General features: G+C 46.2%; 1 protein-coding gene across 1 annotated transcript; it reads right to left on the reverse strand.

The window, feature by feature from the left end:
* Positions 1 to 24,088: 24,088 nt before the first annotated feature.
* ATP1A1 (ATPase Na+/K+ transporting subunit alpha 1) lies at positions 24,089 to 48,291 on the reverse strand. The gene is made up of 23 exons (XM_048933384.1): positions 48,098 to 48,291; positions 42,022 to 42,126; positions 40,745 to 40,804; positions 39,504 to 39,707; positions 39,041 to 39,154; positions 38,374 to 38,508; positions 38,056 to 38,173; positions 37,016 to 37,284; positions 35,840 to 36,038; positions 34,086 to 34,195; positions 33,513 to 33,647; positions 32,777 to 32,969; positions 32,109 to 32,284; positions 31,463 to 31,599; positions 29,593 to 29,743; positions 29,166 to 29,334; positions 28,393 to 28,547; positions 27,919 to 28,042; positions 27,022 to 27,167; positions 26,746 to 26,876; positions 26,076 to 26,177; positions 24,891 to 24,982; positions 24,089 to 24,413 (listed from the first exon to the last, which is right to left on the reverse strand). The coding sequence occupies exons 1-23, from the start codon at positions 48,107 to 48,109 to the stop codon at positions 24,385 to 24,387; spliced, it is 3,066 nt and encodes a 1,021-aa protein (XP_048789341.1). The 5' UTR covers positions 48,110 to 48,291; the 3' UTR covers positions 24,089 to 24,384.
* Positions 48,292 to 58,745: the final 10,454 nt, after the last annotated feature.

The raw sequence follows: 58,745 nt of genomic DNA on the forward strand, positions 1-58,745 counted from the left end.
AGCAGAAGACTTTGAACATCCTCAAGGTTTTGTACTTGTGTTGTCCTCTTAGCACCCATGACTTGAATATAGTCTGGAACTGATTAACTTCGCTTCGATCCTCTGGAAGGGAATGTTCTTTCAGCAGTTAAATATTCTCTCAGCATTGCACATGGACCAGACATTACAGAGGCTAGGGCTGCATTTACATTTTTTCCTCATGAACTGAAAGAGAAAGGAATATCCTCCAGTATTTCAGTGCTGCCATTTCCATCCTTCACGGTAGTGCTGTGCCAAATTCAAGCTAGCTATTCTGCTAGCTTCAGCAGCATCCCCCCAAGCCCTATGGCCATGAGATTTGCAGCTCACACAGCAGGGAGCCCGTGCCACACACATAACAAATACTTTGGTTCCAAAGTACATCCTCAGAGAACAGCATGAATCACATTTCTGAGAAACACAGTATCTCTAGCACTTATAAATGCCTTTGCGTGGTATCGCATTAGGAGAGGTAGAGCTCCCCTACTCCAGCCTTCTACCTGTGGGATGACTTTGGGGATAAAAGTGATTTAGGGAGCACTACATTATAATGTGGATAAACTGGGAAAATCTGAAGAATCAGTACGGGCTTTTAGAAGTATCCCTAACTTACTTCCAGCTCCTATCTGCAGTACACGCTCGTGTGTGTGTGCCTTTCGCGTGCTGATACAGCCAACAGGGAAATATCACCTCCTTCCACTGCTGCCTAGCATCAAAGTGGGAGTTGGGGCGTTATGCTGCATTCAGGGCAAGGAGAGCAGAGAGGGCTCTCTGCCTCCTTCCATGTGAGGCTGAAGAACTCACTGAGGAAACAGTTCAGCTTATGAAGTACCCTAAGAAACCTTTCCATAGGAACTGTGCTCGTGGCTGCTCTGTCCAGGCTATGGCAGGTCAGGGAGAGCTGCTTGCCGCTCCGGGACTAGATCTTCCCCAGGACACGAGCAAGCTATTACTGCTGTGTCTGTGCCAGGGAGGAAGAGAGGGAGGCCAGAAGGTATTTTGGCTCTGTACAGCGCTGAGCAAACACAGCAGCATTCGCCTGATAGTGACCACCTGCCTGGGAATAAGTGCAACCTGTGGCCATGGCGATGATGTCCCTGCTGCTCCTCCTGGCACAGGGAGTCTCCCGTTTCCTCTGGCTCAGGAAGGGGCTCTTTTTTTTTTCTTTCTTTCTATGTGGTGCTCATCTGTTTGCTTACTATTTCAGGCACGGGTGACAGCAATCAAAAAAACATTCCACTGCACTCAGTTAATCCATAGGAAAATCCCATGCTGGTACACAAAATGTGGAGACTATGCTTGTGCATTTTTCCCCAAGGGCCTTCGGCAATGGAAATTTTCTCAAGCTCCATTCATTAACAAAATAGATGAGCAGTTATGTAAGATCATGTGAGGGAAGTGGTTGGGCTTTGGTCAATGAAAGAGTTAGTCACACATCAATGAGCTTGATGAGCCTGAGAAGAAATATGGAGACGCTTTTCTTATTCAAGGACTGAAAAAGGAGAATTTTAGCCTCGAATCTTCATTTTATCCTAAGCTTGGCCTCCACCTTGACATTCTAGGCATTGCAAGAGCACTGTTGTACTTAAGCAAAAACAGTGTTGAAATCTGTTGAGATCTCCCTTTTCCCCTTCCCAGGTCTCTCATCTGTGCTCTGACTTAATCAACCACCTGGGGTTGGGATTTTGGGGTGCAATTGAGGTGCTGTTTCCCTCCAGCCCAGCCAGTCTGCCCCGGGAATGCTCTGAGCATAGGTAAATTGAACACTGTAGTAATATTTGGTGGTCACAGAGCAATAAAAATCTGCACCAAGTCTCTCAGGAACCATTAGGACATTTGACTGGGAGAGGATTTTCAAGGATCTCATCTCAAACTCAATCTTCTACAAAGTTTGCTCCTGATTCGGACTGTTGTCTCTCCTACTTTGAATCAGAGATGATAACATCATACTGAGCTTCTCTGGGAGTGATCATATGGAAAGCAGGAACTATAGGGAACCGGTGTACTCAATCAGATGTGTTCTGGAACAATATGGTCCCACTCCTCACTGGTTCTCATGCTCTCTCAGCACTGGGAGCCTTGCCAAGTGTCCTCCAGGACTCTGCGATGAGATTACCCTGGCCCTTGGCTCTTCCTAGCTTCTGCTTTGAAGCTTGCAGATCTGACTTTTAGACAATAACATTTTACAGAAGACAATCAAATGAGCTTTTTTTTTTTTTTTTCTTTATTTGCACTAATCCCTGCATGCTGAATAACCAGTTGCTTGTGTTCTTTCACCTTGCAGTCAGCCTCCTGAAGGTCATTGCACTATCTGAGCCGCAGAGCCTGGCTGGCAGCCTCCCCAAGACGTGGAGTGGCAGTTGCCTAGCATGTCCTATTGGGAGCACTCATGGCCTAAGGAGTGTGAAGGAGGCTTTGAAAGGAAACTGACGTGGGGCAGGTAGGGAGGATATGGGCAACAGGGTATAGCTGAAGCACTGCTAGATGCATGAGGACTGGGAATAAGTGAGAGCTGTGTGAATTGTATAAACCCAAGTCCTTCTCACATCCACTGCTCTGCCTTGAGAGCTGAGCTTGTGAAACCTTGGAAACCTGCTGCGTAGAGGTGCTCACAGACACATGGTGCTGCTGATGGCTCTGGGCAGGGCATCCCAACCCCATAGGAGCATTCATGGTGCATGCTTGATCCTCAGTCAAAGCACAGTTGTCTCGCCAAGTGGATGCTTTCCAGAAGGAGCCGCATTCCTGACCATGGAGAGCTGAAAGGACTGCAAATGGGATATGCCTTAAAATAGACAGAGATATAGGAACAGAGCTCATTTCCCAGGCAGCGAGGACATGTGCTGACATCTCAGGCTCTTGTTCAGAGGGAGGAGCTGCTAAAACTGCAGCTGACAGCCTTGGCTGCAAGTGTCACTGGTTGCCTTTGGGCAATTTTCACTACCTTAAAGGATGTTTGTTGAGATTGGTTTTTCTGCCAGTAAGACTTGTCTCTGTCTTTCTGTAAGTCAAACAGAGTGGGAAATAGACTCCCCTTCTACATCTGAATGTTATGATGCATCTGAATATTATGATGCTCACAGAAAGGATCCCCTGAGCGGTACGTCATGCTGACATGTTACTTGGAAGCAGCACTTCCCTGGGAAATTATTTGGAAGTGATAAACTTCCATTAAAACTTGGAAAAAAAAAGTTTGGCAGAAGGTTCCCAGCAAATTCTACTGACACCTGTATCTTTGAGCTGCAAAGCTCACAGTTTTGTGACTGAGTGGTGTTGGGCAGCAAGGCAGAGCTTTATGACTGATTGCAGCCAGAGGCCTCAATGAGATGAATCTTTTTGGCTGCCTTTGCTACATACTTTGGCTTTGCTCTTTTAAATAGTTGTTACATGGTTCCCGTGAAACACTATACCACAGTGTCTGTTGTTTCTGCAAAACAGTGTGTGCAGTGTATGCAAAATGCTGTTGGGGCAGTGCTCAGCAGGAAGGAAGAAACATCCACAGCAATTCAGGTGTCGCTGATGGAGAAACCCAAGCTCTGGCAAGTTGGAGCACAATAGAAGCGAGCAGAAGAATGAGAAATCAGCTTTCCCATACTGCCCATCTTGTGCTGAGCCCACCAGCCAGCACAATCTTACCGCCTTGCAGCACTGGCCACAATGTGTGGCACCAGGCGACCGCGTGAGTTAATTATTAAACAAAAAGGCGTCATTGGTCCCCTTGTCACTGCGGTCCCTCCCATAATTACGCTGTGTGGTGGAAAAATGATCGTGTGCAACAAGAGCAAAGAAACCTTTTCAGGATGAGCAGCTTTTCCTTTGCTGGAGAGCTGCTCCCTCTTTGACTCCCTGAAGCTGGAAGAGTAATCCAGTCGCTCTCCATTAAGGTGGAGTTCAGGAAGGAAAGATGAAAGGCATCCAGAGACAATCACAGCACTGATTTCTGTGAATAATCTCCCCAGCTGTTAGCCCAAGCCATTTCCTTATCAGGGAGTACTGTAATAGCAGTGTTTCAGAGTCTGGAAGGGAACATTTTGAAGTTAGCTTTGGCATTTCAAGGCTATCACTATTTTAACCAAGCTTCCCTGGACTTCTAGATAAAATATTAACTCTGGACTGGGTGCAGAGGCAACAGCAGGCTGTAAAGCAGTGGCACATGGGAAGAGACAGGCTCTGGGATAGAGATGGTGACATCGAGGCCTTAAAAACCACCATGTGGCTAGTTTCTCCCAACAAACACACGTACTGCCTCACCACTGCCTCTGGCTGCACATCTCAAAAAAACCAAAGGATTGCGTGTGAGTTCTGCAGATGCCTGGCACCCCAGGAGCAGACTCCTTTGCTGAAATAGCCTGTCACCTTCACTCTGGAAGGGAACAGTGGAGAGCCACTCTAGCTTCTCTGCTGTGAAGCCTCTCCAAAGCCCTTTCCATCTCACTAGTCCAGCTTCCAAGGCTGGCTGTCTCAGCCTAATGCCTGTGAAGGAACCTCTTTAAGCAGACAGCCTCTCTCGCCTCCCTAGCATCACAGTTTCACAACTCGGTGGTCTGTGGGCAGACCCACAGCATCCCCACCACTCAGTATTCCCACCACTTCACAGGCAATGGACATGAAAAGAGTTTTCCAGGACAGCTTTGTGTGAAATGGTCACTGCCCAGCAGAAGGGCGTCTTCCAGTACGCGTCGTATCACTCAGGCTCAGCTGTGCCAATAGGTCTTGGTTTACAAATGGATTGTATTTACTTACAAATGCAAGAGAGTCCGGTTTGTAGATAGAGTCAAATTACAAAGAAAATAAACAAATGTCATACAGAATTAAGATTAACATCATCTCTTTAGATACTTCAGCATCCTGTTTAGCTGACTGGCTTGTGTGGGGCCTAAACCAAAACTAAAATGCCGGGAGAAGTCCTAGAGCTTTCTTTCTTGCTTCTGGCATTAAAGATAATGGGGAGACACCAGAGCAGAGGTTCTGTATGACCAGCACCTTCCTTCACCTAAGGGGAATGGACAAGCCCCTTTGCAAATCATAGCTTCTTTGGTTGTTGTGATGGGAAAACGCTTGGAATTAAGTTATTTTGTGTTATTTGTGTTCAAGAAATGTTTAGATGTTGTACTGAGAGACATGTTTAGTGGGGAAACATTAGTGATAGGTGGACAGTTGGAATGGATGATCTTGTAGGTCTTTTCCAAAATTGGTGATTCTATGATTCTACATTTTTTTCTCCCCTTCTTCCCAAAGAGCCCTTCTTTATTGTTTCTGCTTTACACTCAGTCTAATGCTGCTCCTGAATTCTGAAGTCAAAGTGTTTGATCGGCAGCCCCCACACAAGGTACACATTGCAGCAGGCACAGCCTGCGCCTTTCTGCCTCTGCTTGGAAAGAACAGGGACAAATATTAGTTTCTGATGAAACAGAATGTCTTCACTTTGTTAGGGACAGTGCACCGATAATGGCTCTGCCTCGCATTCTTGGCCAGCCTTGTGCCATGCCCTGGGAGCATGCCAAACTTGCATTCGGGTGATCCTGCACTATCTGAGAGGAAAGGCAGAGCCAATGCCCACTCAACTGGACTTTGTCCTCCCGATGGCAGGCAGGTTATGAAACATCAGTCCCCACGTGTGCTGGCATAGCAGGAAGATTCTTGTCCTCACAATAGCAGCATTCTCTGCAAACTCAGCTGGGAAAGATGAGCACAAAATTAAACCTGAATGCACGCAGGCTTACAGCCCTTTTCAAAAAGATCTCATTAGCCTTTGGCAGTACCAGAGACAACAGCTGCTGGTTGGATGGGCTTTTGCAGCAGCACTGGAGGGTGGCATGTGTGTGCACATATATATATATCTGTACTTGCATGTGCTTTCTGTATCTGTAGACTAAATGTCACAGGTTCTCATGGACAACCATGCAATCTGGATGCTGCCTTGGGCAGCTGCTGTCAGCAGAGCTGTGTAGGTTGCCTCTGGGCACGTGGAACACATCTTTGCCAATGCAGTTAAGCCCTCCTGTCCAGAGATGCTTTCAAAGTGTGAGAAAATCCCTTTCTGGCTTCAGTTACTCTTTCAAAGGGCGGGTTTATCTATTGCGTCAGTACCTTTGTGCTGGGATCCAGCAGGACGAGGCACATCCTCTGAGCATGCACTGGCCCTGTGGCTGTTTGTAAGTAAGAGTTAATGGGGGGGATGAGGCTCTGGAGAGTAACCTGCTGTTCCTTCCAGGATCAGAGACAGAGATTTACCTCCGAACTCACTTTGTACCACAGGGGCTCTGTTTGTGCCCCAATGGATGGAGCAGGACAGTGTGCTGGGGGACAGAATCATAGAATCACAGAATCATTGAGGTTGGAAAAAAACACTAAGATCATCTAGTCCAACCATCAACCCATCCCCACTGTGCCCACTAACACATGTTCTTCAGTGCCATGGCAGTTCAGCAGCGTGGCTGCCATTTCCCACAGCCTGCCCTTTTATTGGCAATCAGATTAGCTGACACAGGCAAGGGAAAATGTTTACTCAATTTGAGACCGGCGGTCCTTGTTTTGAAAGCGGAGTTTTATCCTCAGCCCTAACTTCTCCCTGCACAGCATTAATCACTGGTCTGGGAACTGAGGATTTGAACGATCTCCAGAGCTGTACAAGCAGATTTGGTGACTCTCAGCAGTGCTCTGTAAATAAGTCCCAGCAGGGAGCTCTGCAAGCAGACAGCTCCTTTGTGAGCAGGAGGGGCTTTTCCCCATGTTGTTCAGATGGATGGACAATGCAAGCGAAGGGCTGCGTTATTTTGCTGGGACAACAAAAGTACCACAAAGAACAATCTGAAGCCACCAATTTACAGTCCAACCACCCGCTTCTTTGCAGCCTAGCAAGAGCAGGATTTGTATCAGGGAGGCAGGAAGCCAGCTGTGTGGCAGAAGCAGCTGTGTCTTGACATCATCTTTGTCCCTCAGCACGTGTGTGTTACAACACAGGCCGTAATTACACAAGTGTGAGCTCGCCTTACCCACAGGGCCTGGTTTCTTAAAAAGCTTTTTGTGCCTGCCAGAGGAAAGGTGTGGTTTGAGAATGCAAATTCTTCTCTAACGCTTTGTGGTGGACTTCTTGAGCAGGGCATCCTGCTGCAACTGCGAGCAAGGGATGCCCTAAGACTTCACCAATATATATTTTTAACATTTCCCTTTGGGAAATGATGCCTTTTGGAGAATTTCTACGGAATGTTGCAGAAATTCTTTGTGTATACGTGCAAATGGTTGAAAATTTTGAAAAAAAAAAGGAATGTGCCTTTTAAAGTACTCATTTCTCTTAATGGGCTATTTTACTCTTAAGAAACAGCTGGATTTTTTTGTTGCATTTCTCTTCCTGATGTGCAGTATTGCCTACCCCTGGGAGCCTGATGCTATCAGGGAAGACTCAGATTATTGAACCACCAAAGTTATAAATAAATGCTGTTAAATGGTTTAACTCAATGGCCTTTGCCCTTCCTGGAGGATGGAGCTCATCTTCCATCAATATGATTAGCGGAGGAGATTGTGTATTGATTAATTGTCCAGACTCGTTTCTCATTAGCTGGCAGTAGCCTGTGCTACATGACCTTTTTTTCTACCAAAATTAGAGCTTTGCTTCATAGTGGCTGGCTGCCCAAATCCCCCAAGCTCTCAAGGGTCCATGCTGTCAGCATCTGATAGCTGTCCCTCTAGGGTCAATGACAGCCTTTCTGCAAGGGACGTCTCTAGGACAGAGCTGTAGCAGGTGGGGCAAAGATCACCCTGCAGCTCCCATGCCTGCTGCCTCCCCAGCATGCAGGCTTATGCAAAAAGCAAGCACAGAGAACACATCACAGAACTCGCACCTTGGCCAGCACGTTGCTGAATGGCTCAACCACCCCGCCTGAGCATTGTCCCTAAATCCCCACTTTCCTGCTGGGACTGGAGCACCGGCAGCAGGGCGTTGCTGCTTTCCCGGGGAGGAACTGGCAGTCCTGCAGCAAGAGAGTGCTGGTGCAGCTGGATGGGGCCCCAGTGTTTCCAGCACAACGTGTCCCCAGGCCCCCAGCCTCCGGAGCTGGCACCTCTCGCTGCCTATTGTGTGCACTGCTGGGGTTGCTGCACTGGCGGTAACCTGTTCCTGAGCTCCACAGTCACACCCAGGCATTGCTGTCACACTTGGCCGGATATTACTTTGTCCCAGGTGCTTGGCCTTGGGACAAGAGGATAAGAAGGTGGCATTCACAGGCTCTATTCTTGTCGCTGCCACGCGGTGTGACCTTGAGCAAGGCCATCGAGAAGCAATGGGAGGCTGTCCCGTGATGCTGCCATCAGGCTTTGCTGTGCCGGGACGTCACCTCTAGGACAGAAACGTAATGGAGGAAATGTTCCATGTGAATGACACTGCCCAGCAGAACGGTGATGGAAAACCTGGTACCGAAGGGAAAAAGATAAGGAAGTTGCAGGGAGGAACGTGGTTCAAGTGTTGGCAGAGGGGAGTGGGAGGTTTGACATCTGGAGTAAGGTGCTGGAGACTTGTCCATCCCATCTGCCTTCATCTGATACTTGGCTAGGACCAGATGCATTGCACAAGAGAGTTACTTGACCTCTGTCAACCACACTGTGCAATCCTACAGCAGCTGTCTTCCTCCCAAGGAAATGAGATTCCCAGCCATAACTGCAACTAGAATTACTGTCTACAGGTGAAAACAGTTGCATGTTCTGACTCTGTGCTACCGTGGCCTGCCCTTGCTGTCTTAAGTCAGCAGACATTTTGGAGCTGGGAGACTCAACAAGGCTTATGAAAGGCTTACAAAGGCTGATGAAATCTCACAGCTGTTCTCACAAGTTCATGTTTTTGCTTTGGATAGCTACAGCCAGCACTTTCCATGGAACAATACACTCTCATGCTCTGAAAGCTATACTGTATTTTTCTTCAGGATGCTCAAGAGGTGCTGGGCTTCACTTATTGGTGCATGCCTATTAAGGATGCCTTTACGTCATTCTAGGTTGTCAGGAGATGTGGAAATCCCACTGCAGCAAGGAGCAGACTCCCTCATCCCAGTCCCTGTACCCTCATTGCAGCATAAGCACGGATATACTTGGGTCACCCCTACCACACCTTCTGAGCAGACACCAGAGAAGAGCTTATCAAACACGTTAGAGAACTCTTTCCTGCTACTACATCATCTGAAATTCAACAAAAGCTCACAAACTGGAAATGGGAGGAAAAGCAGCAAGGAGGGGATTGGACCAGATGGAACCAGAGGTCCCTCCCAACTCCTGCAATTCTGGGAGAGAAAAAGGAAAAACTGGACCTGCCAGAGAAAGAAGAGAAAGATGAGAGGTCAAGTTCAGAGCTCAGAGAATCATGAGGAAGGCATCCAGGAACCTGACAAGGAAGACATGCTGCAGGAGGGGCTGCAAAGGGGCAGAATGGAGCCAGAGACCCCAGGAGGACCTGGAAAGATAAGTCTGCGTGACTGGGGACTCCATAAGTGAAATCATCACCATGTCACAAAAGGGGTCTGGAAGAGCAAGGGCAAGTAGTCTGTGTGACAGTACTGTCTGCTCATGATGTTGACCGTGAAGGAACAAGAAGCAGTAGAGCTGATAAAACAGCATCTGCCTCATATTACCTTCAGGAAAGATGACTGGAATTCTGCTGCATTTACCCAAGGTTGGCTCAGGATGTTGATGAAGGTCTCTCATGTTTTAAGAAAGATGTGCACTACCAGAAATTGTCACTACTACAGGTTTTATCTTCCTATCTGGAGAATAATTGCTACTAGCTCTGGCTTGGTTCAGGTATTCCCGGATGCATCTGCTGACAAACTTCCTTACAAAGAGTCAGCAAACTAATCAGAGCTGCTGTTGTGCTTCTGGTAACAAGTGAGACATTACAGAACAATGTGACAGGAGATAACTTTTAACCTTGACTGGGCACAGGCTGATTCTGTCTAAATTAAATGGAAGAGTCAATCTCATGGGGCCACAGTGAGTTTTGGTTTTTTTTCAACCAAAAAACAGGAATCGTCACAGAAGTTATGGATGGAGGTGATGTAGACGTTTGAGCTAAAAGTCTCAAGTATTTGTATGTGGAAGATATTCATACTTAACACTGCAAAAGCTATTTTGGTTTCCTGAGCAAGAGTATGGATGGAGAACTTTTAGAAAAGGTGCCTCTCTTTCATGACAAAACTTGCTCAGTAAAGGATGGGAGCATTCAGCAAAAAAACTCTATACTGCAGAGGTCACACAGCTTAGGGAAGAGGACACATCAATTGGCAGATATGAGGGTGAGACAGACTTTGCTGAGGAAGTCCTAAGTAGCCCAAAGAAGTTGTTTGTGAAAGTAAGAATGATCAAGGAAAGAGATCAGACCTCTGTGCAGTGAGAGCAAGATCAAGATAGACCTCATAAATCCAGTTTTGGCTCAGTTTGTAAGAAAAAACGTGTAGAAGAAGGGGATTGCAAGACAAGAGGCCTGGAAATAGAAGCAATCCCATTAGAGGTCGAGGAAAAACTTGCAAGGTTTATTCAGATCAGGAGGTTCCCAGAGACCTGAAAAAATGGCACACTGAGTAGTAAGTCCAATGGAGAAGATGTTTAATTATCCTGAGGAACTGAGGTGTGGAGAAGGACTACACAGTTGCATAGTGCCAACTGTTTTACCAAAATATAAGTTAATGGGACAAAACAAGGATGTGATTATTTACAAACTCAAGATCTCAGAACAGCTGAGGCCAAGAAGAATGTCAAGAACAAATAAACATACTGAAGTGACAGTAGGACAACATTGAACATGGTTATATGAAATGTAGGACGTTTTTGATTATTTTTGTGTTGGGGGGGAGAACTGCTCACTTTTAGACACTGGTTATGTGGAATGTACTTATATTTGACATCAAGTGGTAAGGAAATTGTGAAAGCAGGGGTGTACAGGGATTCACAATTGAACTAGGAAGTGGATAAGGAACTGCTGAATGAAGAGATGCTGAAACATAAAGCAGTGGGCAATTGGTAATGAAATTCCTTAGAGACTGATTTTGGCACCAGCCAGCTTCATATCTTCAGTAATGACCTTGGAGGAAAAAATGTAGTTGTTGCTGAAGAGACACAAGAGAGAGGTGCTGCCAGTAGCAAGGAGGGCAAATAAACCTTCCAGCAGAGCAGGAAATGGAGTGAGAAATATTTACCAAGTGCAAAGACTGGCACTAGAGTGATCTGAAAAAAAGTGAGGGCTGATAGTAGGAGCCTAGCCAGTTTTGGGGTTTTTTTTTTAGCCTGGCAAGATGAGTGTTAAAAGGGCATATGATTGCTGCCTATTAATACATCGGATGGGAAAATCCCAGTGAAACAGAACTGCTATTTGAACTGAAAGACTGAAGAGTATTGGCATGAGAACATATGTGCATTGCCTACTTAAAACAGAGGGTGGGTACTAAAGGGTGGTTTTAACGCTAATACTGTGGAGACAGCTGCTAAGTTGTTTGCAAATGTGTGCCATAAAAAATAGCTCTGAAGCCAAACTTTCTCTCTCCCTTGAATAATAATGAATAAGTTGTCCCTTGGTTCTGTTGTGGGTAAAGTTAACTGTAGGTAACTCCACATTCCAGCTGCAGAATGTCAGCATGCCCAAGTGCCATAGGTAAGTGGTTTTGCCCAGCTTAGCCTGAGCTATAGAATACAAGTCACAGTCTCATTGTTCCTGAGATTTGGATACAAAGAAGGAGAAAATTCTTTGGTGACCTCCCTGAAACACGCATGTTTGACACAACCTTGACAGTTGTGATCTCTCTCTTGTTAGCACAGCTCTTCATTGGGCTCTTGGCAGTAGCCTGAGAGGTAAGGGAAATAAATACATATGGCTTAGCAAGACCACAAGGCATCTTTCATCTTTTCACTTTTCTTCTGCATGCATGCAGCTATCTGCCATACCCTGGCAAAAAACAGAGATCCAGGACCCCAACCCTGGAGGAAAAGCTGAGCTGTGCTCCTGGGCTGCTTGTCTCAGGACAAGGGCATGTCTGTCCTCACATGTGTGTGCCAATGCTGCCAAGGCTTCACATGAGCCATCCTGCCTCAGGCACAGCCCAAAGTGGAAAAGATAGCTCCTGAGAAAGTATAAGGGGAGAGGAGGAGAGCATTACTCATGTGCACCCTGTTTTGAACCATTTAGTCAGCTCCACCTGTTTAACCTCCATCCAAAAATGATCGTATTTCATGCAAGGAAGGCCGCTCCCTGTAACTGAGCTATTGTGTATGAATGCAGCCCAGAGACACAACTTCCAGTGAGATATTTGGTCTTGCTTCAGAATAGGCACCTGTCAGGGGTGTAAGCTGAGTCACAGAATTGTAGAACCATAGAATTGGAGAATGGCTTGGGTTGGAAGGGACCTTAAAGCCCATCCAGTTCCAGCCCCTCTGTCATAGGCAGGGTTGTCACCTCCTCCTGCACAATGTCATCTGAGTGAAGACATGATCACCAGTGTTCACACTGAGCACTTTGCATGGTCCAGAACAATTGAGGATGCTGTGACACCTGTGTTGCTGGCTATCCACTGTGTTGATTTTTGCTGTTCTCACTGGTTAAAAAATTATTTCCCTGTCTTCTCTCCCCTGGCCAGATACTAGATACTGCCACTTGCCAGAGATCACCAACTGAGAGATTGGGTCTTCTTGGTAAAGTGTGCACAACAGACCGGAAGGACCCCAGCAGGGACAACTTGCCACTTATCAGACGTTTCTGGTCTTTTGTTCTGTGTGAGCAGAGGAAGAGGTCACCCTGTCAAACACCTCCCATTCCAGCAACACTCACCTGTGGGGAGAGGTGAAAAAGCAGCGCCCAAGAGATGAGTTTAGATTGTTCTGAGAGTAACCACTGTGTGTGCCCCTTCCCAAGGGGCAGCGGGGGCCTGATGGCAGTCAGCCAAAGCATTCTACCCATAACTGATGCAGTCCTAAAAGATGCACTGTTCCAATGCATCCATGAGCAAGTGAGTGAGGTAGAGGAAAGAAGGGAGCCCTTTGTCACCACGCTGAACAATAGTCTGTCTATGGGACCGGGAGCAACACTGCCCCAGCCAGCGTCAGCTGCCCTTGTTTCCTCCGTCACGCTGACAATGCACAGTTGCAGGGCTTCTTTCCCTGCGTGGAGAATGGGATTTAGTGATACCATAAGTTAGTCAAACCGGCAGCCAGGATACCAATTCAAGTCCTGTTCAATGGAGCATTTTCTTTGTGTTGTTTTTCCTCCACTTCCCCTAATTTGCACTAAGATGCATTTCCTCCCTGTAGCGTGAGCACCACAAACACACACACTTTAACTCTTCTCAATCCCATTTACCTCCTATTTCAGATGAAGCAGCTGTGAGTTTGCACTGTTAAGGAGATATTGAATTCGTCCTTAGAGACAAAAGTTGGAGTTCCTTGTTTGGAGAAACAAACAATATTAATCACTGGAATTAGCATCAGTGTGAACCAGTGGCATTGCATCCACCCAGTGCACAAAATTGCAGTGTGGCCAGGGGACCTTTGGGTGCATCTATCCCGATCTGCTCAGGCAGAACACCCAGAGCAGAGTGCCCAGGCCTATGTGCCCAGGTGGCTTTTGGCAGTCTCCAAAGAGGGAACTCCATAACCCTTCTGGGCAACATGCCTGATGACTGCAGGGACATCGCTGGGAAACTTCTTAAGGACCTCTCTGGTACATCTTGCTTGTAAAACAGCATCCAAAGTCAGGAAAAATATGTTGTCCTTGTCAGATAGGGAAGAACTGTGAGGATGGGATTTGCTGCCATGGGATTTCACTTGGCAGATCTTGTCCCACTACTGTAAGGAGTTGGGAGCCTCTGGGTTTTGTATTAAAGGGTTTCTATCAGTGCTGGGAAGCATTTATTGGGACAGAGAATGAGTAGAATTTGTGTGGAATAAACAGAAAGGCAATTCCCAGTGACCATGGGCAGGTCTCTGCCATGCTATTCTATATCTATACTGTTGAATATTCTGTGATGATACAGAGGAAATGTCAGAGCAGAAGGATCAGGCACTTAAATTTCCACTGATGCTTAGTAGGAAGCAGCAGAGGAAGCTCAAAGCCCATTTTGCTCTGTGCCTGCACAAGATGTAAGGAAAGAACATGTCCCTGCGAAGCTGCCCTTGTGCTTGCAGTGCTTGGCTCTGCTGCACTTGATGGGTTGGGTGCTTTTAGGGGAGGAGGAAGGAAAAGAGGAATGCAGCCAACTCCCTCAGAGGAGACCAGCCCATGGCTGGAACTGAAAACAAGCTGGACTGCTGCAGGGCCAGAACTAACCCAGACGGTGCCAATCAACACAGCGTATCCCCTCCAAAAATATGGGCAAATAGGGTCCTGCAACATGAGTCAGGAGCTGCAGGGCTCAATGTGTGGGCTGAGGGAGACTGCATGCAGATGTGGAGGCCCACACAAAGCTGTGCAAGCCATGAAAATATGGGCATGGCTAGTTACAGCTGCTGTGTGATGCTATGACATGGCAATGCATGAGACTGACTGCAGCTCAGTGGGCTGTGGTAGACCTATCTGTTCAGAAGGGATTCAGGCTTATAGCTGCTGATGCCCATCATTGCCAATGCAATGGAGGGGTGAACGGAAAAGAAAACAATCCTGCTTGTTTCAAAACAGACCCAAAGAAGGGCCTAAGTTAACCTGGAAACCTGACTATTTAACCAGGTGTGGCTCTTTGTCTGCTAAAATAGTTGTTCTCCTTCTCCACAGAGCTCATCTTGTGGATACTGCCACTGTGACATGGATGCACCGCAGAGCACTGCCAAGCAGCTAATAATGTAGCAGTGTGATGTGCATCAATGTGCATGGAGATTTTATATACAGATGTGCATGTCTATCTGTACATGTGTAAATTTGTATATGTAGGTATATGTAGGTATATCAGAGGCAGTGTGTGTGTGTGGGCTACAAAGATGGGGAAGGGTCTGGAGGACAAGCTGTTTGAGGAGCAGCTGAGGTCCCGTGTGCGCTCAGCCCAGAGCAGAGGAGCTGAGGGGAGGCCTGATGGCGGCTGCAGCTCCTCACAGGGAGCGGAGGGGCAGCGCTGAGCTCTGCTCTGTGTGACAGCGACAGGGAACGGCATGGAGCTGTCAGGGGAGGGAGGGTGGGGGCCAGGGTCAGGGTCTGTACCACAGGGCGCTGGGCATGGAACAGCCTGCCCAGGGCTGTGGGCACGGCGCTGAGTACCAGAGTGCAATATGCATTTGGACATCGGTCTCAGACATAGGGTGTGGATTTTGGGTGTGCTGAGTGGAGCTGGGAGTTGGACTCGATGATCCTTTTGGATCCTTTCCAACTTGGGATATTCTGTGATTCCATGATTCTATGAACTCAGCACAAGCTGAGGATGGAGGGCAGAGCAGCACCGTATGTATAACAGTACCAGTATGTATTACTCGAGGGAATGTTTTTGTCACTGTCATCACTCATGTGAGATAACCAACTGGAAAGCTTTTCCATCCCAGAGCCAAAAGGGAAGCAATGGGATTGCATCCCTGGCTTCAGCACACATAATTGAGCTTCCCAAATATTGCTTTAACAAAGACTGAACACTGAGCAGAGCACAGAGGTTGCCTCTCACACAGCACAGTGACACCAAGCCCTGTTCCATGTGGTTCAGCATAGAGGAGGAACAGCAGCGAAGGCATTTTGAGGTTTGTGCAATTTCAGGTGGGGAGGGGCCATAAAAGTGTATGGAGAGGAAGAGGTTAAGTAGAGAAGCGTGGAAAAGGTAAAACCACAAATACCCCCATATGAAGGCTGGGATGAGAATATTCTGCTTAGCTGCCCAGGACAGAGCTTTATGATTTTTTTCCTAAGCAGTTTGGTGGTGTTAGCCACTGTGAAAAATCACTGACCGTGGAGATAGCTGATAAGGACTGAGCTGGCATCAGTTGGGAGAACAAAATGTCAAGAATGCATCAGGCTGTGCCCCCCACTTTTACCAGCGGGCAAGCCATCCGTCTGGGAACAGCATGTTGCTCACTCTTATCTCTGATTGCCCAGCTTCTTTACTGCCTCCTAATAAGTGCAGATACAATGTTCTGAGATCTGATCTTTGTCTGAGAACGCCTTCTCCTCCTGTGACCACCCCCTCCCTGCATTCCCTGCACACAGCCTTGGGGAGCTTCAGGAGCTGGGAGTGATGTGGTGCAAGGGAAGACTGTGGTTTGGCTGGCTCTGCTCTCCTAGGTCAAGGGTGACATAGTTTTCCCTGCAGAGCAGCAAAAACCCGCCATCTACAGCAACAGTTGTCTGCTCCCCAGTGCTTTTGGTGGAGGATAGCAATGAATGAGCCTGCTCAGGCTTGCCTTGTTGGCAAGAGAGAGGATACGAGTTGTGAGGTGCTAAGACTGCACCACGACTGTTTGAGGTGCACCAGAAATGGTAGCAGTGCACCAAGGTGGGACTCACCATAGGTGCAAAGGATGTGTGGGGCAGACCTTGTTAGGTTTGCACCACAAGTTAGCCCAAAATTGAAGGATGTACTGAGCCACTTTTACTGTTCTAGGTTTGGTATGAGTGAAGCTGTGGGGAAAAAAAAGGTTTTTCTGTGCTCCCTCCTCATGCTTGACTCCATCAGGATGCCTTTCCCAAACCTGGCTTGGGAATCTTTGCTTTCCCCTTATGGGACCATCATGTATTTATGGCCCCACAAGGCACATCCTAAACTGCTCCCCAGGGCAGTTGGCAATTCAGCTCATCTCCATGAACTGTTGGTCAAAATACCTTTGTATTTCTGAGCACAGGGTGTAGCTCTTTGCCCTGAGGGCTGCTGCACCCTTCCCATATCACTGCTGGAGGACACCCAGAGCCTGTAGGGCACAGCTTCTGAGGGCAGGACACACCAGTGTTGCTGTGCTATGCCTCAATGTTGGGACAAGCCTATTCAGGCCCAAGAAATGGTCAGGCAAACAAGTATTTGTGTAGCTGTATTTATGCAGCTGTAGCTATAATATATATATATAAATATCATATATATATATTTATTTGTATAAGACATGCCTGGACATTTCCAATGGAGACATTAAGGATCCTGCCTTGACTAATCTATCTGTGACAGAAATAAATCCTACCCATCAGCTCCCGAGGATGCTCATTCTGGTGTTAAATTTCTTTTCCTATCGTGCTTCTGTATTTCCAGGTGGTCACTGTTTTGACCAACTGTGCTGGATGCCTGCAGTGCTGATGATCCCTTCCTATGCCATGGTCTGCAGTAAGAAGAAGACTGTGGGGCTCTGGGATATCAGAGAATAAACGGTACAGCTTTGCAACCCACTCAGGCTGTAGCCTGATGATGATGACGATGACGACGACGATGATGATGATGATGATGATGATGATGTGGTCAACCCAGTTCCTGACATCAGATCAAATACACCACAGCCATGCAATACAACAGGCATATGAGAACAAACTTGTTGGTTCTAAATTTTTGAGGTGGTAGTTCTGTGCAGCTAGTCTTTATGGCTGTGCTACTCCCAGGATAAGATGCTGCCTGTCCTGTACTTGGGACAAAAGCAGCACAAACTCTGTGTGATATTCATATATGGCCAGAATGAAGCCCTATCACCCTACCTTAGCCAGATGAGGCTAAGTAATGAAGATGGGCAGCAGTTGAAAAGAAAATGATCAGAACCTCACCACCTAATACCAGAGCTGCTCCAAAAGTCATAGGATCAGAGAATCACAGAATTATTAAGGTTGAAAAAGACCTTTGAGATCATCTAGTCCAACCATTGACCCATCCACACCATGCCCTGTAACCACATCCCTCAGTGCCACATCTTCACATATCTTGAACACCTGCAGGGATGGTGACTGCACCTCCCTGGGCAGCCTTTCTTGCTGAGAAGAAATGTTTCCTAATGTCATAGAATCATAGAATCATAAAATCACAAGGTTGGAAATGACCTACAAGATCATCTAGTCCAACTGCCTCCTCATCACCATTGCCACCACTAGCACTAACCCATATCATGCAGCACGTCATCCAGATACCTCTTGAACACTGCCAGGGACGGCGACTCCACCACCTCCCTGGGCAGCCATTCCAGTGCCTGACCACTCTCTGAGAGAAAAAGTTCTTCCTTGTGTCTAATCTAAACCTCCTCTGGTACAACTTGTGGCCATTACCCCATGTCCTGCTTGTTGCCTGGGAGAAGAGGCCAAATCCCTCTTCACCACAACCCCCCTTCAGGAGGTTGTAGAGTGCAATGAGGAAGAATGTCTAACCTGAACATCCCCTGGTGCAACTTGAAGCCATTCTCTCTTGTCCTATCACTTTTTACCTGGGAGAAGAAGCCAACCTCCTCCTAACTATTTTCTTTCTGGCACTTGAAGAAAGTGATAAGGTCTCCTCTGAGCCTCCTCCTGGCTTAACAATCCCCATTCCCTCCACCCAGGTTGTCAGAGACAAGATGTTGGTGGCATGGGAGTAGAAGTTGAACCTTCCCACCAATCTGAGAATCCATCATATCTGAGAGAGGGAGACATATATTCATGGACAGCTGCTGTACAAATCAGGGTATGAGGGGCAGTGTGAAACTCAGGTTAGCTGAATGGCATCCCAGCAGAGCTGGGTGAGGGTGCCTGACATCGTGGTATGAGGACACACAGTCAGACATCCAGGCTGGGTGAGGAGCTGCATCCCTGTAATGACACTGCCTGCTGCCTCTGGGTCTGCCTCACTGTGAAATCTGCAAGCAGTATGCTGTGTTCGGAAGGTACAAAGACCAAGGCAAATAACCCTTGACAGAAAACAAACTTGTAATAGAGTGAAGGCGTGTTGGTTTCACAATTCACCTTGGGACTCAATCCCTGCAGCTGCTCCAAATCCACTGCAGTCAATGTCTTTTTTTTAACCGTGATGTCAGCCAGCTGTGGGTTTGGGCCCATATGAGTGATAACACTGTCAAGAATCCTTTTTTTCTTTTAACACTTAAAAAAAAAAAAATCCATGTCACTGTCCTTCTAGCCACTCACACTCCATGTATCACACTCCTGACTCAACAGGGGTGACACAAACTTTCCACGACACAGAGACCGTCATCCTGTGATCTCAAGGAAAGCGTGGCTCTTTCCAGCTGCTGTAGGAAAGTTCTCCTGGCATTTCACTGGAGAGAGGATTTTCAGTATCTGCCTCCTGACTGAACCTCCCAGCCCTGACGGTTTGAGTTGGCTGTTTGCCTGACAGCAGTGCAAGCCTCTTGGAAGTGGAGGGAATCTCTGTGTGCACCCTGCAGGAAACGTGGAGCCATTTAAAGTGAAAGGAACGACAGAAATGAGACACCAATGTTGCTGTTGTGAGAGCTGGGCAAACTTGCTGTATTTGCTTTCCAGCCCTTGGAGGAGTCAGGGGTTCAAAAGGTTACATGGGTGAAGGTGTTGCTGTGTTTGGGGAAACCAGATGAAAGAAGTCAGGAGACGGATGATCTCACAGGAGGAAAGATGAGCGTGATGAAAGAGACGGGGAGGGAAGTATCTGCTCCCGGGTAACTAGTGATAGGATGAAAGGAAATGGCCTCAAGTTGAACCAGGAGAGGTTCAGGTTGGATAGATATTAGGAAATGTCTTCTCAGAATGAGTGGAGAGGCAGTGGCACAGCTGCCCAGGGATGTGGTGCAGTCAGCATCCCTGCAGGTGTTCAAGAAAGGTGTGGATGTGGCACTGAAGGACATAGTGAGCATGGTGGGAATGGGTTGACTTGATAATCTCAGAGGTCTTTTTCAACCTTTATGATTCTGATTCCATGTTTCTAAGTGCATCTCCCCATAAACATGGACCCTCCACCACATCCTTCTTCAGCAGAGCCCAGGGGCATGTGGAATAAGATGGAGGAGGGGCTGTGGAGCCTGGTGATGAGCAGAGGAAGAGAGCAATGCCTGAAGCAGGCACATTCAAGAAATAGAGCACAGTGAGCCCTGAACACCCACACAACTTGGGAGATGTGAACTGGAGCTGCCTGGCCTTCCCTGACACCACCACCTGGGGAATCCATCTGAGGGGCTGAGTGCTCTGCAGTAGTCTTTTATACACCTCCACCTAATTGGGGTTAATCTGCTCCATGCTTTGGCAAATACAAAGGCCGAATAGGTTGGAGGGGAGTGTTTGAGCCTCTTCTCATTTTCATGCCATGGAGTCAGCAGAGAGCTGTGAAGCTGCCCATGGTCAGGTCTGGCAGAAAAATGCCTTGTCACTGAGGCATGGAGTTGAGAAACAAGTCCCCAGGATAGGTTAATTTCTTCCTTCTAAATGAACTTTGCCCTCTGGCAACCCTCCTGCACCCATCTTCCAAGCAACTGTTACTGTTTTGGGACCCCTGTGCCTCAGAGAGGAGGTGGGTTACAGGCATCTCATGCAACATCTTGTAAACATAAAGGAGAGGCTGTTGCCACCAGAAGTGCATCTGAGGGTAGAAGGAGAGTCAGCCACACGGCAGGCTCAGCCACTGATGGTGAGTGCTCGTTGCACTGAGGAGCTGCAGTGGGTGCTATGTAGGCCTTTTGGATCTCCCAGTGCAAGGATTGCCAAGCAGACATTTGCTCCTTTGCCCTCCCTCAGTCAAGGATGGGTCTGACTGCTTTGAAGATTGGAGTTGATCTCCAAACCAATCCCTGCTCCTCTAAGAAAGCCACTACAGAGGAGACAGCACATAGCAGCATTGGAGTCTTGGGAAGCTTCCAGCTCCGGAGCAGGAAACAGAAGGGGGCCCCAGAGCTGATAAGTTGTGTGAAAAAGGGCAGAACAAAAACTTGTCTGTGGCCAGGGCCCAACACAGTGACAAAACATTGCAGGCAGTGCCAAGATGCAGAGCCGGCTGCCAGCAGCACTCAAGGTGCTCCAGCTCCTGCTGTTTGTGCCAGACCTGTGCCAGCCCACCTGCCACCAGGCAGTGGTTAAACCTCCGTGCCTGGCACCTGTGCAGCAGACTCAGGTTGTTTCCAGCTAGGCTTTCACCTCCCTCCTAAGGTGGAGCATGCCCTTACCACAGTCAGCCAAAACTTCTGTATGCAGTGGGGTGGCTGAGCGGGTGTCACAAAATCCCTGGTGGGCTGTAGGGCAGCCTCTTAGTCAGGGGCACACGGGAGAGTGTTGAGTCAAAGGTGTGTGGGGCTGGGGCGAGCAAACGAGATAGAAATACCTTGTGGATGGGACACTGTGTTGAACTCTCACAGAGGCCAGCTGACATGACGTCCTCTGATGCTCCAAGCTCAGGAGTGCTCCAAGCTGCACCCTCTGACTGGTGCCCAGTCCTCTGTGACATAGCCCGTGTCACCTTCACAATGGTCGTTCTATCCGAGCACACCTACTGTGGCCTCAAGGTGATGGAAATGAGAACATTTGGCCCTCTGCTGAAGGAACCAGCATGGCCTCAGCGTGTCGGTAGAACCATCACACCCTCCATTTCAGTCACTCCGTCTAAATCAGTCCTCATCAGAAATCCCTTCTGAAGGCTTTAGGAACCTGGTACTGTGGGCTGTACATTCCAACAGCATAGAACCCTTAGAGCAGAAAATCATAGGGGAGAAGGTAATACCAAGCCTTGCAGCTCTTATGCTGGACATCATGAAACCTCAGTTGCTCTGCCTGGCAGAGAACAATGCTGTGCCTCTGCCTTTGGCGTAGCAGTGGCTATGCAGTCCCAAGCAACGGATGCTAACTCTATACTTGAAACAGGTAGAAAATGCTGCCATGTTGGCCTCTGCATGGGGAAAACTGCTGGAAGGAACTTGCACTGAGATCCTCTTTGTTTCTGTACTGTGGAGGGAAGGGCTGTGTCTGGCCTCATTCATGCAGCTTCATGACCTCCAAAGACCACGTCTCCAAAGTTAGATGAGAAACGTGTACAGACCCGCTATACTTTGTTAGCCTAAAATTTGTACTGTCTTTGCTGCCATTTTGTAATTTTAGCCCCTGAAGCTTTCCTTTAGCATCATAGAATGACCTGGGTTGAAAAAGACCACAATGATCATCCAGTTTCAACTCCCTGCTGTGTGCAGGGTCACCAACCACCAGACCAGGCTGCCCAGAGCCACATCCAGCCTGGCCTTGAATGCCTCCAGGGATGGGGCATCCACAGCCTCCTTGGGCAACCTGTTCAGTGTGTGACCACCCTCTGTGTGAAAATCTTCCTCCTAATATCTAACCTAAACCTCCCCTGCCTCTGCTTAAAACCATTCCCCCTTGTCCTATCACTATTCCCCCCCCTTGTAAATAGTCATTTCCCCTCCTGTTTATATGCTCCCTTTGAGTACTGGAAGGCCACATTAACCAGTGGTTGCCCTATGCTGGGCTCCAGAGCAGTTTTCTTTCAGGATCTCAGAATCAGGACTTGACAAACAACAGAGCAGGGAACCCAAGATGGACCCAAGGTGGACTGGTGGCATCCACCCTCCATCCTACTTGTAGATATTCGTACCTCAGCTCAACAACGCCAATCTTGCCACACACTGATGCAGGTGTGCATTAATCAATAGCCAAACCTCCAGTTGTCCCTTCTCACCTACATGTTTTATTAAGAGTCCCACTCCTAGAGGTGTTGAATGCTGAAACACCAGGGAAGGAAGAACAGGTTCCTTCTTTATTTTTGACAGCATCAGACAGCAAGGCACATTTTGCAATTTCTTTGTAATAGGATTCCAAGGAAGTCTCGGGGACTAACCAAAAAGTTCAAGCAGGTGTAACATGTGGATGGAGCAAGCGTCATTTCTGCCTCATTGCTCCATCATCAGCAGTGGCAGCAAAACAACCCCCTTCTTCCTTCCACCCTTTAGTACAGCTCACCTCCCAGTTCCCAGCCAGGATCACCTCAGCCACAACTGTATCAATTCCACTGTTGGCATGGGTAGACTTGGACAGATTGAGGACTTTTTTTCCCCTCTGTACATAATCTTCAAGTAAGGGTTCCACATTAGATTATCTAAGACAAATTACACCATTCCACTTTCAGCTTCTTACTTTCTACCTCCCTAACTTTTTTGTACTCTCAGAGCTGCTCACAAGTCTACAGTGTACAGGAGATAAGTGATTGAGCTTTAAAACAAGAAAAAAAGCCAGGAAAGATGACAACATATTGTGGAGTCAATATGTGGAGTTTTAACCACAGATCGTTTCAGTGCTGTGGCTTACTGCAACTCTTTGTAGAGGCAGATGTGTACCCAACAGAACCAGCAGTTCAGAAATACGATCAAGAGCCAGATCCTTCACATGGCTTAAGCACAATGCCAGAAGTAATGTGAAGTTAAAGACCTCAAGATGCTGACTGTCCCTGTGCAAAAGGTCACACCTCCCACTGAGCTCTCAGCAGCAAACCATACAAGCACTAACACTTATATCAAAATATATGGCAAATAGCTGGAAATTCAGAGTGGAACAGCACAACCCACTCCAGCTCAAAGCTCAGACAAGAAGTGTCTCACAACAGTAATGCTTTACTCAAAGCATCATGACAAGGCTAGCAATTTTGCCCTAATTGAAATATTGAGAGTATGACTTCTTCCACATTCTCAGTCTACTCAGAGGAAGAAACATTGAGAGCTAGGGATAGACAGCTCTGAGAGCAGAACAAACCCAGGAGAGGGAAACGGAAAGCTTTACAAGATAGGTAGGGCATGAAGCCAGTAATGAGTCTAATTCCACTGAGACACAAAGCCTGTAGCAGTGGGGCAAGCAGCGTGCTAGTACATGCTCAGACCAGTGAGTGCATGCAACATGCCCCATTCTAAATCCAGCAAGCAGATCAGAGCCAGAGCAGATACTTAGCCTCCAGGATTTTGCATTTGATGCTAGAGATAGAGAGCAGAAGTTCCTTCCAGAAAACAGCCGAGATACACAGTTACAGAGACCAGAAAGTTTCCTGTGCTTAAGGTATTGACATGCAATTGGTTGCAAGAGTTTGTCCTGTTAGGCAGCGAGCTACAGCATGGAAGTTTCACATGCTGTCTCCAGCTATAAAAATGGGAAGCCAAGGGCTAAAAGCATATAGTGTTAGCACCACACCCCTGAACCAGTTTATGCCTTGAGGAAAAACATCTGCCTACAACAATATGGGGGCATCCTCTTATAATCCATCTTTATTCATAAAAATCCATGTATAAAATCTTCTGTTTCCTTTTACAAAAGCAAAGGCAGATGAGCCTACTCAATCTCTAACCTCCATGGACTGATGGTCTGACACTTCCCCCCCACCCTGTTCCTCCCCCTTGCTTTCTCCTCCAGTCCATGTTTCTTCATGCTTCCTTCAGTTTCAGGTCCAATTCTGCACTTGCAAAGATGAAGTACACACACACAGAGGAGATGGAGAGGTGGTGTGGGCTGTGCGTGGAATGCTCTACAGGCGCTTTTTAGTAGTAGGTCTCTCTTTCCACCCAACCTAAAAGGAAATGTAAGGAGGAGTTAGTCTTAGGCTGACAGAGATTAAGTTCACAACAGCTACTTTCAGGCTCTGAAAACTTGCACTGTAATCCTGTGCTAGAAAGGGACCTGGTCATATAAGAGAAACTGTTTCCAGATCATTCATGTGATGCAGCTTTCAAATCTTGTTCTGACTTTCTAAAACCACCCAAGCATTGGTCTTCCCATTTAGTTCAGTGTATTGATACTTCCATATACTCAAGGAAGAGACAGGGAAGGACAGAGTCCTGAATTTCAACCAACCACATCTCATGTTGGAAACATGGCTAGCAAGCCTCCACAGTGGAAAGAGCTGCCTTGCAGCCCACTGCAGAATAAGCAGCTCAAGCTGGGCAATGAAGGGAAAACAGCAGTACACCCTTACTTGGTGCTTAGTACCAGGGGGTCCCTGAGAAGAAGAGGTGGGGAAAGAAGCAGACCAACAACACATGCTTACCACCAGGGTTGCGTCTGATTATGAGCTTTCTGATTTCATCATAGAGGAATATGAGGAGGGAGTACGGGAAGGCACAGAACCACCAGGTTGGCCTGTTTGGGAGAAGAAACAGTGAAAACACAGACAATGGAGACGCTTTTTGTCTAGCGGAGCTATGAAACGATGGTACTGAAGAATGTAGATCTTGAAGGCAGGCAAGCATCAGCTTGCCAGCATCCCCATTCCCACAAGACTGTGGCTCAGTGAGAACCCTCCAGGCCAAGAATTACCACCTTCTTGCTGCAATAGGTTGATCCACTTTTGGATATTCATTCCAAGACAAAGTGGGTCGCAGCATCTTTGTTCATCTCTGTACCAGCACCTCCCCACCTACATTTCCTCTCAGTACAAGTAACCTTTGTACCCATGGCCTTGCTCAAACTGCACTGGTTTCCCTTATGACTTTAAGTCATAAGTGTTATCATCCAGCTGCCGCAGGCACTGGGCAGATGCCTGCTTTCTTGTTAGGAAATGCTAACACTTCGAACTCCAAACAACGCTTCTGAATGGAACACAAAACATACCAGGAGTTTTTGCCATCAGGATTTCACGATAGTTAAGTGACAGGACTGTTCAAAGTTTGTTCAAGACTAAACCCTGCCATGAAGTTTTGCAATGCTGTTGGGCAACAGTCAAGATGCTGGCACTCTCTCAACCATTAGGAAAGTTACTATGCATCAACAGATCCATCTGCACTCATGGGGTAGCCTGTTTCAGAAGACTTTGTGCAAATTCTTTGGAAGGCACAAAATGTCACGACCATTTAGTAAAGAAGAGATACTTGGCTTATGTTTTCTAGCCAATTGAATTGCTTTCTTTGGAGGTGCAGTCCCTCACCCCTTAGAATACTACCATATAAGTACAAGAGCAGCTGCACCACAATACTAATGTAGAGGTTATGTGCTAGTTATTAAGGGAGAGTTTGCAGTTCAGTGCCCCGTAAGTATTCCACAGGCAGTAAAGGAAAGCAAATCTCTAGGGTGTCACACTGTGACAGAAGTTTACTCATTCCCTCTAGCCCGAGTTCTTCTGTGTTAAGAGTTGGTTTCATGTTCTATAAACCAGTAAGTACTCTTAGTCATTTCCCCACTTAACACTATTGTTCCGTGCTGCAGCCTGTTGCACAAGCAGCAAGATACAACTTACTTGAGAGGGTACATCCTTAGAGCAACATCCATCCCAGGGCAGTAGGACAGAAAAGCAGCTAGAGCAGTCTCCTCAAAGAGACCAAATATTAGGATCTTGTTCCTAGGAGAAGCAGGAAAGCAGTCAGGGACAAAATATTCTTGAGAATAGCATGCTAAAGCTATTACCATACGGTTACCATATGGTAGTGAAGGGAGACAGGCATTCTGGTCTAAGCCAGTAGTTCACTAGATGGGAACCATCAGGTGATCCAACCTGACGGCTCAGCTATCTGAAGGGTCTGTTATGACTCAAGAGAGCCTATTGCACAATAGTACCAGCTGTCAGTTGTCTTCATCAAAAGTTCAGAAAGCAGCTGGGATTCACCAGATAAAGACTTCAGATGCTTTGCCACCACAAAAAACTGCTGTGCTGGAATATCCCCCCCCCCCCCCCCCCCCCCGCTGTCATTTGAGGTGAGCTAGCTTCCCACTAACAACACTTCATTTTAGCTCAGCCTGGCAGACTGCAGCAGATCACACAACAGATACTCAATTCCTCTTTCATCCATTATCAAGGCACAAAACTGCTCAAAACTTATATACCAAGATGTTCAGTCACTGCTGGGATGAAGAATTAGAATACCATGCCCTGAAGACCCACTCTAAATCCTCCAGATAGCCCTACTTACTTCATTCCCTGCTGGAAAACAGAGTTCCTTCGGGTCTTACAAATAATCAAGTCTGCCCACTGCACAACCACAATGCTGACAAAGAAGGCTGTATGGCAAGTGAATTCCACAATTTTCCTCTGTTCAAAGGTCTGAAAAAAAAAAAAAGTAAAAAAAAAAATATATAAAGCAAGAGCAATTTGTTTAGACATGGTGCCTTTACTCTGGTGTGAACACAGAGTCCAGCAGACATCAGTTTTCTGGCTGCTGGGCTCTAAACTGTGCCTCCAAACATACCCATTGCTGTCCATAGCTGTCTTCAACATCATTGATCCATCGGTCATCCCACTGAAGTCTAATTCCTACAAGCCCAGAAGGCCAGAACCCGTTCTCTGCCATAATCACAAAATAGGTGAAGAAACCTCCAAGGGCCTGGATCATACCTGAACAGATAAAAAGTGGAATAAAACTGATGAACCAACTGCTCAGTGCAACTGTAACAGAAAGCAGTTTGTTGGAGACCTCAACCACTTTCTGAAGTTCAGCCTCAAGTGACAGTCATAGAAGTAGTTCACAGTAACATCAAACTCAACTGCAACTCTTTTATTGAGCACTTTTTGTACCCAACTGTGTACAGAGTTACTTCTGTTCTGCTCTGTGCTGCGAAGGATAGCAGATAAAACTCCCTTTGTATTCTCATTTAGCCTCACCCAAACCAACCTTTGCAAATAACAGTCAAGAAGGTTCCCAAGGTCTGCTGCAATTAAGCATGAGCTCCTATCCTGCAAACTGGGCATGTCTCTATAGTCGCTTTTAATCAAGGCTCCTAATGCTGTGTGTTTAGGGATATGCTGGAGAGAATCCTTTACTTCTAATTAAACTAACAATGAGATCTATGTTCTTGCTAAACAAGTCTGAACCAGAGGAGAGCTGGTTGTCAGCCAGCTCCTTTACAGCGCTACGCAATTAAATAAAATTACTGTGAAAGCAATTCAATGGATCACACTGCACAAGCTACCGCTATGTGCTGTGGGGGCAGAATCAGAGCAAGATCTCAACAGCCTGAGGTCCTGGTTTATGCAGCCCAAACCTCAACCCTACCAAAATAAGCAGAACAGTCACTGACTCAGGAGGGCGCATAACCCTTGCTACCACTAAGCCCAGGTCAGTGCCAGAGAAAACAGACCAGCTTACCAATCTGCCCATAGGCCATGCTGATCAGCCTTTCATTCACCAGCTTGTCTGTTTTGGGATTTCTCGGCTGCCTCTTCATGATGTCACTCTCTGCTTGCTCATACGCCAAGGAGATAGCAGGGACCTTTGGAGATGGCATAAGACTGTTGTTAGAACCACTTCTGCTTGACACTGTACATAGCCATCCCTGCTTCACATTTTTTTTTGCCTGAGAAAGAGTACTGCCACAAACCCCTAGGGTTTAGGTGAGAACCTCCCCACTCTTCCACCCTCCCCATTCTATCCTTACAGACAAGGAAAGGGTGCTCAAATGTGATGAGCCAGTAAGTATTCAGTTGTCATGTATAATATAATATCATGTGTTATAATATGAGCACTAAGAAAGACTGCATATTAACATTTTCCTTCAACTTCTTTTTTTAAAGGGTACTAAAAACCCACATTTCTTTTTGAGAACAAGAAAAAGGCATTCACCATGTCAGTGCCCAAGTCAATGCAGAGGATGGTGACTGTTCCCAATGGGAGGGGTATGTTTGCAATGATGAAGATCAGGAAAGGCGTGATTTCAGGAATGTTACTGGTCAGGGTGTAAGCAATGGACTTCTTCAGGTTATCAAAGATCAGGCGCCCTGAGGCAGGGAAAAGACAAACATAACCCTTGCTTAGCAGAAGTAGATCACAGGCAGCTTCAGTGCTAAAAACAAGAATTAAAATGCTACTGCAATAAACTGAAGAGTTCTTATGCGCTACAAGGCAGCAAAGCCTGTGCACATCAAGCATGTCATCACCTATACGAGCTACTATTTTCTGGTAAATATGACAATCCTTGTACGCAAGGTTCACTGCATACAACAGTATGATACTAAGTCTTGCTTGCTGGAGATCAAGCAAGAGCTCTGAAGGCACCCCCTCTTCTGCTCCTCTTTAAGAGTTATTACTAGTGAAAGGAAAACATGTCAGATCCTTGCCAGAGATGACTGCAAAGCCATAGTGACAAGTCAGAGCAACAAAGTAGCTACTGTCACCTAATTGCTTCCCACTGGAAGCTATCCTGAAATGTAGTGCTGGCTCCAGGGAAAGGGCGACAATTTAAAGAAGGGAAGTTCCTCTCCCTCCTTCAAAACACTTGTCATGGAGGCAAGATTCAGTAGAGACAAACCCTGCAGGAATTTCTATTTCAGAAGGAATCAGTAACATTGCTGACGTGCCCCACAAGCTTTTAGACACAAGTGCAGTTATGAACTCACCTTCTTCAACCCCAGTGACAATAGAGGCAAAGTTATCATCCAACAGAATCATGTCAGCTGCCTGCTTGGAGACATCCGAGCCAGCAATACCCATAGCAACACCAATGTCTGCTTTCTTCAGGGCTGGGGAATCATTCACACCATCACCTGTGACTGCTACAATGGCACCCTAGTCACAAAGAGAAGAAGGCAAAGATTGGAAGCCTTTATATAACATCTGGGGGTAGAGGAAGTTTGTCTTCCAGGAGATGAAGCGTACAGAACATTTCACTGTTATGAAGAGACAGCTGTTTCTCTTTGTCCTCATGCCACACCTTTTAGGATCTTAAATCAGGCTCATCAGAAAACCAGAAGGCGACACTGTCTGGCAATTTATTTGTGTATCTAGAGATTTTTCTGATAAAGTCCTTGGTCTCCTGTCTCTTACCTGGCGCTGACAGCCTTCCACAATTATAAGCTTCTGCTGAGGAGATGTCCTGGCAAAGACAATTTCTGTATGGTGAAGCAGGATGTCATCCAGTTGCTCACTAGTCATGTCTTTTAAATCAGAGCCATGAACAACACATGCCTTAGCATCCCTGCAATCAAAAGGCAAGATGATGTTTTACGTCAAACTAAACTTCCTCATTAGTTGTGTTCGTCCCAAAAAGTTATGGCTTTTCAGTGCTCTGAGTAAAGATCAAATCCCTGCTGTGTCCAACTAAACACCAGTCCAGGTAGCCTCCACATGGAAGTCTGATGCTCCAAGTTTAATGACACGTGGGCAACACAAGGCAGAAGACAATAAGGCAGTATCGAACAACAGACAAAACCCCATATGCAATTTAATTATTTCTGTGGGTTTATTTTTTTGGTTTTTTGCTTCTGTTTTGTTTTAAAGCATCAAGGCATACACGGGTTCTCCCCTGTTCCCTCTTAGTATTCCTGCAAGAAAGGAATCCAGGGCACAGGCAACTGTCTTCTGCAGGCATCTTTTTCCCAACAGACTGATCTACGTTTGGCTCTTCAGGGAGGTCATGCTATGCCAGTTCAGTCTATTTTACTCTCCTCAGCAACAAAAGCAGATGTTATATTTAGACTGGTTTGGCACCCTGTACAGTGGAACAAAATACCACCTCTAGTCCAGTATACCATCCCTTATTGGTCAAGGGGACTGTCACGCAGCCAGTGACGTCAGGCAGTTTAGACAGGGAAATTACTTCCCCATCTTTACAGACTGCTGTTGATACACTCAGTCACACAACCTAGCAATCACCAGCCTGCATTGCCAGGCTGTGAAGTTACCTTCAATAAAAGGGAGAAGTCAGCCACAATACTTATCTTCCCCCAGCATCCCACAGGTTGTCTCTGTTCACAGTTTAAAAGCTACATGGCACTCCTCCAGCCCAAACACAGGCTGGGTCAAGCTAAGCAACAGAGACAGACCAGCCTTCCTAAAACAGCCCTCTTACACCAAAGCACGCTTTCTTAGGCCACCTCAGTTCTGCACTAGGCCATGACAGCAAGCTTTAACCCCTAAGAACTCCATTTTCACACTTATCCTTCTTGTTGCTGGTCAGTAGCTACTACTCCTCCAGCCAGCCCAAGTCCTGCTCTGCTTGCCCACCTGCAGTCAGACCCAGCACAGCCTGAGAGCAAGGGCATGGAGTCATCAAGTTCACATTTAACTCTTCTCTCAACAGCCAACTTTATTTTTTGTAGTCACTATGCAAACTATATCAGCTAATAAATAAGTTATTTCTTCCTGCCAGAATTTTCTCCACGAACTTTTACGTTATTTTACTAAAGAACCTTGATTAAGTGTTTGTTTGGGAGGGACAAAAGACAACCTCTACTAGAAAAATTGAAATCACAGGAATGAACACACTGTTTCAGGTCTGCAGCCTCACTGTTCAAAACAGCCCCCAGATAGCCATCTTTCTTCCTCCATGCCTCTACCTAGCTATTCCTTTCTGCCCAGCACACAGAGCTTGTGCTCTCCATCCAGTCACAGGGTTCTTTCCCCCAACTTGGGGACAGATCATAGGTAGCTACAGCACTGAAAAGGGAAGAAACTGATGGAGTTTTCCATGTAGGGCATACTCCCAACTACTTCCCAGGCATAAGAGAGACATAATTCAAGACATCGTTGTGCATTCTTCGCATAACTCATGTAAGATGTTGAAGAACCACAACATGCTCAGCCAGCAGAAGTCAAGCACTTTGTGTCTGAGGAGGGATGCTAAGAGATTACCCCAAGGCAAGGAGATAGGCAAACACTTAATCCTTTGAATAGCTTTAGCTTTCCCCATCAGTACCTCGGGTTGACCTGGCTGACAGGAATGTTGAGTCGAGCAGCAATATCTTCCACTGTTTCATTGCCTTCAGAGATGATACCAACACCCTTGGCAATGGCTTTGGCTGTGATCGGATGGTCTCCAGTAACCATGATAACCTGGAACACAGACTGCTGTGAAAGCCTTGCCTAGAGCAGCACTGCTCAACAGACAAAATTCTTTCAGGATGAAGAAAGCATGCAGCTTCTGTTCCATAAGTGAGCCTTGGCACACAGCAAGCCTGAAATACAGGCGCACATTACTGTGTTATCTATTTAAGAGAGACAGATAATCCCAAGTCATCCCAGTTCATTTTCCAATTCATGCTTTTTGCTCCTTCATCTTAACACTGTGGTATGTACAGAACACACCTGAGCCAAATCACACACTCTGGGACACCAGAGCACTGGCAGACACCACCCTCCAAGTTTGGAATCTAGCTTTTTTTTTTAAATTAGTAATATACAACCACTTAAATTTAACTTGGCAGTGAAGCCTGAAGTAGCACTAGTTAGAACTTGACCAATAATTCCCTTCATCCATATTACAGCCTCTTACAGATTATGGAAAGCTCTTCATATCCACAGATTTAAAGCAAAGCACTTCTCACAGCCCAAGAAGCAGCTACCTTAATCCCAGCACTCCTGCATTTGCCAACAGCATCCGGCACAGCAGCACGAGGAGGATCAATCATAGACATCAATCCTACAAAGCAGAGTTTTTCTACAGGAAAGTTTACTTCATCTGTGTCAAACTGGAAGCCTTCAGGGAACTGGTCATCAGGCAGAGCCAAGTGACAGAATCCTGCAACACATCAAAACCCATGTTTATTCTGTTCCTACCTATTAGGAAGCAGATAGAGTGAACACTTATTGCTTCCACAAACAGCTGAGCAACAACAACAGGACAGTGCCAGAGGTTTAGCCAGGGCTATTGAGACAGCAGTCATGCTTATATTCTGATAACTAATAGCTGTTGCTAAGTACCCAAACAAAGCACAGTTCACATGCAGTGGAGCAAGTCAATATCATATAACCCCATGGAGATTGAAGGTCCTAAGTATTTTACTTCATTTTGAACCAGGCAACCCAGCTGCTAGGCAAGACAAGACCCTGCAGGCTGCTTTTTAGATTAAAGGCAAAAGGCAGGGCTGCTCCTAAACAAATTGCTGAAATGACCTTTCTCAACACTATGGTTACACTGCAGGAATGAAGTACAATGCTCCACCTAGTCAATGGTGACTGCACAGGAGTGCAAGGAACAAGTCTTTTTATGATTAAAGCTGTTTTTCCTTACCCAGTACTCTCTCCCCAAGACCCCCCAACTCAAGGTAGGCATTCTGAAAAGAATCTTTCATTTCCTCATCCAAGGGTTGCACTTTCCCATGAATAAGAATGCTGTCGCAGCGATCCAAGATCCTCTCTGGAGCTCCCTTCATCACCAGCAAGTAACGAGATTCTGATGGATTTGCATTCTTGTGGATAGACAGCTAGGACAGAAAATAAGAAAATTTTTAGACATGTACTGCAAATGCCATGAGTAATCACCATTACTTAATGCCTCGGAACTACAGTAGATCAAGGCTGTGACTTTTTGCTCTTCCTTTCATCCAGTCATACTTTAAGGAATTGTGCAAAGTAAGGTACATCTACATAGTATTTAACAATACCATAGAACAACAGATGTAGGGAATGCCTTTAGAATCTTAGTTTCACCTGTAAGGTTGCTTCCCTGTAGTTCACTGATACTCCCGGATCTGTGTTTTTTCATTCTCTGTGCACTACTGCTGCACAGGTGGGAAACATGTCTGATCTTCTAACAGCTGACACCTTAGTGCCAAAGCAGCTCCAGAAGCTCTTACACTGGAGCTAGGCATGTTTCACCAGTTTAATAGACTAGAGCAGCCTACAAGCAGTAACAGCTAGATAAGATTCTGATATAAGATTCTGATATTAAGATTTTTGAAGTGATCTGCACACAAACTTGCTTAAGCACTTCACAAAGTGTCTCCCTCAAGAGAGGACATGCTTACCTGGTACTTATTGGTAGAGTTAAACGGTATTTCCACCACTTTGGGATATCTTTCTCTCATTTCTTTGACAGAACCACAGCACAACTCAATGCATTTCAGGAGTGCAGATTCAGAGGCATCTCCTGCTACCGCTCTCTGAGGAAAAAGAGAGTTATTAAAAGGTGCGTTCCTGTGAACTCACCACAGAAGGCACAACATATCAATAATATATATTTTTAAAGAACGTTCATCTCAGCCCAGTCCCAGCTTCTATACAAGAGAACAAGCAAACAATAGAAACTGCCTAGGAAAGCTTTCTGGTCTTCCCTCTTCTGATTGAAGTATCTGATCCTGCTCAAGCTGTAGTTACTAGTAGATGGCTAGACAAAGTGTCTTTCTTTCTAGTTTCATTTCCTCCATGCATTGCAAATCTCCTAAAGTGTCAGGCCTCAGAAGAGATCAAGTGTGGCAGAAGCCTCTAGTTTGAAGTTCCTTGTGACTTGTGAAATTTAATCTCACTACCATTAATGCAAAAATGGGGGTAGGGGGGAAGAGAGGGGAAGAACAGGGCAATTGTTTCTTTCAGGAACTTACCTTAAGAATTGGTACATTTTCCTGGTTGGCCTGAAACACAGCACGGTTGCAGAGACCTGCAACTCTGGACAAAGCAGTCCAAGTAGCTGAACTCTTGTCAAAGGAAGCACCTGAAAGCAGAGGAAGAGTGTGATCAACGAAAATAAGCTACAAATTCAACACTCTTGAGGAGTAACAGTAAAAGCATTTATCACAGAAACAGGAGATTCACCCAGAGCCCATTAGCACACTACAGCTACTTCATTTCCTCATCTCTATCTTAAGTAATGGATACTAGATCCCCCCTTCAGGTTGTCTCATTTTATTAGTCACCCAGGAACTAGATGGAACAGCCCCCGCAGGAACAATTTAAGTACAGATGCTGCTTTTCCCAAGCCTCTTGAATTAGCTTCAAGAGAGATGAACAGTTAACTGATAAGTAAACGTATTTTCCATGAAGAGAAGCCTTCTATGTTTACTTCTACTGCAGCCAAGCCAACCATTTCCAAGCCAAAACCGAATGCTTCCAAATAACACTTTATTTTTAGCTTATTACTTAGCACTAATGTTGAAGACTAAAATCAACAAAATGAGCTTTAAGTAGTTTGGACAGGAACAATGTTTTGAGGTAACTGGTGGAGGGGGACAGGGAGCAGCAGTACCACTGCAAGAAGGTAATGCCAGCAATGTGTTGCAAGCACAACCTTTCAAAGGTAGATAACAGCTAGGAGACTAATTAATTTGGTTGTACTAATCATAGTTTGGGAGAGACAAGTACCTCTTAACTTTACAGCATGCTGAGATTTCAAGTTCTTTACCAAGAAGTTCCTTCAAGAGACTGGTAAGCCTTAGAACCACTTAATTCATTACTACCATAATCATGATATTCTAGAAAAGCCTTTGGTCAAGGGTAGCTGTTTACCTCAACATGGGAAGCTTCAGCCCACATCCCTGATAATGACTTGAGACTGGACAACACCTCTCCTGTGCACCCTTTCAAAGACTGCCTGCATCACTGAAGTACATTTTGGCAGAAGTAATTCAGTACTGTGAAGTACTGAATAGCAAGCCTGCTCTGTATGTAGAAATAAGTGGTCAGCCCCTTATCATAGAATGGCTTGGGTTGGAAGGGACCTTTTCAGTCCATCCTGTTCCAATCCCCTGTAATTGGCAAGGTTGCCACCAATAAGATCAGGCTGCCCCCAGGGCCCCATCCCAACCTGGCTCTGAACACCTCCAGGAATGGGGCATAAAGATCTGCTGGCAGCAGTGGGATTCAAGCCCACACACCCAAAGGGACTGGATCCTTAATCCAGCACTTCAGATAGCTCAGCCATGCTACCATTTTTTTTCCTCCTTTTTACTTCTGTAGTCAGTTAAGGATTAAACCATATGCATTTAGCCTTCTGGCTTGTCTGAGTCACACTAAATGAAGAGGAATTGTCTTGGGCCACATCGATAGTACAGTTAATGTACCAAAAAGTGTACAGTTAAAGTAACAAACTTCTGATTTCTCATTAAAACAACAACAAAAAAGAGGGTAATAAGAACAAAGCTAGCAGGGTGGAAATACATAGATTAAACAGAACTGTAGCATAGTGCAGAAGTTTCTACAGGTTACCCAAAGTCTTTCAGTGCTTATTGCAGACCGTATTAGAAGCCTCCTGCAACATGAACTAGAGCTTAAAAAAAAAAAAAAAAAAAAAAAAAGCAGGTTCTTACACAGAAGGCTTTATTTCAAATGAGATGCCTCAAGTGCAAAGAGATGATCTTACCACTCTGGTTCTCTGTAGTATCAGCCTCATGAATCTGATTGTCAAACCACATGTGTGCAACTGTCATGCGATTCTGTGTCAGGGTGCCTGTTTTGTCAGAACAGATGGTGGATGTGGAGCCTAGAGTTTCCACAGCTTCCAGGTTCTTCACCAGACAGTTCTTACGAGCCATACGCTTGGCTGTTAGTGTCAGACACACCTGGAGACAAGGAAGACATAGGTTGGATGTGCAAGCACACTAATGCAGTGCTACCCAACTCACTGTTAGCATGGAATGACAACCTCCTGTGCCCTGCAGTGACTACCTAGCTATTTTGCACTGACAAAGTGAGCACAGATTGCAGTTTTTAGACCCAGCTGCTGAGTTTAAATGACAATTCCTTCTCCACAGGATCTCCAGAAAAGGACTTAAAAAGTTTCATTCTCCTGCTTCTCAGTGGATTAGAAAGGAATTAATGTAGCTTGGACTAAGATTCTAGTCAAAATCACAGTACCCTTATCACAGTGCTCTTAAAATAGGTGGAGGCATGCCTTGTACAAAAATAGCTCAAAACAGCCCGGGAGACTGGGTAACAGTTCAGTGATAAAGGAAGCAAGCAGCCCCAGCTACCCCTCCTCTCCAAATGCTTACTCTCAGCAATTTCAGCCGCTGCTCTGCAGCTCAAGGCTGCATGGAAGCCTCTGCCTTCGTCCATCACCATCTGGTGCAGAGAAGCACAACCAGACACTCTCTCTGCCTTTCAGGGAGACAAAACTTAGAAGAATCTCTGCCAGAAAGGACAACAGAGAAACTTGCTGGATGCTCCAGTGGCACATGCATGTAGAAACTCCTATCAAAAGTACAGTGGGAGAGCCTGTCACCACCACAGAGAGGGGGGAGGAAGACAGCTCTAGAACTAGCCTTGCTCACTTAATTCTGCAATTCCAAGCTTCTGTGCAGGCCTAACTCAGAAATCCACCATCACTAGATGAACAACTGCAGCATTTGATAGTCATCTGCACAGCTAGTCCAAATACAATACATTTATAAAACCTAGCCCTGTACACTCACCACATACAATACCTACAGAACTTCAGATTCACCTTTGTGAACATCCACTGATCGTGAAGCACTCCACTTCCTGAAGTACCACACAGGTTACTCATTCAAGTCACTCTTTTTCCAGCTTCACTCACCGTTACTGTTGCGAGCAATCCCTCAGGTACATTGGCAACAATGATCCCAATGAGGAAGATGACAGCCTCCAGCCAAGTGTACTCAAGGATAAGTGAGAGGATGAAGAAGCTGACACCAAGGAACACAGCTACTCCAGTGATGAGGTGGATAAAGTGCTCAATCTCCATGGCAATGGGAGTCTTACCCCCTTCCAGTCCAGATGCCAGACTGGCAATACGGCCCATCACAGTGCGGTCCCCAGTGCTAATAACAATGCCACGGGCAGTGCCTAAAAGAGAAAGAGGCTTTAGAAACAAAAAACATTCCAGAAGACACACAGATGAGCTTGTTTAGCTGGACAGACAGCTTTGTAAGATTACAAAGGTCCAGTATAATGCAGGTAGACATCACAATGGGCCAAGGTCTCCCACCACAGCTTTTATGCTCTCCAACAGGAGAGATGTATTTGGAGATAAGGGCTACACAGTCTACCCGCACAACTAGACATGCAGTGTGCCTTTTTTCTTCTCCCCAGAGAATCAAGAATCCACTTGATTCAAGTAGCAGTTGCATAGGGAATCAAAGAGGGAAGGTCTTCAAGTAGACTAGGCCTCTGCTTTAAAGGAGGGAAGAGGACACTTTCTCTTTCCAAAGCATGGAAAAGATGCTCTGAGCTGCAACACAAAGAGAACCTATCACCATACTTGGAACTGCAACAGATGTTTTGCTGGAGATATCTGAAACTTCTGGTTTCTGCAGCAACTACATTATTTGCTATATCTCTGCCTAGCCCTCTCATTACGGTATCTGCAATAAGGCACCCATGCCAGAAGATGCCCCACATAGCTCCTCTTCTGAGAGAAAGATGGTAAAACAATGTTTCTTCGCCCACTGTACAGTACTGAGGTTGGAATGGGCAAAGCCTTTGCTGGAAAGGACAAGCCTGCTCTAGTAGGAATGGGTTACAAATATGTTGTGTGTGTATCCAACATTTGCATTGCTTTCCCACAGAGTTAATTCCCTCACGTTAATACTTTAATTCACCAAGACAGACACATACCTTCCACACAGTTGGTGGAAAAGAAGGCAATATTCCTAGTTTCCAGCGGGTTCTCATTGGAGAAGTCTGGAGACCTGGTCTGAGGCTCTGACTCACCAGTAAGTGAGGAGTTATCCACCTGCATGGAAGGAAGTGCTACTTCATACACAGGCAGAAAATTGATCCAACAGCAAAAGCCACTGAAGCACTAGAAAGCCCCTCCCCCCCCCCCCACCATCACCTTCCTCATTTACTCTATCATTCAATCCACTCACAGCACAGTAGACATTCTTTGTTACCAGACTAATTTATGAAGTTTTCAAACAATCACTGCTATACCTTGCAACCATGTGCAGAGATGATCCGAAGGTCAGCTGGAATTCTGTCTCCTCCTTTCACCTCTACCAGATCTCCAACTACAACACCTTCAGCATTTATGCTCATCTTCTCACCATTTCTGACTACAAGAGCTTGCTGAAAGACAGTAAAGAAACAACCCATGTCACAAGCAACTCTTTTAAGGCGTTTGAAAGATCCAAGTATCTTGAAATAGTTCTACTGTGGTTCTAAGGAGGTTTCTACTTACACTAACATGCTTATCTCAGATACATCTGAGATTTAAGAAAGAGCTATTTTTGTTTTCTTGACACCAAAATTCCTTGTTGTTGCCAAGGTGACAGCACGATGGTTAGGCGTGATACAGATTGTCCATGAAAGAATCTAAGTTTTAGTGCTTGTTTATCTCACCAGTTACATATGCTAACAAACCAGTGCAACTCACAGGGTGCCTGGATTGGCCTTGGACTATTTGCACAATTACTTTGAGCAAAAAGAAACATCTCCTTCAATATTAAAAGCTAGAAACCCACACTAAGAACCTGGCAGAACAGACATCTTGTCTCCTAAAAGCCAACACTTTATACTCACAAGCAGGCCTTTTGCAATTGAAGCTCATCACAGTTAATAACCCTGAGCAAGCTTGGCGGGTCAAGGAAGTTTTCTGTACCTGAGGCACCATGTTCTTGAAGGACTCCATGATCTTGGAACTCTTTGCTTCTTGGTAATATGAGAAACAGCCAGTAATGATAACCACAGCTGCCAACACAACGCCTAGGTACAGCTACAAGGAGCAGAAAAAGTGACTGAGAGTAGGATTTACCTCAAAGGCTTCCAGTTTGTTCAAGTAAATGGCTTGGTATTTAAGTGCTCTATTACAAAGTATGGAGATAATTGCAGTCTCTGTACATTTTGTACACAAAGGCTATCCACAAGCCACTGTTATTAAGACAACGTGAAGGAAGTCAGCTGCCCATTTCATTATGTGGAAGCACTCCAAGACATGTTAAGTAGGGGAAATTCAGTGGGTGAGCTTATGGAAAAAGCTTCTGGACTGAATGATTAAAGGAAGCTGATACGCTTTGAGCCACAGACAGGCTGAAGAGACTGAGGTAAGAGACATTTTTACTTACGTTATCAGCATTTTGCTCTCCATCCATCACACTTGTAATGCCATAAGCCAGAAAACACAGAAGGGAACCAATCCACAACAGGAGTGAGAATCCTCCAAAGAGCTGCCGACAGAACTTGACCCATTCAGGAGTGGTGGGTGGAGGTGTAAGGGTATTTGGACCATCACGAGCCAAAATCTCAGCTGCACGTGCAGGAGTCAAACCCTAGAAAAGAACTTGTTTTTAGAGGCATCGCAGCAAGACTGACTGAGGAAAGTAGCTTTGAATTTGTTCATCTTCTGCTTGATAAGGGATGCAGAGTCCTACTAGGAGAAATAAGGGGACACTAATAGATAATGGAAATCTGTAGCAAAGCAAACGTGCAGCAGAGAATAGGATGTGAAAGCTGAATGCTAGAAGGTGAACCACAAAACGTTGGAAACTACTTGAGGAGCCTGCAAATCACAGGGCTACAAGCACAGGAGGGCAGGACAAGGTGGCTAGAGAAGCAGACTTTGATCTCTGAGGAACAGACCAGTGCAATCTATTCAATCAAATTACGGAACAAGTGAAAACTAGGATTATAAAGATGATGACACTTTGGATGGGCTTTCCAGGAAGTTCAACTTTTAGAAGCCAAGGTCTTCAACAGAAGTATGTTAAGTCTCCTTTGCTACAGACAGAGCAGGTTTGCTGCTAGATGCAATCCACCAATAAAACATGTTAAAGCAAACATGAGCAAAGGTGAAAAAAAAAATATCACTGCAGAGCTTCTGCACTGGCACTTGAGGTTAGCCAGAATATCTGCTATACTTCTTACTATAAAAGGATAGAGATTTAACCACTACTAGTCATTATTAAATCTTTGGTCATGTGCTAACTCACTAGGCTACATCTGCAGTATAACAAACATTTGCCTTTATTACCAGCTCCTATGGGGGGAAAAAAAAAAAAAAAAAAAAAATCCAAGGATCAACTTGACCTTGGAACAATTTGGAAGTAGATAACAGTGACTTTGTTAGAAAACAAAGTCACTAAAGCATTGCAGGCAGGCTATACAGTGAAAGGAGGAAGAGTATTATTTGTGAGCTCAACAAGTCTCTCAAAGCCTGGGAAACTTAACTGGAAGAGTAGAGATCAAACAAACAAGTAAAAAAAAAAAAAAAAAAAACCCAGACCACCCAGGTTTCCCATTGTGAAGTGCCCTGAATTTGAATAGTCCCAGTTCAGGCAAGGAGAGAGAGAAAACAAAGTCTACCTACCCGACTCAAGTCTGTTCCGTATTTACGATGAAGTTCATCAAGGCTGAGCTTGTGATCATCCTGAAAGACAAGCAATAGATGAGGGAATGACTGTTGTGCAGATCAGTCAGCATGAGCTCAGCAACTCCCCCCTCACCAGGTTTTCTATCTGCATCATTTCAGTGAGATAGAGATTCTTTCCAAGGAGGAGATAAGCTAGTCTTGCTGTCTCATTCAGCAACTCAAAGCATTCTTATGGCTATTTGGGTACAACATAACAGCTTTTTAAACAACCTCTGATGTATCTCAGTGTTGTCTTCATGCTCACAGAAAATTCTGAACTCACAGTGATTTTTTTGGTGTTTTGCTTCTTGGGAGTGGGAGGTAGGGGGACAAAGGAAAGTAGCTAGGAAGGATGGAAGGTAGGAACATACAGAAGATTAACTCTGTAATTTCACAAATCTTAAGCAACACTGCCAGCTTAAGCAGTGTTTCTTCCCCACCAAAAACTCCATTTCACAGCCAGGTTATTTTCAACTAGAAAAAAAAGAACTGATACACAGCAGTGTCTCACTAAACAGTGACACTGGAGGGCACAGATGCTTTAAGCAAGCTTTGCTACCAAAGAAAAACTGAACTTTGTTGAGCAAGTTTTTTAGCAGCTCCTCTCTCAAACAAATGAGAGGGGAAAAATAGAGAGCCCAGACCCAATTACAGAGCACAGAAATAAAGGCTGTATCAACTGTATCAAGATCAGACCTAAGCTGGACGATGTTCATACAGATGAGTAACATCATCCAGCATTCACAGACAGAGATGGGAGACTCCTATAGTCTCAAACATGACTAGAAGGAATGATACAGAGGTCAGTCTGAGCAAGAGCCAACAGTAAATGCAGCTTTACAGATTCAACTCCACCATTCCAGCTGGAATGAAAACAGCAGTCTTCCCCATGTGACAACACAATTAAGGCTACATTGCTGCTATCCAGACAATGCTTGCCTGAATGAGGAAGTGCAGGTAGACTTCGCTGCATGTAATAGATAACCAGGGACTTGCATTCTGCCTCAAATGCCTTTTGAGAAGTGACACTTTCAGGGCCTACTGCATGGTCAACTTGAGACCAAAACACTTGCAAGGTGTCTGGCTTGGAGACAGAGGGAAGAAGGGAAATCAGTGCTTTCAGTCACACAACGCTGGCAGCTCCCCAGCACTTTTATCTTTCAGTCATGAGGCATAGAACTTTGGGAGCAGTGGATATTCTTTTAACCGTTCATTCTACACTTCACAAATCTTACCATTGAGACTTCCTTTTTAAGCTCATCCATGTCCCTCTCCTTCGCCTTTTTCTTCTTTGTTCCATGTTCTGATGTAGCAGTAGGCTCATACTTGTCTCTTCCAGCCTGTAAGAGACAACATACTACTGTTAAGAAACATCTACTGGTGTAGGAATTCACTGTATCTATCAGCTACATACATGAGACTGCCAGGTAGACAAAACAATTTATAGTTTTGTTTGTTTTAAGATAAACCACTTCAGCAAAAACAGTAAGTGAGCTAATCATCAATCACTACCAGCACTGCTAATATACAGACTGTAGGCAGACATCTAGCCAGAATGAAGCAAGCCACATGCTATTCGATCAGCCTTAGTGAATGAGCCACAGTTCAAACAGCTAAAGACCTTTCCCTGAGCACAAATGAATGTTCCTTTTATGCATTAACTCCTCATCCCCTTGCTCAGTCTTCCACACCCTCTGGCAAGGAGCACCCTAACAAGCGAAGATAAAAAGTGGTATCTCCAACATATCAAATTTGAGGGGTAAGTTCCAAGCACTTTCAATTCTCAGTTTGGCACATTAGCTGGGCTGTTATGCAGTGAAAATCTGCTTTCAATTTATGGAAATCTGTCCAGCAAGAATAGTATACAAAGTAGTAACACACTACCACAGACTCAATCTCTGCTCAGTCCTGCTTCAGCCTCAGACAACTGATGATGATCTGCTCAGTGAAGTCCCATTATTGAGATGGACTTATAATTCACATCACCTATGATTTATTCTACATGAAATCATGCAGAGACTTAGATCTTGTGACAAAAAGGTAAACAAGCATCCAAAGGCAAAGAAAGCAGGAGGCAGCAAATACAAGCATCACTTAGACAATAAACAAACTACAGGAACTTCGACACTCTGTCAGACACCAAAGTCAGGCACTAGCACAGCCTCATGGAACAGTTCCTCCTGTGAATATTGCACAAGTTTCCAGACCCTCTCAAGCCTCTGAATACTGTTTTCCCTTCCCCACTGCCTAGGACCTATAACACCCTGTCAAGTTTTAGGCAATGACATTTTCACCCAATAAGAGAGAAATATTTTGAGATGAAACAGCAGTTAGCAGCAACACAGTCAAACCAGTAACAAGGCAGAAGAGTTGCAAAGGCACTGCTTTGCTCCTCACACAAGCGCCTCAAATCACAAACTGGATCCCCCAGAGTGCTCTGCACATGGACTACTGTTAGGAGTCTAAGGATTGTCCCATTCAGTAACAAGCACAGGAAATTTTTATTATTAGTTACTGCAAGAAAAGCAATAGACAAAACTAGAAGTGAAACTACACTAAAAATAATTTTCCAGGAAAGAAAAAGTCACAGCTTCTTTACAAAACCAATCAGGCACATCTATGCCAGGATTTCAAGTGCTCTAAGCAAGCACTGGGTGCATTGTACTGCAGCCATGCCCATCCACTTCACGTGCACAGAAATCTCTCTTGCCCTTTTCAGTAAAGGCAGACTTTGCACCCCTCATATACCTGCGCGCAGCTACAGAGCTGCACAGTAGAAACAGTTTTAACTGAGTAGAAAAGTCTGTTTGCCACCTCCCAGCCAGGAAGAGGGCACACAACCGCAGACAGTCAGCATTCTTGACATTCTCTTCCCTGTACCTAAATTCCCACTGCACTATTTCACAAAGAAAAAACCCAAAAGCCTCAGAACTTCAAACAGGCAGCGCTCACATTCCAGCATCACAAGAATTTGCCACAGGGCAAATCTCAAGTCACCGTGAAAATTCCCTCTTTCCTTTAGTTTGAAGGAAACATCTTTGAACGCTGAAGTTCCAACAGTCCCACACAAAACACATGCTTCTTGCTCACTTCAAGAAGATAGTGATTATTAATGAGGCTGGAGAAGCCAGGGCCTGGCCTAGCATCACAGCATCTCTGCCTCACCCCTTCCCCACCAGAAAAGCCTGACAAGGTCTTAAGAGGTGATGTGAGCACCAAGCCTACTGGGGCAGCAGTGAACAGCCTGAGAACACAAGAGTCTTAACTCCAACATGAAAAGGCTCACTGACTTTGTTCAAGCATAGACATCCTTTGAAAAGCCTCACTATGAGCTGCAGGGTGGGTATCTGCAAGAGCCCAGAGTATCTTCCCTTCCCTTTACTACTGCATCCCATCCTTAGACAGAAGCCAACCTAGTAACATTGGTCTTAGCTCTCACTTTAGGGTTTTATCATTCTGAATCTGAACTTCCTGCTCTGTCACTCACATGTGACCTTGAAGAACAATCACAGTGCTGCCCATTCTGTTCCTTATGGTCGGGGCCACTGCACCGTGCTGGCAAGAGGAAGCTCATCAGTTCAACAAAGACTGAACAGTGCTGGCCAGCAAGGGGCCCATCCATTTCCCCCCACCTCCTTTAGTCAGAAGGTGTCCCTGCTCTCCCCTCCTTTTCCTGCCAGACAATGAGGAAAGCATATGGTGCTCCCGACTTATCAAGATGCAAGCACACGGCTTGGACACAAAGGAAGGTCTGTCTCATCAGAAAATGTCACCTCTGTTAGTTCACTTAGAGGAATTCTGACTCATCAAAATTGCCACATAGAAGAAAAACTTTTTTTCTTCTCATGTATGACTTTTTCCATTGGCTCAGAAGGAACGTTTGTAAGTACCAGGGTAACGAGTCCTACGCAGCCCCCAGCAACCCTATTGTCTTCCAAAGGCAACTTCTATGTTTCCACCTGGACTAACGGAGCCATTCATGGCTTGTGTTCTAAACAGGAACGGGACCAGGAAACGGGAGGGGTGCAAATCAGCAGATGAGTTCATAAGTACCCTATTCTAACATCGCCTAATCCAACCACCAATGTAAATGCCAAAATAAATTAAGCAGTCTCTGGAGGCCTGGATTGTTCCAGTATTTATGTCATTACAATCAACTGTGCAGAGCAAACAGTGAAGTTACTGTCTTGCTGTCTCATGAGACAACCTTCATTAAACACACCAACCAGATGAGCCATAGCAGTGACCACTCCTACCACACCACAAACGCTGCTTCGTGACCCCACATAACATTAAGCAGAGGACATGAATGCTCTCTTGGAATCATTCCTCCTGCTTTCACCTCTGATTCTTCACCAAAGGTCTGCCTGCCTGCCAGAGCTGAGCAGTGTCTCAGCATGAGGACAACACAAAGCAGCTTTTACTTCACAACCTGTTACTGCTCATCATGAGCACTTCTCACTGGGATTTCCACAAGCAGGTGGCTGCTTCCCAAGCTATGGGAGAAGTCCTCCTTCCTTACTATGAGTGGTGAGGTGCTGGAACAGGCTGCCCAGAGAGGTTGCAGATGCCTCATCCCTGGGAGGTATTCAAGGCCAGGTTGGATGGGGCCTTGGGCAACGTGGTCTAGTATTAAACGGGGAGGTTGGTGGCCCTGCACATGACAGGAGAGCTGGAGATTCATGATCCTCAAGGTCCCTTCCAACCCAGGTCATTCTGTCATTCTGTGAAAACAAAGCCAAATCTTGCAAGGGCTCCTCAGGGTTGAAAGCAAGCCACAGTTTTCTATATAGTGGGACAAGTATCTCGACTCCTTGTGGAAACCCACATGTAGAGCAGGCTTCCCAAATGCCAACAGACAGCTGAACAACCTGCCCTGTTTTTCACTTTCATGTTATTCTATGTTACAGGCATGTCATCATACAGTTCTTTGCCTAGAATATTAAAGCATCTTTACCATCACATTGAGATATCTCCAGTGTTTGTGAAGCACTGGGAGATTAATGGGCTGGACACCAGCTCCTTGAGGAGCTGGTAGCTTCAGTAACCCCTTGCTGACACTGTGCAGCATGTCAGGACCCCACTGTGCTGTGAGAGGGCAGCCACAGGCACAAAAGACTTGTCAGATACTTTTTTTTAATCCATCATGCTGTTTTGAGAGTGTGCATTGACTAAGCTGGGGTTTTCTTTGGCACCCTTAACCGTAGAAATAAAGAGACAGGGAGGAGGAAGAGTAATATTGATGCCTAAATTATTCCACATAAGGATTGCTTTGATTGGCATGGTTTCCTTTCAACTGGTGCATTACACCTAAGCAGGATTCAGGCACTAGTGCCAATCCCCAGAAGCAACCTACAGCAGGCAGTAATGTGTGACAAGGATGGAGAGAAGCACTTCTGCCTGCAGACAGCAATAACATCTAGCCAGCTCTCCTCCCTTACACACATACACACACACACACACACACACACACACACACACACAGAGGCAGCCCAGGGCCTTCCCACTAACATCTGAAGTGACACAGCATCAGCACAGCAGCTCACACACATACACACAAACTCAACTCTCCCCCCACCCCCAACACTATGCTCTCATGGGAAGGAGCTTCCTTTTTGGGCACCCCAAGGCAGGACAAGCACACTGTTCAGCCCAGCAGTCACACCCTACTTTTCCCCACAGCCTGTCTCTTTCACATCCCTGTTTTTCAGAGGGTCCCCATTGCTGCACACTCACCACTAGATGAGAGAAACCTTGTGACTTATGGAATAATGAAGCAGTGTGTGGCTGCCTCAGACTTCCCGGCAGTACACTTCAGCCTTAAGCCAATTGTTTACTATGCACGGAACTCACGTAATACGAAGTGAAAATACGCCTTCTGTATTAGAAAGCAATTGTAACCCCCTCAGTAAAGCCTAAATCCCAAGACCTGTTGCACTGCTAAGTTATAAAGATGATTTAAAGCACCCATAAGACAGCATCAACCCCACCCCCCGTGTTTCATTCCTCAGATGAGATCACCACGCATGTTGCCTGTTGCTCACTAGACTGAAACACATTATGCTGGGGCAACCAAACTGCAAGAAAGCAGTCTCAAACCCCCTCCACACACAGCCCCTTCTTCCAAATGGCCATCCTTGCCCTTCTCCTATTTATTCAGGTACTGCCATTACTCCACGCCGATGAGGACAGTAGAGGTGTTTGAGAAGCACTCCGGAAGCACACAGCACCTCTATTTTCCACCACCAAGGATGGAAGGACACAGGGCTGCTGCCCCAAAGCACCCCACAGCCACAACTCTCCACACAGGAGCAGAGAAGGCTGGGACAGCTCTGTTTCTAAGCAGCTGGTCCAGCCATTCCCCTGGCAGGCCTGATAGCTCAGCTGGTTAGCGTGCAGGGCTGATAACACCAGGTCACACGCTTGAGTCCCGTGTGGGCTATTCTCTTTCCACTCCAACAGCTGGAACCAATGATCCTTATGGTGCTCTGTGATTACGTCCAACCTCGAGCTCCTGCTCGAGAGCTCCAAACATTTGAGCAAGACAGAATCTGGACGGAGGGCTTCTCTTTATTCCGGGCCATAACATGGAGAACGGAGGGCAGGCAGGCTGACACAGTCCTTGCACACACACCACTGCTGCACAGCATGCCGGGAGGCCATCATCTCAATTAACGGGGCACGCACGGTAAGTTCATGCCTGATCGCCTTCCTTATGCCATCAGCTCCTGTCTGCCCTCAACACCGCTAACGCTGCCAACTCCCTCCCTCCGGGGCCCTGCGGCCGCAAGGAGTCTAAAGTACTTCCATCAGGGCCAGGAGACGTCGGGGCAGCCGCATTTCCCAGCGCGGCTCCAAAAGGGCATCAGATAACACCGCCTGCGGGGAACACGCCCGTTCCCACACCGCCCTCACCTGCAGCCCCGCAGTGCCGGCCGGCTTCACGCCTCACTGCGCGGTGAGGGTCCCCCCCCCCGCCCCGCGGCCATTTCCAGCGCCGCTCGGGCTCCTCCGCCCTCGGGCAACGCCCGCGGGAAGCCGCCTCCCGGCGCCGGCCTCAAGCCCGCGCCGCCCCCTCGGCGCCCCCCGGGGCCGCCGCCGCTTCCTCCCCCAAACCCGGGGCTGAGCCGGCCGGAGCCACCCCACCGCCCGGCACTCCGCCTCGCGCCCGACATGGCCACCTCCCTCGCCGCGCTTCTCAAGACAAAGCGGAGCCGGCACAGACAACGCGAGCCGACGGGAGCCTCCCCGCCAGTCATCCCGACGGCTGCCCCTGAGTTTCCCGCCCAGGCACCCCGCCCGGCCGCTCACCCCCTTGCCCATGGCGCCGGGCGTGCAGGACACGCGACTGGCAGCGAGGAGCGGCGCTCAACGACGCCACGTGGCTCAGCAGGTGCCGAACAATAGCAGAGCCCACCGCTCCGCTTTCCTCCTCCTCGCCTCTCCCGCCGGCTCCTCGCCGCCGCAGCTCCGATACAGCACCGGCTTCCCGCCGGATAAAGTCCCGGCCGCTCCGCCCCGTCCCGCCCGTAGCCCGCCCCTCCAAGCGGACCGTTGGGGCGGGGGGTGGTGCCGGCTTGCCCACGTGTAAAGCAGGGCTCACCTCGGCCGCCCCAACCGCGCCCCACCGAGGAGGGCTCGGCGCGCCGCCGCGGGCTCCTTCCGGGCTCGGGGTGAAGCCGCCTGAGGGCGCTGCGTTCCCCCTCTCCCGCCGTGTTGGCGCTGCCGCCGCCGCCATGTCGAGGCGGTGAGGGGGGCGGTGGGCGCGGCGCTGTGCCGCGCTCCGGTTTGTGGCACTGCGTGCGCTGAGAGGCAACGCGGTGAAGCCAGGTACGGCCACAGGATCCTGCTCTGAGTGCATCACCACGGTTCCCTTACTACTTACATGTGCCACATATAGCCTGCTGGGGTGACACGGTGCCCCGCACCTTCCGGGGTTACGAGTTTCTTCTGCGTGTAAGAAGATGTGTGTGCACTCGTCAGAGCGGGTTTAAAGCGTTGTGATTGCTGCAGGTTGTGGCCAGGAGCCAGTGATGAGATGCACAGTGTATTTCTGCTCTCCACTGCTCAGTGCCTGGCTGGGCAATGGTCTCATAGCACCCTTTCCACTTGAGCACATGGGAGACATGGGCAGATGGAGAATCATAGAATCACAGAACCACAGAATATCCCAAGTCAGACACATAAGGATCATCAAGTGCAACCCCCTGATCCACACAGCACTACCCAAAATCCAAATGCTATCTCTGAGAGTGCTGACCAAACACTCCTTGAACTTCAGCAGCTTGGGGCCATGCCTACTGCCCTGTGGTGAGGAACCTTATCCTAATCCCCAACCTGACCCCTCCCTGAAGCTGTGGTGCCATTTGCTCTTCTATCTTCATGCTCTGACAAAAACAGTTAGCTCCTGCCCTCGTTCTTGTCAGCTCAAGAACTCGCAAGACCCTGTGGTGCCTGGTAAAACCCAATGAGGAAGTGTTTGGGTGGCGTGTTCCCTGCAGGAAGCTGCAGGACTGAGGAGGGCCCTGGGCACACCGAGCTAGCTGGGGGCAGCAGGAATGCTCTTGCAGAGGGAAGAGCTTTCATTTGGATAGGTGCTTTCTGGGTAAGCAAGAGCTGAAACTCCCCGTGGCAGGAGAATAACACTGAACTCAGCTGTACATATCTTGGACAGGAGCTTTGTCATCCAACTGTTTGTCCATAGACCTGTGTGATGGGAAGGGTTGCTGCTACAAATTACAGTTTTAAGGGCTTTTGGGGAGCGTCATACCACTGATGGAGCTCAGTCCGGTCATTGTCCCCAGGTCCTGCTGAGGCATTCCTGGTACAGGACATAGTGAACTTTACAGTAAAAACCTGCAGTGAGTTCAGATGTGATTTCAGATGGCAGGGAAGCATTTCAGAGACATGTTTTTGGTCATCTGCAGAAGCTTCATGTTAAGCTCCTGCTAATGATCTTCACTGGATCTGGCACTGGTTTGACAGCTACAGAGACTGAAGCATTCAGTTCACCTAAAAAAAACCCAGGTATCTGGGCAGTTGTCTCCCTGTCAAGCTGCACCATCCTGTCCCCAAGACAGAGCTGTTATTTTGCTCCTGTTACTCATCTCTGAAGTTTTCATTCCCTTGAAAGTGTTACCTCATGGTAGAAGTTGAAGAGAAGGGAACTTTGTAAGCACTAGGAACTGGGTAGAAATCTCAGAAGCTGAAATCACTTATTTGTTTCGTTTTCACTCCTTAACAACAATTCACCATGTCAAACCAGTTTCTTTCAGTGTGGCTGTGAAGCATCATCAGTAGAACACTGAAAGAAGACCTCCAGACATCTTCCATGTGTAACAGCTGTGATCTGTGCAGTACAGCTGAGCTGGAATACTATGAATGTGTTCCATCTTCTGCTTTGGGATAGTTGATGAGTTGCAGTCTCTTCCTGATGTAAAACCAGAGGGATCAAATGATGCTATGAAGTCTCTTCCAGGAGAAAAATGAGGCTGAGTTCCCTTTTTTGGCAGCGACATAAAAAGAGGGCAAATCCATATGGATCAAGGGAAATAGTATTACGTAAAACCACAAACAGAGGGTAGAGTACGTGTGTTCTCCTCCCTTAATAGGTATCAGAGAGATTAGCTTACGAAAAACCAAGAGAGCTCTGTTTTCAGTATCTACAGCAATTACAAACTCTTTCTGATACCTTGGCATGGTGACTGGGAGAAGCAGAGATAACATACAGGGCACTTCACTCCTGCCAGTGGATCAGGTCCAAGTCGGTTTTTAATGCCTGAAAATTCCTGCTCTTTGGCTTGTATGTCCCTCTCAGCTCACCCCAGGAAAAATCACGAATCCTTTTCGAAGATGTGAAGCAAAAGAATGTTTTTCCCTCCTGACTCTTTGTGAAGTCAGTCGTGGGCTGCTGCAAAGCTGCTGAATTCCAGGGGTAGGGAGTGCTAGTATGGAGCACTGGGTGCAGTAAAAAGAGCGGGCCTTGTAGTGCCCTTGTGTAAGGCATTACATGGGTGCCAACTGCTATTTTTGTAACATGCACCTCACACAGTCCTTCTGTAGCATTTTTCAGTTTGGGAACCTGAGGATGTTCTACAGCAGGGAGTTTTATTATGGTGATTATAGGGTTGAGAAGAGAATGTCACCAAGACAAAAGACAGGCAGGTAGAAAATCTTGAACAAATGCCAGGTGAGCGTTCATAGAATCATTAAGGTTGGAAAAGACCTTTAAGATCGTCTACTCCAACCATCAACCCATCCCCACCACACCCACTAAGCTGTGGATGTCAGTGCCAAGTCCACGCGTTTCTTGAACACCTCCAGGGGCAGTAACTCCACCATCTCCCTGGGCAGCCTGTGCCAGTGCATTAGCACTCCTTCTGAGAAGAAATGTTTCCTAATATTTCACCTATTCAATGCTTTGACAGCCCTCCGCTCTTGGTGTTAGAGACAACAGCTTCTGCTTATGTTTGCAGTCTGTGTATAGTTTGACATGGAAAAGCAAATCTTTATCCCTTTTCAATTGCTACAGCTTAGGACTGCATTTGTTGGGAAAGCTAGGATGTTAGATCCTGTAATAGACACTACCTAGAACAGGAAAGAATATCACCTCCCTCTTATTCTGTTATTTCTGTGAGATCTTCTGTGCCCACCACCATTTTTGAGCAGTTGCAACAAGAGCCATGCCCTTCCCTTTGAAAAACACAGGTGCTGCTTCAGCAGCAATTAAAACACACACACTGGAACAGTTTGCTTGTGGACAGTGCAATGTCCTTTGTGTCAGAGAAGGATCATAGAATTATCTAGATTGGAAGACAAACCTTCAGGGTCACCAATGCCAACTGCCAAAGCTCCCTCCCATCCTTACTCAGAATTAAAGAAAAAGGAAAAGAAATGTATCCAAACAAGCTATTTTTCCTCATCCATGGATGCCTTATTGCTGCAGTCACCAGAGGATGGAGTTACTCACAGCACACTAAAGCAGGCAATAAAACCAGCAGCGGTTCAGGTAGAGCAAGCTGTGTTCCTCCATGAAGTCTCTATATAAATGCCATTCAGAAAGGCAGTCAGTATGGGATTCATGCCTTCTGAAGGGTGGTTCACTTAACAGGGGACACAGAGTACCCCAGGTGACTGTATGTAACTATTTCTGTCAACCTCCTGGCTGTAATTACAGGTCTCACCCCTGCTGGCTTGTCCCCTGCCTTTAATGAGATCACTTTGAGAGATAACACTGTGACTCCATTAAATCTGACTGTGGCGTGAGCAAAGATAGTGATCCACTAAAGCCAGTCAGGCTTGGCTAAGGTTCTCTGTGTGCTTTTTCTCCTCCCTCTGATGATGGATACAACATTTTGCATTTCTGACAGTGTTTTGCATTTTTCAGAAGCCTTTCAACTAGGTCATTCAAATGCTGTTTGCAAAAACAAGAGAAAGTGTCCTTAAAGGCCCTTTGAACATGAGGTCTCCATCCTTTGCCGTTGCACTTGAATGGTCCTACCTTCATTCAGAGCCATGGCTGTGTGGGTTGCAGAGGCGAAGGGCAGAAATATCAAGCATTCCACTCATTTTGAGTGCCTCAGTGTTATGCTCGCACAAAACTCCTAAAAAATTCCTAGGCATTTGGGTCCTGTCGTAGGTGGGAAATTCAGCTGCTCAGCTTTTTTCAATAGTAAGTTGAAAATGTTGTGTTTTCATGTGTTTGTTTTGCTTTCTGCTTTAATGAAGAGGAGGTAGAGGCAATGTGAAATTTAGGAGAGCTGGGTTTCTCTCTCGCTGCTTGACGAAGGACTTTTAGTGCTAGTTCGAAAAGCCCAGAAGACCACTTGTGGAGGCATTCTGTGAGAGCAAGAACAGCAAAGTTATTGCCAGTGGATTCAAATACACCATTAAAGTTTTTGCAGTTCTTCAGAAAAGCAAATGTTTAGGAATCCACAGATGAAAAACACAGTGAAGGTTTTAAACTCCTGCTCTATGAGTTCTGGAGTTGTTTAAAGCTGTGATGTCTTGTGATACTTTTTTTCCTAAGCCCACAATCTATCATTCCATTTTTAGTTACAGACACTGTTTTAATTTGCCCTCCTTTGCCAGTTAATTATCAGGGAGATAAAGCAGCTTTGAAATTCCCGGACTCCCTGGAACCACACTGAAGTGTGCACAGTTGTGTGCACACTTCACCATTCCAAAGCAGATAAATCTAGTACCACGTAACTGCTTCTTTTGAGCACTAGTGGCTATATGGGAATATTTGCATTAGAAAAGTAGGGTGTTTTCAAAGGGGAACACTATGATGTCAGAATTTGCAGAAACCCTGTCTCTGCCCATTCCACCCGTCTGAATGTGTGGTGCTGCAGTCTTCAAGTTACAGCATTCTACTGTATTCACCATTTCAGGTGAAATGCTGCCTGGTCAGTAAGAAGGAGCAAGCTTTAGCAGACCAAGTTTCAACTTCATCATTCTGCAGCCAGTCAGTCATATTACCCAGTCTATTTTGTCCACCGAGAGCAGAAAGGTTTTTGCCATTAATTCCTACCCTGTATTTTGTGTTCCCTGTTTATGAGCCTTAAGTCAAATCTGACCAAGAATAAAATGTTTGACTTTGAGTTCTGTGAAATCCCAGACATAACATAGCTGGTGTGATCCCAGAGATTGCGAGAATGAGTGGATGGAGTCATATAAAAAGGGAGAGATACCCCTGGAGATCAGGGTCTATAGAGAGTTCAGTGCCTAGTCTGTTTAATGAGTGCCAAGAAAAGATGACATCAGGATCCCGAGATCTGTCTGGCAGTACTCTGATGGAGTTCACTGTCCTGATGGTGACCCTGTGGTGTCTGATCTCACCTATACAAGGCCATGCCCCACTCCAACGCACCTTATGCAGCCAATAAGGCTAATAAAGCTGAGTGTTCTCAGTAGTGAAAGAGAGGATGTGTCTGCATCTTGTTGATACAAAATAGCCTGAATGTGCTAAGTTTTTAGGCTTGCTACATAAACCATCTAATTGCCAGGGCACTTGGGGAGGACTGAGAATCTTCTTCCGAGCATGACAAGGATGGATTTTCTGGAGGGGCTGGTTCTGTTCCCGTAGAGATGATTACTTTAATACAATAAAAAATGAACAATATGAGTTTGGGCACCTATAGCCCTAAATAGCGACGTCTTTAAATTTCATTTAAGTCTGCATCCATCAATAAAATATTTGATATTTTTCACTAGACAACTGAGTTCTGCACAAGATGTTCAGTCTGGCCCTGGTTCATCAAATCACTTAAGTGCTTTGCTGAATCAGAGACTTGATTCTCATTAAATCAGGCACTTTATACAAGGAGGCAGGGAGCATACTGCAGCCTTACCTCACTGCGTGGGCTCTCTTGGATGCTGGTGTGCACAGTAATAGGTTATGGATTAGGACCATCCTCTTAAGGCCCAGGTCCACTCCATGTCTTCCACCAGTTGCATTTCCAGTTGGTTATTTATTGAACTAGCATGGGACTGCTTGAGCTTTGGGAATAGGCTAGTCATTGGTTGGGAATGAGCTAGTTGTTGTTTAGAAATGGCTTTTTTTTTTCTTTTTTCCCCTGATTTCTTCTACATAGCCTCAAGCATATAGGGAAAAGTTTGGAAGTGTTGTGCTCTGAAATGGACTTAGACATGGAGCTGGCTCACCTTTGAGATAATCACTCCCTATGAAGGTTTTGACATAAAGCTACACAGCCTGGGAACCAAGAACTCCCAGATTTTCTGCATATCAAGTAGATATCCCATACAGGTCCCAAATGAGCTGATGGCCAGGATGTGCAGTCCCACAGTAATTCCCCTAAACTGGCTTTGTATTGTGAGTTTGGTGCCCTGAGAAACATGAAGCACATACAGTCAGTGTTTATATACGAGGCTGTTTCAGTACAAGGTAACTACTGGGGTAAAAAAAGAGGATTTTATAAATGTTTCTGAAACAATCAAGATAGCTTCATAAAATCTTCCACTGCCTAAAGTGGAAAGCCAACAGAAAGAAGCTTTGCCAGCAAACACAGATCATTCCAGCTCTTGCGGCAGGGAAACAAGACAAGTGGCCTGCCAGAACAGTGGGTTGCAGTTCATCTCAGGAGTACATTGGGATCATTATAGCTCTGAGATGAGCAGTTGCCCTTAGTAAGAAAAGCACACTCAGCAACAAAATTGTTCTATGTAAATGGGCTACAGCCCAGAGATATCTTGTGTTCCCAGAGCAACTCACATAGACATGAGCAAGCAAATCGCTGACCAACTGCAGACTTCTGTTTTAAGCTTTTGAGTCTTCTTCGTCTGTACACTATTCTGAAATGTACCTGTTTGCACTAATCACTTCACTTGTTCTGGAGCAAGAGAAAACAGCTGCTTTTCAACGCTCGGTAATTTCATCTAACAGAGAAAAGAAAAGAAAAACGTCGGGAAATTAATTACAAGAAGAGAACTGATGTGAGAGAGGGAGAACTCAGATGACAGACGTTGGCACGGTTGCTGTCTTTTACAAAGAAGTCATTTTTACAATGTGTGTGTTCAGAATGTAAGCAAATAAGCCTAAAAAACACACTCCAGATCTTGAGAATGGATCCTCTGCATGATGGAGAAGTGCAGCAAAGGGAATCTGTTCTCTTTATTATAGAGAGTTCAGCCTAACCCCTTCTCCATCACTGGCATTACATGGGATTTGTGGTGGCTGCAATGGCAAGTACTAGCCCTGGGACTTTCCAGCCTTTTCAACAAATGCATGCATCTACTGGTTTGCTTAATTTTTTAAATAATCTGGGGATGGCTGCTTACTGGATCTATTGCACCAGGCAGGTTATCATGTGGCTGTCATGCTTCAGGGCTTCTGTCTGCCTGAGATAAGAGTTGGTCAAAGGCTCAGGTTGGGGGATGACACCCAGACAGATTAGGAAAAATTGGCACTGGGTTTAATGAAATTTGCGAAAGTTTCAAGCACAAGCTGGCATCTGACAACACCACTGAGAAACAAGAGTTAATTTCTTGTATTGTTTCTATGCTCCCTACAGAGGAAGAGGCCTTTCCAAGCACCAGTCCCTGAACCTAGGGTGAGATGGATCACACAGAAGTCCCTGTGTGGTTTCTTCACTAAACTTGACCCAGTTCAAAGACCTGAACCTTAGGGTGAGACAAAGTTAGGGGCAGTGAATTTCATTGCAACTTGTCTTGCCCAAGCTTCTTGGAAAACTCTTGGCAGAGTTAGGATCTGCCCCATTTCTGCTTTGGTTCTCGTATCCGGGGTAACCCAAAAGCCCAACTTCTGCTTAGATCCGCTATTCACCAGGTACCAATAGTACCTTTTAATGTCTTTCTGGGAGCAGCTGCTCTGGGGAAATGCAACTTTACATTTGTTCAACACACACTTTTACTAGGACACACACATTAGCTTCTCAACAGTTGAAATTGTAAATTCACTGACTTGTACTTTGGGATTTTTCCCTAATGGAGCAAGGAGTCTACTGCTAAGCTCTACTCTGGGCATGATCCTGTCGCTTTCTTTGTTCTTCCTTACAGGCTGCTGGAAAAAATGGCATTCCCTGAGACTGTATTGTGCACATCTGTCTATCCAAGATGCAATTACAGGGGAGCCTGCAGACTGGAGAACAGCACTGAGGAGAAAGTCCCAAGAAATTGTTCTTTGTGTCTTGAATGACACTGCCCTGAACACAGGTGTCTGCCAAGTACATGCCTTACCAGCAGCCCAGCTGCCTATACCCACCCCCATGTGGTTTTGTTTTATGTATTTTTTTCAATTATATAGTATTTAGATAGGTTAAGACCTCAGCTTGCCAGCACATAGCTATTGTCTGCATGGGCATGTCCTCAAGAAACAATACAAAGAGCCCATTATGGTTTGGGACAGACCTGAGCTGTCTAATTGAGATCTACCCTTAAGCCTCAAGATGTTCTGCTCTAATGCTCAGATCCAGCAGACTCCTCTCTTGCAGATAAAAGCAAAAAACCACCAGACCCAGCATTTCCAGAGCTCAGTTTTCCCAGTTTTAACAAGCCCGAGGAGTTTATTTTGGCTTGATGGCTCAGTGTCAGAGTTCAGATCCCACTTCGTGTATTCAGGAGGAGGGCTGGATGTTCCAAGTCTGGTCTGTAGTTGCAATGAAAGTACTTAGTGAGTTTAGCAAATACCTGCAAAAAAATTCATTGCGAGACAGGTCAGTAGAAGTCATTTTCTTTGTGCCAGCATAGCAATATTGTTAAGGAACGCTTTTTTTAATTGTTCATTTTGGCAGACAAGTTGAAATTTCCATAATGGCAAAAATGTTTGTGCAAATGCTGTTAAATGCACTTATAAGTCTTTTTGCCAATCTATTGCCATTTTTGTTTCATTTATCAAGATCAGCTAATGCAACAGAACTCTTCTGGTAACAGTAAAAGCAGTAATTCCACAAGGAAGGTTTGCTAGGATAGGTCTTCTGAAAAACTTTCATTTGGAAATGTTAACAATGAGATCCTGCTGGAATTAAAACTTATATAGATTGTGTGAAGAACTAGCAATAAAAGCAGCTTACAACCAAGTCTCCTCCATGCTATCCTAATGTGCAGATGAGAAAGCTTTGCCTTGCTTCCAGTTCCTACACAAAGAATGAGAACTTCCTCTGTTTCTGATACCCAGGTGAGCAGGAAGACAGGAATAACAAACAACACCAGTCCTGACTTCATTCTTCTCAGCTTATGAGCCTTACAGTGTGCAAACAAACTTCTCCAAGTGCATTGCCAAGCTCACCCCAAGGTATGTTCTGGAGAGCTAACACGTGTCACGCCCATTCAGTGCTCTTTTCATGCATCTCCAGGCAAGGGCACAGACTGCCCATAAAAGCATGCAAATAATTCTCTAGGCATTGTACAGACACGTGAAGGAAAGTATTTCCTTGCCCTGAGGAAGTCACTGGCAAAGACAGAGAAGACTGAGGAAGAAATGGAGACAGTTTACTGTTCTGCAGCTGAAATAAGGGGAGGTTGGGGTAACTTCCGGGGTGATGGAGAAGGCATAATGAGTGGGACAACATGAGCAGATCAGCTGTTGCCCATCCCAGGGCACTCCAGATCCAGTCGTACCCAGGGTGACTCAGGTGCTGCACCCAGCCAGGACCTGACACCAGTGGGTGGACTTTATGTGGGCAATGAGGATCTGCCCTTGGCCAAGGCCTCCAGCTCAGAGCTAAGGGATATGGGTGTCTTCTAGGGCCTGATGCAGTGTTTCTGCTGCTGACAAAAGGAGCTGCATGGAGGAACTGCCTGCAAGCTGACGTTCTACTGCTGACCTTCACAGCTAAACCTATTGGAGAAACATCCCTTCCATCCCTCTTGAATTTTACAGATATTTTTAAATCTTGCTTCACAGCTCAAGGAAATATCCTTTTCCTCTTTCTTCATTTTTGGGGCAACATTTCCTAGTTATATTTGCAAGCTGAAAACACAGCTGTCTCATAGGCTTCCTGATGCAAGCTGAGTGTATTGAGCAAGACACCAGCATTACTAAATTGGAGCGGTACCTCTCCTTCCAGAGAGCCATAGCAGAGGAAACAGAAGGTTTTGCAAACCTCATCAGCTATTCCTGTTGGAAGTCACAAGAGCAGCGCACGTCAAACCAAAGCACTGAATGCTTAAACAACAAATTCAGGTGTTGATTAATGGGAACACACCTTTTAATCTATATTGGCCAAGCAAGTTCAAAAGGGAGGTTTATTGTTGTGAGTGTGTATACTATAAATAAGGGGTTATTTGATGTTCTGAATGTTGCACAACAGACTGTTTTACATGGTCTGTCAAGAGATGTTTTTTTGCATGAGCTAGGTAGGTGGTTCTCTGAGGTATTGGATTTCATGCTCTCTTTGGGGAGAGCATCCACCCTAAGAAGGATGGATCTGTCATTTTGCCTCTTCCAGGCAACAGAGAACATACAAGCTGATAAAAGGGC

The sequence above is a fragment of the Lagopus muta genome, chromosome 1 (assembly GCF_023343835.1).
Source record: "Lagopus muta isolate bLagMut1 chromosome 1, bLagMut1 primary, whole genome shotgun sequence".
NCBI classification, from domain to species: Eukaryota; Metazoa; Chordata; class Aves; order Galliformes; family Phasianidae; genus Lagopus; species Lagopus muta.

Excerpts from the sequence above, each read along its gene's own strand:
- ATP1A1 (XM_048933384.1), bottom strand. Across the intron at positions 39,708-40,744 it reads ACGGAACAGACTTGAGTCGG|GGTTTGACTCCTGCACGTGC; the intron begins GTAGGTAGACTT and ends GTTCTTTTCTAG. Across the intron at positions 36,039-37,015 it reads GATTGCTCGCAACAGTAACG|GTGTGTCTGACACTAACAGC; the intron begins GTGAGTGAAGCT and ends CCTTGTCTCCAG.